At 49.4% G+C, this 60,948-nt stretch overlaps 1 protein-coding gene across 1 annotated transcript; it reads right to left on the bottom strand.

Annotated features, from left to right (window-relative positions):
- Positions 1-32,279: 32,279 nt before the first annotated feature.
- Positions 32,280-60,541, bottom strand: LOC135515015 (guanine nucleotide-binding protein G(i) subunit alpha-1). The gene is made up of 9 exons (XM_064938808.1): positions 59,989-60,541; positions 46,565-46,607; positions 42,879-43,020; positions 42,502-42,659; positions 41,255-41,383; positions 39,332-39,461; positions 36,568-36,721; positions 34,142-34,362; positions 32,280-33,272 (listed from the first exon to the last, which is right to left on the bottom strand). Exons 1-8 carry the CDS (start codon positions 60,104-60,106, stop codon positions 34,172-34,174), a joined length of 1,065 nt encoding a protein of 354 aa, XP_064794880.1. The 5' UTR covers positions 60,107-60,541; the 3' UTR covers positions 32,280-33,272; positions 34,142-34,171.
- Positions 60,542-60,948: the final 407 nt, after the last annotated feature.

Genomic DNA, 60,948 nt, shown 5'->3' on the forward strand with positions numbered 1-60,948 from the left:
TGTATGCTACCACACAATCCATCAGATCCAAGTCTATAGTTGGCATAACATTTTGCCTTGCAGAGATAAACAGATCTTTCAATTTTTTTCTCAGGTTTTTTCTAAGGGTCTGGTGTGAAGTGTAAACTGGTGTACATGACAACCACTGAAGCTGTGCTCCTTACCAAGTGAAGACATCTGTTCATTTTCTCAACCACTTTCCACCACAATAAACAACCTTGTGAAGAATTCCACTTCAGTCCTTCAGCTGGAAAACATATGGCGAGGAATTGAAATTATACTGTGGCAAATGGGTGTATGCATTAATACACACTGTAGCAAACCGTAGTAAAGCGTTTAGAAACAGAAACAAGTTTCTATTGGTGAATGAAGGTAGGTCCCAGCCTCTTTCGTCCCGTTTAAATAGGTTTGGTTCCCAGTAAATAGACACCAGTTCTCACAGAGAGGCTGTGGTGTCCAGTGGAGGACAGTCCGTTTGTTGGCTCCCATGAACGTCCTTGGTTGATGAGTCCTATGTCAGAATTATTATTATTTTTACACTTGCTATATTGCTGTGAAGGCCTAGATCATAGTTCCGACAAACTGCTGTTCTATTTGCAACAGGCCACCATAGCTTGGGGGGGGCGCTTGCCTGACTGACATTGGTTTGGTTTCGATTTAACATCCTAAAGCTATTTTTAAAACAAGCGTTTTAGTCGTTTCCATTAATTGCATTGAGTCCTTTCCACTCACCACACTGCAGCCCTAGAGACTCATTAATGGTTAGGAAACCCACAGGGTAGACCATTAGTAGATCCTTACCATGCATTAGCATCTCCTTCTCAATTCCCCCTAAAAGGCTTATGTTGTTTGAAGGTTATTTTTGTGTTCAGGATGACAACATCCTATTTGGACTCCAGGGGGTGCTATAGTGGTCTGACTCCAGGGGGTGCTATAGTGGTCTGACTCCAGGGGGTGCTATAGTGGTGTGACTCCAGGGGGTGCTATAGTGGTGTGACTCCAGGGGGTGCTATAGTGGTCTGACTCCAGGGAGTGCTATAGTGGTCTGACTCCAGGGGGTGCTATAGCCTATGAGTCAGGTGGTCTGCTGTAGAGTCCACAGCCACTGTTCAAGCCAGTCGAAAACTGTAAAACTGTACTGTTTCACAAAAAGTGTGAAAGTGCCAATCTATTTCAATCCATCTTAAACCTTGATTTCAGGCTAAATACTTAGCAATCACTGCACCTCGTTATCAGACTCAAAACAAATTAAGGAAAAAACAAAAAAAGGTGAGTGGTTGGTCGGGTGTGTAATGTGAATGTCTGGCAAACCAAATTTTGCATGTTCAAATCTCATCACTAACAACTTTAGCATTTTAGCCAATTAGTAACTTTTCAAATTAATACTTTTAGCTACATGATCGGCACTCCTTCCACTAATCCTTTAACCTAACTCCTATACTTAACCCTAACCCTTAGACTAGCTAACGTTAGCCAGCTAGCTAAAGTTAGCATTAACCACCTAGCTAACGTTAGCCACAACCAATTGGAATTTGCAACATATCATACGTTTTCAAATTGGTAATACATTGTACCTTTTGCAAATTTCAAAACGCATCATTTGAATTGTAATTCGTATATCATACGAAATGACGGACATCCACAAATTAATACAGACCATAAGAAATGTAACATATCTTAAGAAAAGCAGTGTCTTAGATTTACGCACAGAATAATACGAAATGCTCTGACACCAGGTTAACAGACAACACTTTCCGGAAAAACCACCAAAGAGGCCCATAAACAATCATGCAATGCCATGAATAATGAAAGTAAATTGCTCCAGACATTAAAATAGACGTGGGAGCTGGACAGAGAGGTTGATAATTACGGGCTCTGTGTTATGTAACGGTAGCCTACTGACTTCTGCTTTGCCTTTTGTAATTAGGCATCAGGCTCCAGTGCCTCTAAATGGCCAATTATCTTCTGAAATATAGATGGGCTCCTCTCTGGCTCCATGCAGCCATTAGGCCCTTTATCTATTCATGATGTATAGAGGGTGAATATTAATTAAGGATCTACGTGTTGGAACACATCTGGCTGCAGTAGCAATTCCATGATCCTCCTTTACAGTATTGGATGTTTTGTAGAATTTACTACATTTGTAAAGTTCTTTTCATTATAGAGCGTAGTCTCAAAGTGCCCAAAATGTCAAAGAAATGGAAACAAAATGGAGACAACTAGACAGGGTAACCAACGCAAAGAAGACAGCGGACGCTACACGGGACAAGGACACCAAGGAGCACAGCTATCAACAGAAGGCTGTCCTAAAGAGAACGATATTTAGGTCCGTTTTAAAGGAGCCTTCCGGTAGTAGTATTCATTAGGATCCCCAACTAGCAGCTGCTGAGGCAGTGGCTAATCTTGCTGGGGTCCAAACAGGAATCAAACAAATAAAATACTTAGCGCCACATTTACATTACAATTGAGTCATTTAGCAGATGCTCCCATCCAGAGTGACCCACAGCTAGTGCATTCATCTCAAGACAACCAGGCGAGGCAACCACATATCACAGTCGTATCACTGCATAATAAATTACATAATACAGTGTCCGTCATGTTTTTGAATCTGGTTTTATTGCTAGTTTCAAATCAAATCAAATGTTATTTGTCACATACACATGGTTAGCAGATGTTAATGCGAGTGTAGCGAAATGCTTGTGCTTCTAGTTCCGATAATGCAGTAATAACCTGTTTGAGTTACCTGGGGTGGCAGAGAGTTCCATGTAGTCATGGCTCTATTTAATACTGTGCATTTTCCAGCCTCTGCTCTTGACCTGGGGACTGTAAAGACACCTCTGGTTGCATGTCTTGTGTTGTACCGATGAGTGTCTGAACGGTGTGCCAACTGCTTGGACAGTTCTGTACGATCAACACCTCGCACAAGGCCAATAGTGATGTAGTCAATTTCTCCTCAACTTTGACATGCATGTTGACATTCGCCCTCCATGTACATCTAAGTGCAGTACCTGCTGCTCTGTTGTGGACCAACTGCAATTTGCATATGTCCTTCTTTACCACACAACTGGACAGTAGACTAGGTGTGACAAAACTAGGGTCTGTGGGACTTGTCTGGTTGATTGAGATGTCAAGAAAGCAGAGCAATGCCTTATGCACAGACCTCTTCCCATTTTAGCAACCATTGAGTCCATACGTTTTGACCATAGGTTAGATTTGTCCCAAATATGTTTTTAGTTTGAGCTATTTTGCACCAGCCTATTGTCATGACTGTCCTGTGAGGATCTGAAGGGGTCAGATCAGCTCGGCAATGGATGACAATAACCAGACCCTCTCTGCCGGTTCCACAGCTTACACCCTGTCGTAAATTAAAGGAGAGGGTGTCTAGGGTTTTCCCCGCCGGTATTAACCAAAGCAATGTCTTTGTTAACAGAGTCTTCCCACCGAAACTCTAACACGTTTTAATGTGAATACTGGAACATTATATCTAACATAAGAATGTGGGGGAATGGTCAGAAATGATCTATAGAAAACTAATGTCATACTGGTTTTTATTTTGTGATGTCATTGAACAGGTTATAAAGGAAATACTGTTACTTGGAAAGTATATCCCCTTTATCTAACAAGTTACCATCCATTGTCTATGAAAGTATTTTTGTTAAGATATGAATATAATTTTAGGAGGTATAAGATAATTGATCTCCTATAAACTGTGCATAGTAAGTAGCCATGCCCCGAGTGAGGTCAGAGAGCGAGTCAGACTGATGGAACCATCCCCTTCAGCCAGGATGCATAAAAGGATTGGTAACAGAAATTAACATTTGACCAGAAAAGCGGGGAGTGTGAAGGAAATAAACTCGCCACCCAGACTAGAACATCATCGGGCTGCAGCTACGGGTGCAAACACAATCAACATGAGGTGGAGAGAGGAGAAAACTCCCCATTCGGACAATCACTGGTACGGCTGATTAGTTGTCATGAGTCACATATCTAGAAAAGAGAATCTAAGTGGGACCATCCTACTACTCTTCAAATCATCCTTCTTCTCAAATCACCTTCGTACGCTACTCTCATCACCCTGAGGGAACCATCGACACGGCTAGCTATCTTCCCAGGAGCATCTTCCAGAGTGAACAGTAGAAGAGACGGGTCCGGACCCTTTCGGACAATCCGAGCCTTACAAGTGTGACGCTGAAAGGCCAACCCACCCCCCTTCCTAAGGAGGGCTAGTTCCGACAGAAATAAGGCATTCACACGTAAATACATTCATGATTTTTTACTCCAAACAGGCGACGTATCGCGTGCAAAGTATATGATTACTGTCAGAATAGTTCTAAAATGAACCAATGATAAGTGTCCCTTTTCCTCTCTCTTTTCCCACCTCTTCATTCTCTGTAACAAGCTGCCATATGTTGTCGGTCAGTTAGGGACCTATTTCTCATGTATTAAGTTAGTAAATAAATAATTAAACCAATTTGTGTAGTACTGAATCACGAGTGTGGCTGGAGTTTTTGCAGATGCATGAGGTTACGACTGTTCAGAATGATATGATAAGAGGTAATGATTAATACATTAACTGTTTTATGGATGTGATAGGAAAAGACCTTTAGTTTTTAATTTGGGAGATGGTAACGCTTTAAACAAAAGCTTTCGTGGTGCCACAAATCCTAATAAGTTCATTGTTACATGATTAATTTATATTGGGTAACAATTAAACATAGTTGATTAAATAAATAACAGTCATAAGATTAATGAAAGTAAAGTCACAACACTATTGCTGGTTACACATTTTAAAACTGACTGTAGCTCTATGTTAAAGGTGTAGGTTATTATTAAATGTGACATATAATTTGATTTTTCTGGCTTCCATAAAACACTGTTCTATTAGTTCGGCAACTCATCCATGATGAGACAGAGGATGGAAATCCATAACACCTATGTTTTTTCCAGCAGTAGGTTATGATCAATGATATCAAAAGCAGCACCGAAGTCTAACAAAACAGCTCCCACAATCTCATACATTTCTTTCAGCCAATCATCAGTCATTTGTTTCAGTGCCGAGCATGTTGATTGCCCTTCCCTATAAGCATGCTGAAAGTCGTACATTTGTTTCTGTACAATATCATTGTATTTGGTCAAACATGATTTTTTTCAAAAGCTTGCTAAGCACCGGTAACAGGCTGATTGGTGAAATGTTTGTCATGAACAAGCCATCTGCTCAATGAAGGATGGAGCTATCGTTAGTTAGCTTTTTTGCCTAGAGTTTTATTTAAGGTACTCCAGAGCTTTTTACTATCATTCACCTTTGTTCCATAGTATAGTTTCTTCTTATTTTTGTATAGTTACGTGATTGTTCAATTTATAGTATGTTTGCCAATCTTGCTGTGTTGCCAAACTTATTTGCTATTCCCTTTGCCTCATCCCTCGCAGCCATGGAGTTTTTCAATTAATCATCTATTCATTGGGATTTGGCAGTTCTAACAGTGTGCTTCTTGATGGGTGCATGACTATTGTCATTACGTGTCCCTTTCTGGGTGTAGATCGTGGCTTCCCCCTCTCGCTCACTCTCTCCTACACCCAGGTTCTGTTATCGCAGGCCATAAATTCCTGGTGGAGACTCTCTCCCCCTTGTCATGCAGAGAGAGAGAGAGACCACAGAGTGAACAAAGGTTGACCTCATGGAGGGCAGGAAACACAACTCAAATCAAATTTATATGTCACATACACATGGTTAGCAGATGTTAAATGTTAGATGCTAGTTCCGACAATGCAGTAGTAACCAACGAGTAATCTAACCTAACAATTCCAAAACTACTACCTTATACACACAATTGTAAAGGGATAAAGAATACGTACATAAAGATATGAATGAGTGATGGTACAGAACGGCATAGGCAAGATGCAGTAGATGGTATCGAGTACAGTATATACATATGAGATGAGTAATGTAGGGTATGTAAACAAAGTGGCATAGTTAAAGTGGCTAGTGATACATGTATTACATAAAGATGCAGTAGTTGATAGAGTACAGTATATACATATACATATGAGATGAGTAATGTAGGGTTTGTAAACATTATATTAAGTAGCATTGCTTAAAGTGGCTAGTAATATATTTTACATCAATTTCCATCAATTCCCATTATTAAAGTGGCTGGAGTTGAGTCAGTGTGTTGGCAGCAGCCACTCAATGTTAGTGGTGGCTGTTTAACAGTCTGATGGCCTTGAGATTGAAAAACAGCTTCTGTCTCTTGGTCCCTGCTTTGATGCACTTGTACTGACATCGCCTTCTGGATGATAGTGGGGTGAACAGGCAGTGGCTCGGGTGGTTGTTGTCCTTGATGATCTTTATCGCCTTCCTGTAACATCGGGTGGTGTAGGTGTCCTGGAGGGCAGGTAGTTTGCCCCCGGTGATGCGTTGTGCAGACCTCACTACCCTCTGGAGAGCCTTACGGTTGTGGGCGGAGCAGTTGCCGTACCAGGCGGTGATACAGCCCGACAGGATTCCCTCGATTGTGCATCTGTAGAAGTTTGTGAGTGCTTTTGGTGACAATCCAAATTTCTTCAGCCTCCTGAGGTTGAAGAGGCACTGCTGCGCCTTCTTCACTACACTGTCTGTGTGGGTGGACCAATTCAGTTTGTCCGTGATGTGTACGCAGAGGAACTTCCCACCTTCTCCACTACTGTCACATCGATGTGGATAGGGGGGTGCTCCCTCTGCTGTTTCCTGAAGTCCACAAACATCTCCTTTGTTTTGTTCAAGTGGAGTGTGAGGTTATTTTCCTGACATCACACTGAGGGCCCTCACTTCCTCCCTGTAGGCCGTCTCGTCGTTGTTGGGAATCAAGCCTACCACTGTAGTGTCGTCCGCAAACTTGATGATTGAGTTGGAGGCGTGCATGATCACGCACTCGTGAGATGAACAGGGAGTACAGGAGAGGGCTCAGAACGCACCCTTGTGGGGCCCCAGTGTTGAGGATCAGCGGGGTGGAGATGTTGTTACCTACCCTCACCACCTGGGGGGCGGCCCGTCAGGAAGTCAAGTACCCAGTTGCATAGGGCGGGGTCGAGACCCAGGGTCTCGAGCTTGATGACAAGTTTGGAGGGTACCATGTTGCTAAATGCCGAGCTGTAGTCGATGAACAGCATTCTCACATAGGTATTCCTATTTTCCAGATGGGTTAGGGCAGTGTGCAGTGTGGTTGAGATTGCGTCGTCTGTGGACCTATTTGGGCGGTGAGCAAATTGGAGTGGGTCTAGGGTGTCAGGTAGGGTGGAGGTGATATGGTCCTTGACTAGTCTCTCAAAGCACTTTATGATGACGGAAGTGAATGCTACAGGGCGGTAGTCGTTTAGCTCAGTTACCTTAGCTTTCTTGGGATCAGGGACAATGGTGGCCCTCTTGCAGCATGTGGGAACAGCAGACTGGGATAAGGATTACATTTACATTTACATTTAAGTCATTTAGCAGACGCTCTTATCCAGAGCGACTTACAAATTGGTGAATTCACCTTCTGACATCCAGTGGAACAGCCACTTTACAATAGTGCATCTAAATCATTAAGGGGGGGGGGGGGTGGTGAGAAGGATTACTTAGATTGATTGAATATGTCCGTAAACACATCAGCCAGCTGGTCTGCGCATGCTCTGAGGAAGCGGCTGGGGATGCCGTCTGGGCCTGCTGCCTTGCGAGGGTTAACACGTTTAAATATTTTACTCACATCGGCTGCAGGTTTTGGTTGCGGGCCGTGTCAGTGGCACTGTATTGTCCTCAAAGCGGGCAAAAAAGTTAGTCTGCCTGGGAGCAAGACATCCTGGTCCGCGACGAGGATGGTTTTCTTTTTGTAATCCGTGATTGACTGTAGACCCTACCACATACCTCTTGTGTCTGAGCCATTGAATTGCGACTTTACTTTGTCTCTATACTGATGCTTAGCTTGTTTGATTGCCTTGCGGAGGGAATAGCTAAACTGTTTGTATTCGGTCATGTTTCCGGTCACCTTGCCCTGGTTAAAAGCAGTGGTTCGCGCTTTCAGTTTCACGCGAATGCTGCCATCAATCCACGGTTTCTGGTTTGGGAATGTTTTAATTGTTGCTATGGGTACGCCATCGTCAATGCACTTTCTAATGAACTCACTCACCGAATCAGCGTATTCGTCAATGTTGTTGTGGGGTTTACCAGCTCTGGTTGCGCAATCGATATGCTGATACAATTTAGGGAGTCACGTTTTCAGATTAACCTTTTTAAAATCCCCAGCTACAATGAATGCAGCCTCAGGATATGTGGTTTCCAGTTTGCATAGAGTCAAATAAAGTTTGTTCAGGGCCATCGATGTGTCTGCTTGGGTGAGAATATATATGGCTGTGATTATAATCGAAGAGAATTCCCTTGGTAGATAATGCGGTCGACATTTGATTGAAGTCAGGTGAACAGAAGGACTTGAGTTCCTGTATGTTGTTATGATGACACCATGTCTCGTTAATCATAAGGCATACCCCCCCGCCCCTCTTCTTACCAGAAAGATGCTTGATTCTGTCGGCGCGATGTGTGAAGAAACCAGCTGGCTGCATCGACTCTGTTAGCGTCTCTCGAGTGAGCCATGTTTCCGTGAAGCAAAGAACGTTACAGTCTCTGTCTCTCTGGAATGCTACCCTTGCTCGGAATTCATCAACCTTGTTGTCAAGAGAGAGACTGGACATTGGCGAGTAGTATGCTACGGAGTGGTGCGTGATGTGCCTGCCTCCGGAGCCTGACCAGAAGACCGCTTCTTTTGCCTCTTTTACGACGTCGTTGTTTTGGGTCGCCGGCTGGGATCAGATCCGTTGTCCTGGGTGGAAGGCAGAACACAGGATCCGCTTCGCGAAAGTCATATTCCTGGCCGTAATGACGGTGCGTTGACGTTGCTCTTATATTCAGTAGTTCCTACCGACTGTATGTAATGAAACCTAAGATTACCTGGGGTACCAATATAAGAAATAACACGTAACAAAACAAAATACTGCATAGTTTCCTAGGAACGCGAAGCGAGGCGGCCATCTCTGATGGCGCCCGAAGTTCGAAGTTCGCTGTGATACACTCAAATTTACAGAACTCTGGTTACTTTATCTCTGAATGTGAAATATATTGATTGCAGTTATTCCCGAATGAGCGAGCGTTCATGTGCAAAGGATTGGCATTTCAATGAATATAATTATCTACCATGTGTAGTGATCCATTTTGCCTTTCCCGCTCCTTTATCGGTCCACACCCCCTTTTCTTTGTAGACCAAGCAGTCATATAGGTTTAGTCCACTAGGGGATCTTCACAATCATTGTTAGTAACCAATATCTACTGTCTGTTTGTTATGCATTTCTGTGATTATTTAGTTAATTAGTAAATTAATGACTGAGCCAATTGGTGTATGGAGGAGTCATAGTTTAGGCTGGGTTTGGTCAGATAACCAACAATTTACGACAAATAATTCATTAATAAAAGACTAATTGATCAGATATTAAAATATCTGAAGAGTTCAATTCTGAAAATTATAACTTTGTAATCTGAAGATTTTCCATGGTGCCCCGACTTCCTAGTTAATTAAATTTACACTATTAGTTTAATCACGTAATAATAATTACAGAGAATTGATTTGATAAAATAGCAGTCTTCACCTTTAATGATATGAAAGACATGACAATATCAGTAACTGGAAAAAGCAATTTCAGAAGCGATGTTCCGAGAAGGAATTCCATTTGTACAGTGGGTTATTAGGCTACTTAGCTTGGCTGAAGTAGGTGCTCTGGTCTGAGTACAACCCATCCCTCTGTCTGGAAGGAGAAACTTGAGTCCTAAGGGCTTCCAGTAGCCTACAGCCTGAGAGTTATGGTTACACCAGCCAGGACCCAAGCCTCCTTACAAAGCAGACAGTTTGGTTTCTATGAGGATAGTACAAACAAACAAATACATGACATCCCCATTTTCCTAAAGTAGGACAAAACAAGTACAAGAGCCATAATCTTTTGCATAATGAATGATTCATTCACAGGAAATCAGCAGAGGCCCGCCCACAGACAGACAGACAGCGGGAGCTTGAGAGATCCTCAGCAGTGGCCCAGTGAGCAGCCATAGTGGTAGGCCTACCAACACCGCCTGGCTCCGGACTTCATCTCCCATAAGCCTTTGCGTCAGCCTCATGGGCACAAACTCCTGTCTGGAAGTGGGTAACCCTTCAACCCTCCATGACCACCACCCTACCCCAGCCAGCTCATGTGACTGGACTCAGGCAGAGGGCACACAGGAATGTTAAGAGTCCGCAAAGGCTGTTTAATCCCAGGAATTTCACATCAAGGCACAGAGAGAGCTAACTCTCCCTGCACTATTGTTCATGCTGCAGAAAGGAGTGGATGGGGTGTTAGAGCTGTAACTGTTCCTAACACATCTGGATCCCTGGGGCTCTCCTTGCACCGAGGCCTGTGGAGAAGATGGGTTCTTCACCCCACCCCCCACACACGTTGTGCTATGGATTTGATGGGGGTGGTGGTGGCGGCATAGTGTAGTACACACGTGTTACTAGATTTAGGCACACTGCAGTGGAGAACATTTACATTACATTTACATTTAAGTCATTTAGCAGACGCTCTTATCCAGAGTGACTTACAAATTGGTGAATTCACCTTCTGACATCCAGTGGAACAGCCACTTACAATAGTGCATCTAAATCATTTAGGGGGGGGTGAGAAGGATTACTTATCCTATCCTAGGTATTCCTTGAAGAGGTGGGGTTTCAGGTGTCTCCGGAAGGTGGTGATTGACTCTGCTGTCCTGGCGTCGTGAGGGAGTTTGTTCCACCATTGGGGGGCCAGAGCAGCGAACAGTTTTGACTGGGCTGAGCGGGAACTGTACTTCCTCAGTGGTAGGGAGGCGAGCAGGCCAGAGGTGGATGAACGCAGTGCCCTTGTTTGGGTGTAGGGCCTGATCAGAGCCTGGAGGTACTGCGGTGCCGTTCCCCTCACAGCTCCGTAGGCAAGCACCATGGTCTTGTAGCGGAAAGAGAAGTGATCAGTGAATCTGTTGGTGTGTCTGTGTCAAACTAAATGAAGCATTATCACAGAGCAGTCAAGGACAGGAAAGAATGAATGAGAGAACTATAAAACGAACTATAAAAAGAACTGGAAAAGAAAAGCAGAATTAAAAAGCTGGAAATGATAGCATTGCTCAATGCAGTTGTGACGATTACCTAAAGCGCTTTTCTTGGCTCAATACATGCACTCTATTTGAGGAGACGTGTTATCATTGATAATAAAAATATCTATTTTTACTAAATCTTGGGTCGGCGTCATTCTTCAATTGGCCCCGTAGAGTCACATGACCGCCTCGTCACAAAGACCCAATGTCCCATAGGCAGAAAACAGCTTGGTGATGAAAGATGGCGTTTTACGTCCCATCATTGTCTAACACATAGAAACATCAGGAGCTATATATAACGCGTCTCTTCTCCACTGAGCTGAAGGTAATGCCTGTCTAAAGGAATATCTCTGCCTGTTGCCATGGAGCCCAGCACCGATGACATCACGGGGAGAGGAAGAAGATGAAAGCGAGTCACGGGGACTGAACAAGAGCAACAAAGATCAGGTGACGTGTTGTGGGGTTGAGGGGGGCTGGGGAGAAAAGATAGAAGCAAGGAACGTAAGCACAGGCTGTATAGTTACACACAAATACAGTGGTAGATTGATATGTACACACACACACACACACACGTTTGTTTAACTATCCTTGTGGGGACCAAACAACTGATTCCCATTCAAAATCCTTTTGTGGGGTGGATAAATGTTTTCAGTTTTAAAGCTAATTCACTGCAATTCTACACATTATGCCATGACTAATGCCATGTTAATGATATCCGAATGAGAGTGACTAACAAAATCTGGAGGTCAGGGCCCCTGGGCACGTGCCCTGCGTGCCTGGACGGAATTCGGCCATGATTACTACAAAAATAGATAGCTGGCTAGGCTAACTTCCCAATCAACATTTATTTTGCTGACATGGCTAATTTATTGACTTTCACGCTAACTATGCCACATCTGTTGAAAAACAAAAATCCGCCAGGGAAACATTGTCACACACACACACACACACACACACACACACACACACGTCAGAGAAAGAGAGAACATCCATACACAATATCAACAGGTCCTCAGACTGGTAATAACAGGAGAACTGGTAAGACCAGGGTTGGTCAGCTGTGGACAGTTTCCAGGCTTTGGAAAGTGACATTGATCAATTTCTCCGTCTCATGTCACAGCTTCAGTGGTGTATCATATAGAATTGCTAATACCGACACTGATGCTGTGTAGTCTCCAATCAGCTGTGTCCCTTATTGCATGCAGAAGTTTGTGTTGGTGCTCCACGGGGTTGTAATATAAACAATGTGTGTATGCGGGGGGGGGGGGGAAGAGTCCTTCAATGAAGGTGAAGGAGTCTACACCGGCAGATTGAAAGCAAACATTGCAGATTGTGTGTGTGTGTGTGTGTGTGTGTGCGTACGTGCGAGTGAATACAGCACCCCATGATGACTTGGAGGTGGCAGCCAGACAGGCGAAGTGTGGCTAGTTTAACTATGTGGCCGGTCCAACACAACCACCACCAGGCCCAGATCCCACTGATAAGCCTTTCTTCTCCCTCCAACGGCCAGCTGCTTCGTACAGATACCAGACACAGTAAACAAAGAGTAAACGCTGTACAGTTCCAGGCAGAACATGGATAATATGTCCATTGTTCTCCATCACACACACACACACACCACAACTTCCCTCTGTTCTTCAGCGTTAACCATTCATTAACAGTTTCACTATTGTTTTTCAGTATTTCACACTGCCGCAGCCCGCCACCTCTGCTCTAAGTTTTTTTTTGTTCTCATATTTTCAGGGTGCTAAAAATATACTCCCCCCCCAACCGTGGCGCCCATGGGAGCCAAATCCCCGAGTCCCGCTTCACATAAATACATCTCCCTCCCACCCTCCCTCCGCCCGTCTGTCACACATCTGTCCCTCCCACCCTCCCTCCCTCCCTCCGCCCGTCCGTCACACATCTGTCCCTCCCATCCCTCCCTCCGTCCGTTACACATCTGTCCCTCCGTCCCTCCCTCCCTCCGTCCGTCACACATCTGTCCCTCCCTCCCTCCCTCCGTTCGTCACACATCTGTCCCTCCCTCCCTCCGTACGTCACACATCTGTCTCTCCCTCCCTCCCTCCCTCCGTCCGTAACACATCTGTCTCTCCCTCCCTCCGTCCGTCACACATCTGTCTCTCCCTCCATCCGTCCGTCACACATCTGTCTCCCTCCCTCCCTCCCTCCGCCCGTCACGTCACACATCTGTCTCTCCCTCCCTCCCTCCGCCCGTCACACATCTGTCTCTCCCTCCCTCCCTCCGCCCGTCACACATCTGTCTCTCCCTCCCTCCCTCCGCCCGACACATCTGTCTCTCCCTCCCTCCCTCCGCCCGTCACACATCTGTCTCTCCCTCCCTCCCTCCGCCCGACACATCTGTCTCTCCCTCCCTCCCTCCGCCCGTCACACATCTGTCTCTCCCTCCCTCCCTCCGCCCGTCCGTCACACATCTGTCTCTCCCTCCCTCCCTCCGCCCCCGTCACACATCTGTCCCTCCCTCCCTCCCTCCGCCCGTCACACATCTGTCTCTCCCTCCCTCCCTCCGCCCGTCACACATCTGTCTCTCCCTCCCTCCCTCCGCCCGTCACACATCTGTCTCTCCCTCCCTCCCTCCGCCCGTCCGTCACACATCTGTCTCTCCCTCCCTCCCTCCGCCCGTCCGTCACACATCTGTCTCTCCCTCCCTCCCTCCGCCCGTCCGTCACACATCTGTCTCTCCCTCCCCCTCCCTCCGTCCGTCACACATCTGTCTCTCCCCCTCCGTCCGTCCGTCACACATCTGTCTCCCTCCCTCCCTCCCTCCGCCCGTCACACATCTCTCTCCCTCCCTCCCTCCGCCCGTCACACATCTGTCTCTCCCTCCCTCCCTCCCTCCCTCCGCCCGTCACGTCACACATCTGTCTCTCCCTCCCTCCCCCTCCGCCCGTCACACATCTGTCTCTCCCTCCCTCCCTCCGCCCGTCACACATCTGTCTCTCCCTCCCTCCCTCCGCCCCATCACACATCTGTCTCTCCCTCCCTCCCTCCGCCCCACACATCTGTCTCTCCCTCCCCCTCCCTCCGCCCGTCACTCATCTGTCTCTCCCTCCCTCCCTCCGCCCGTCCGTCACACATCTGTCTCTCCCTCCCTCCCTCCGCCCGTCCGTCACACATCTGTCCCTCCCTCCCTCCCTCCGCCCGTCACACATCTGTCTCTCCCTCCCCTCCCTCCGCCGACACACATCTGTCTCTCCCTCCCTCCCTCCGCCCGACACATCTGTCTCCCTCCCTCCCTCCGCCCGTCACACATCTGTCTCTCCCTCCCTCCCTCCCCCGTCCGTCACACATCTGTCTCTCCCTCCCTCCCTCCGCCCGTCCGTCACACATCTGTCTCTCCCTCCCTCCCTCCGCCCGTCCGTCACACATCTGTCCCTCCCTCCCTCCCTCCGTTCGTCACACATCTGTCTCCCTCCCTCCCTCCGTCCGTCACACATCTGTCTCTCCCTCCCTCCGTCCGTCACACATCTGTCTCTCCCTCCCTCCGTCCGTCACACATCTGTCTCTCCCTCCATCCGTCCGTCACGCATCTGTCTCTCCCTCCCTCCCTCCCTCCGCCCGTCACACATCTGTCTCTCCCTCCCTCCCTCCCTCCGCCCGTCACACATCTGTCTCTCCCTCCCTCCCTCCGCCCGTCACGTCACACATCTGTCTCTCCCTCCCTCCCTCCGCCCGTCACACATCTGTCTCTCCCTCCCTCCCTCCCTCCGCCCGTCACACATCTGTCTCTCCCTCCCCCTCCGCCCGTCACACATCTGTCCCTCCCTCCCTCCCTCCCTCCCTCCGCTCCCGTCACACATCTGTCTCTCTCTCCCTCCCTCCCTCCCTCCGCCCGTCCGTCACACATCTGTCTCTCCCTCCCTCCCTCCGTTCGTCACACGTCTGTCTCTCCCTCCCTCCCTCCGTCCGTCACACATCTGTCTCTCCCTCCCTCCGTCCGTCACACATCTGTCTCTCCCTCCCTCCGCCCGTCACACATCTGTCTCTCCCTCCCTCCGCCCGTCACACATCTGTCTCTCCCTCCCTACCTCCGCCCGACACACATCTGTCTCTCCCTCCCTCCCTCCGCCCGACACATCTGTCTCTCCCTCCCTCCCTCCGCCCGTCACACATCTGTCTCTCCCTCCCTCCCTCCGCCCGTCACACATCTGTCTCTCCCTCCCTCCCTCCGCCCGTCACACATCTGTCTCTCCCTCCCTCCCTCCGCACGTCACACATCTGTCTCTCCCTCCCTCCCTCCGCCCGTCACACGTCTGTCTCTCCCTCCCTCCCTCCGTCACACGTCTGTCTCTCCCTCCCTCCCACCGCCCGTCACACGTCTGTCTCTCCCTCCCTCCCTCCGCCGTCACACGTCTGTCTCTCCCTCCCTCCCTCCCTCCGTCCGTCACACATCTGTCTCTCCCTCCCTCCGTCCGTCACACATCTGTCCCTCCCTCCCTCCCTCCGTCCGTCACACATCTGTCACTCCCTCCCTCCGTCCGTCACACACCTGTCTCTCCCTCCCTCCGCCCGTCACACACCTGTCTCTCCCTCCCACCGCCCGTCACACGTCTGTCTCTCCCTCCCTCCCTCCGCCCGTCACACATCTGTCTCTCCCTCCCTCCCTCCCTCCGTCCGTCACACATCTGTCTCTCCCTCCCTCCGTCCGTCACATCTGTCCCTCCCTCCCTCCCTCCGTCCGTCACACATCTTTCACTCCCTCCCTCCGTCCGTCACACACCTGTCTCTCCCTCCCTCCGCCCATCACACACCCGTCTCTCCCTCCCTCCGCCCGTCACACATTTGTCTCTCCCTCCCTCCGCCGCCCGTCACACACCTGTCTCTCCCTCCCTCTGCCCCGTCACACCTGTCTCTCCCTCCCTCCCTCCGCCCGTCACACATCTGTCTCTCCCTCCCTCCGCCCGTCACACATCTGTCTCTCCCTCCCTCCGCCCGTCACACATCTGTCTCTCCCTCCCTCCCTCCGCCCGTCACACATCTGTCTCTCCCTCCCTCCCTCCGCCCGTCACACATCTGTCTCTCCCTCCCTCCCTCCGCCCGTCACACATCTGTCCCTCCCTCCCTCCGCCCGTCACGTCACACATCTGTTTCTCCCTCCCTCCCTCCGCCCGTCACACATCTCTCTCTCCCTCCCTCCGCCCGTCACACATCTCTCCCTCCCTCCCTCCGCCCGACACACATCTGTCTCTCCCTCCCTCCCTCCGCCCGTCACACGTCTGTCTCTCCCTCCCTCCCTCCGCCCGTCACACATCTGTCTCTCCCTCCCTCCCTCCGCCAGTCACACATCTGTCTCTCCCTCCCTCCCTCCGCCCGTCACACATCTGTCTCTCCCTCCCTCCCTCCGTCCGTCACACATCTGTCTCTCCCTCCCTCCCTCCGCCCGTCACACATCTGTCTCTCCCTCCCTCCCTCCGCCAGTCACACATCTGTCTCTCCCTCCCTCCCTCCGCCCGTCACACATCTGTCTCTCCCTCCCTCTCTCCGCCCGTGACACATCTGTCTCTCCCTCCCTCCCTCCGCCCGTCACACATCTGTCTCTCCCTCCCTCCCTCCGCCCGTCACACATCTGTCTCTCCCTCCCTCCGCCCGTCACACATCTCTCCCTCCCTCCCTCCACCCATCCGTCACATCTCTCCCTCCCTCCCTCCACCCATCCGTCACATCTCTCCCTCACTCCCTCCCTCCGCCCGTCCACACATCTCTCCCTCCCTCCGCCCGTCTGTCAAACATGTCTCTCCCTCCCCCCTCCCTCCGCCCGTCCGTCACACACCTGTCTCTCCCTCCCACCTCCCTCCGCCCGTCCGTCACACACCTGTCTCTCCCTCCCTCCGTCCGTCACACACCTGTCTCTCCCTCCCTCCCTCCGTCACACACCTGTCTCTCCCTCCCTCCGCCCGTCACACATCTCTCTCCCTCCCTCCGCCCGTCACGTCACACATCTGTCTCTCCCTCCCTCCCTCCGCCCGACACACATCTGTCTCTCTCTCCCTCCCTCCCTCCGCCCGTCACACATCTGTCTCTCCCTCCCTCCCTCCGCCCGTCACACATCTGTCTCTCCCTCCCTCCCTCCGCCAGTCCGTCACACATCTGTCTCTCCCTCCCTCCCTCCATCCGTCACACATCTGTCCCTCCCTCCCTCCCTCCGTCCGTCACACATCTGTCCCTCCCTCCCTCCCTCCGTCCGTCACACATCTGTCTCTCCCTCCCTCCGTCCGTCACACATCTGTCTCTCCCTCCCTCCGTCCGTCACACATCTGTCTCTCCCTCCCTCCGCCCGTCACACATCTGTCTCTCCCTCCCTCCGTCCGTCACACATCTGTCTCTCCCTCCCTCCGCCCGTCACACATCTGTCTCTCCCTCCCCCTCCGCCCGTCACACATCTGTCTCTCCCTCCCTCCCTCCCTCCGCCCGTCACACATCTGTCTCTCCCTCCGCCCGTCCGTCACACATCTGTCTCTCCCTCCCTCCCTCCGCCCGTCACACACCTGTCTCTCCCTCCCTCCGTCCGTCACACATCTGTCTCTCCCTCCCTCCACCCGTCACACATCTGTCTCTCCCTCCCTCCCTACGCCCGTCACGTCACACATCTGTCTCTCCCTCCCTCCCTCCGCCCGTCACACATCTCTCTCCCTCCCTCCGCCCGTCACATCACACATCTGTCTCTCCCTCCCTCCGCCCGACACACATCTGTCTCTCCCTCCCTCCGCCCATCACACATCTGTCTCTCCCTCCCTCCGCCCGTCACACATCTGTCTCTCCCTCCCTCCCTCCGCCAGTCCGTCACACATCTGTCTCTCCCTCCCTCCCTCCGCCAGTCCGTCACACATCTGTCTCTCCCTCCCTCCCTCCCTCCGTCACACATCTGTCCCTCCCTCCCTCCCTCCGTCCGTCACACATCTGTCTCTCCCTCCCTCCGTCCGTCACACATCTGTTCTCCCTCCCTCCGTCCGTCACACATCTGTCCTCCGCCCGTCACACATCTGTCTCTCTCCCTCCCTCCGCCCGTCACACATCTGTCTCTCCCTCCCTCCGCCCGTCACACATCTGTCTCTCCCTCCCTCCCTCCCTCCGCCCGTCACACATCTGTCTCTCCCTCCCTCCCTCCGCCCGTCACACATCTGTCTCTCCCTCCCTCCGCCCGTCCGTCACACATCTGTCTCTCCCTCCCTCCCTCCCTCCCTCCGCCCGTCCGTCACACATCTGTCTCTCCCTCCCTCCCTCCGCCCGACACACATCTGTCTCTCCCTCCCTCCCTCCGCCCGTCACACATCTGTCTCTCCCTCCGCCCGTCACACATCTGTCTCCCTCCCTCCGCCCGTCACACATCTGTCTCCCTCCCTCCGCCCGTCACGTCACACATCTGTCTCTCCCTCCCTCCGCCCGTCACACATCTGTCTCTCCCTCCCTCCCTCCGCCCGTCACGTCACACATCTGTCTCTCCCTCCCTCCCTCCGCCCGTCACACATCTCTCTCCCTCCCTCCGCCCGTCACGTCACACATCTGTCTCTCCCTCCCTCCCTCCGCCCGACACACATCTGTCTCTCCCTCCCTCCCTCCCTCCGCCCGTCACACATCTGTCTCTCCCTCCCTCCCTCCGCCCGTCACACATCTGTCTCTCCCTCCCTCCACCCTTCACACATCTGTCTCTCCCTCCCTCCCTCCGCCCGTCACACATCTGTCTCCCTCCCTCCGCTCCGTCCGTCACACATCTGTCTCTCCCTCCCTCCCTCCGTCCGACACACATCTGTCTCTCCCTCCCTCCCTCCGCCCGTCACGTCACACATCTGTCTCTCCCTCCCTCACTCCGCCCCACATCACATCTCTCTCCCTCCCTCCGCCCGTCACGTCACACATCTGTCTCTCCCTCCCTCCCTCCGCCCGACACACATCTGTCTCTCCCTCCCTCCCTCCGCCCGTCACACATCTGTCTCTCCCTCCCTCCCTCCGCCCGTCACGTCACACATCTGTCTCTCCCTCCCTCCCTCCGCCCGTCACACATCTCTCTCCCTCCCTCCCTCCGCCCGTCACGTCACACATCTGTCTCTCCCTCCCTCCCTCCGCCCGACACACATCTGTCTCTCCCTCCCTCCCTCCGCCCGTCACACATCTGTCTCTCCCTCCCTCCCCCGTCGTCACACATCTGTCTCCCTCCCTCCCTCCCTCCCTCCCTCCGCCCCGTCACACATCTGTCTCTCCCTCCCTCCCTCCCTCCGCCCGTCACACATCTGTCTCTCCCTCCCTCCTTCCCTCCCTCCCTCCTCCCTCCGTCCGTCACACATCTGTCCCTCCCTCCCTCCCTCCCTCCGTCCGTCACACATCTGTCTCTCCCTCCCTCCCTCCGCCCGTCACACATCTGTCTCTCCCTCCCTCCCTCCGCCCGTCACACATCTGTCTCTCTCCCTCCCTCCCTCTCCCTCCCCCGTCACACATCTGTCTCTCCCTCCCTCCCTCCCTCCGCCCGTCACACATCTGTCTCTCCCTCCCTCCCTCCCCCGTCCGTCACACATCTGTCTCTCCCTCCCTCCCTCCCTCCGCCCGTCACACATCTGTCTCCCTCCCTCCCTCCCTCCGCCCGTCACACATCTGTCTCTCCCTCCCTCCCTCCGCCCGTCCGTCACACATCTGTCTCTCCCTCCCTCCCTCCGCCCGCCCACACATCTGTCTCCCTCCCTCCCCCCTCCGCCCCACATCCCTCCTCCCCCCTCCGCTCCACACATCTGTCTCTCTCCCTCCCTCCCTCCGCCCGTCACACATCTGTCTCTCCCTCCCTCCCTCCGCCCGTCACACATCTGTCTCTCCCTCCCTCCGCCCGTCACATCCCCCCCTCCCTCCCTCCGCCCGTCCGACATCTCTCCCTCCCTCCGCCCGTCCGTCACACATGTCTCTCCCTCCCTCCCTCCGCCCGTCACACATCTGTCTCTCCCTCCCTCCCTCCGCCCGTCACACATCTGTCTCTCCCTCCCTCCCTCCGCCCGTCACACATCTGTCTCTCCCTCCCTCCCTCCGCCCGTCACACATCTGTCTCTCCCTCCCTCCCTCCGCCCGTCGTCACACATCTGTCTCTCCCTCCCTCCCTCCCTCCGTCACGTCACACATCTGTCTCTCCCTCCCTCCCTCCGCCCGTCACACATCTGTCTCTCCCTCCCTCCCTCCCTCCGCCCGTCACACATCTGTCTCTCCCTCCCTCCCTCCGCCCGTCACACATCTGTCTCTCCCTCCCTCCCTCCGCCCGTCCGTCACACATCTGTCTCCCTCCCTCCCTCCCTCCCCCGTCACACATCTGTCTCTCCCTCCCTCCCTCCGCCCGTCCGTCACACATCTGTCTCTCCGTCCCTCCCTCCTCCGTCACACATCTGTCTCTCCCCCTCCCTCCCTCCCTCCTCCCTCCGTCACACATCTGTCTCTCCCTCCCTCCGCCCGTCACACATCTGTCCTCTCCCTCCCTCCCTCCGTCCGTCATCACATCTGTCTCTCCCTCATCTGTCACACATCCTCCCTCCCTCCCTCCCCCGTCACACATCTGTCTCTCCCTCCCTCCCTCCCTCCGTCCGTCACACATCTGTCTCCCCCTCCCTCCGTCCGTCACACATCTGTCTCTCCCTCCCTCCGTCCGTCACACATCTGTCTCTCCCTCCCTCCCTCCCTCCGCCCGTCACACATCTGTCTCTCCCTCCCTCCCTCCCTCCACCCTCCCTCCCTCCGCCCGTCACACATCTGTCTCTCCCTCCCTCCCCCGTCACACATCTGTCCCTCCCTCCCTGTCTCTCCCTCCCTCCCTCCCTCCGCCCGTCACACATCTGTCTCTCCCTCCCTCCCCTCCCTCTGTCTCCCTCCCTCCCTCCCCCCCCGTCACATCTGTCCGTCACACATCTGTCTCTCCCTCCCCCTCCGTCCGTCACACATCTGTCTCTCCCTCCCTCCCTCCCTCCGTCACACATCTGTCTCTCCCTCCCTCCCCCCTCCGCCCTCACGTCACACATCTGTCTCTCCCTCCCTCCCTCCGCCCGTCACACATCTGTCTCCTCCCTCCCTCCCTCCGCCCGTCACACATCTGTCTCTCCCTCCCTCCCTCCCCCCGCCCGTCACACATCTGTCTCTCCCTCCCTCCCTCCGCCCGTCCGTCACACATCTGTCTCTCCCTCCCTCCCTCCCTCCCTCCGTCCGTCACACATCTGTCCCTCCCTCCCTCCCGTCACACATCTGTCTCTCCCTCCCTCCTCCGTCACACATCTGTCTCTCCCTCCCTCCTCCGTCACACATCTGTCTCTCCCTCCCTCCGCCCGTCACACATCTGTCTCTCCCTCCCTCCGCCTCACTTCTGTATCTCCCTCCCGACGGCCCGTCACACATCTGTCTCTCCCTCCCTCCCTCCCTCCGCCCGTCACACATCTGTCTCCCTCCCTCCCTCCCTCCCCCGTCCGTCACACATCTGTCTCCCTCCCTCCCTCCCTCCCCCGTCCGTCACACATCTGTCTCTCCCTCCCTCCCTCCCTCCGCCCGTCACACATCTGTCTCTCCCTCCCTCCGTCACGCATCTGTCCTCCCTCCGCCCGTCACACATCTGTCTCTCCCTCCCTCCCTCCTCCCTCCGCCCGTCACACATCTGTCTCTCTCTCCCTCCCTCCCTCCGCCCGTCACACATCTGTCTCTCCCTCCCTCCCTCCGCCCGTCCGTCACACATCTGTCTCTCCCTCCCTCCCTCCGCCCCGTCCGTCACACATCTGTCTCTCCCTCCCTCCCTCCTCCCCGTCACACATCTGTCTCTCCCTCCCTCCCCCTCCCTCCGCCCGTCACACATCTGTCTCTCCCCCTCCCTCCCTCCATCCGTCACACATCTGTCTCTCCCTCCCTCCCCTCCCCCGTCACACATCTGTCCCCTCCCCCTCCCTCCCTCCCTCCGCCCGTCACACATCTGTCTCTCCCTCCCTCCCTCCGCCTCCATCACACATCTGTCTCTCTCCCTCCCTCCCTCCGTCACACATCTGTCCCTCCCCCTCCCTCCGTCCGTCACACATCTGTCTCTCCCTCCCTCCCTCCCTCCCTCCGTCCGTCACACATCTGTCTCTCCCTCCCTCCCTCCCCCGTCACACATCTGTCTGTCCCTCCCTCCCTCCGTCACACATCTGTCTCTCCCCCTCCCTCCCTCCTCCCTCCGTCACACATCTGTCTCTCCTCCCTCCTCCTCCCTCCCTCCCTCCCTCCGCCCGTCACACATCTGTCTCTCCCTCCTCCCTCCGCCCGTCACACATCTGTCTCTCCCTCCCTCCCTCCCTCCGCCCGTCACACATCTGTCTCTCCCTCCCTCCCTCCCTCCCTCCGCCCGTCACACATCTGTCTCTCCCTCCCCTCCCTCCGTCCGTCACACATCTGTCTCTCCCTCCCTCCGTCCGTCACCATCTGTCTCCCTCCCTCCCTCCTCCGTCCGTCACACATCTGTCTCCCTCTCCTCCCTCCCTCCCTCCCTCCGCCCGTCACACATCTGTCTCTCCCTCCCTCCCTCCCTCCGCCCGTCACACATCTGTCTCTCCCTCCCTCCCTCCGCCCCCGTCACACATCTGTCTCTCCCTCCCTCCCTCCATCTCCGTCCGTCACACATCTGTCTCTCCCTCCCTCCCCCTCCCTCCGCCCGTCACACATCTGTCTCCCTCTCCCTCTCCCTCCCTCCCTCCCTCCGCCCGTCACACATCTGTCTCTCCCTCCCTCCCTCCGCTCCGTCCGTCACATCATCTCTCCCTCCCTCCCTCACACATCTGTCTCCCTCCGCCCCGTCACACATCTGTCTCTCCCTCCCTCCCCCATCACACATCTCTCCCTCCTCCCTCCGCCCGTCACACATCTGTCCCTCCCTCCCTCCCTCCGCCCGTCACACATCTGTCTCTCCCTCCCTCCCTCCCTCCGCTCCGTCACACATCTGTCTCTCCCTCCCTCCCTCCGTCCGCCCGTCACACATCTGTCTCTCCCTCCCTCCCTCCCTCCCTCCGCCCGTCACACATCTGTCTCTCCCTCCCTCCCTCCTCCCGCCGTCACATCCGTCACACATCTGTCTCTCCCTCCCTCCCTCCCTCCGCCCGTCACACATCTGTCTCTCCCTCCCTCCCTCCGCCCGTCACACATCTGTCTCTCCTCCCTCCCTCCCTCCCTCCGTCACACATCTGTCCCTCCCTCCCTCCCCCTCCGCCCGTCACACATCTGTCTCTCCCTCCCTCCCTCCGCCCGTCACACATCTGTCTCCCTCCCTCCTCCCTCCGCCCGTCACACATCTGTCTCTCCCTCCCTCCGCCCGTCACACATCTGTCTCTCCCTCCCTCCCTCCCTCTCCCGCCCGTCACCATCTGTCCTCCCTCCTCCCTCCGCCCGTCACACATCTGTCTCTCCCTCCCTCCCTCCCTCCGCCCGTCACACATCTGTCTCTCCCTCCCTCCCTCCCTCCGTCCGTCACACATCTGTCTCTCCCTCCCTCCCTCCCTCCGCCCGTCACATCTGTCTCTCCCTCCCTCCCTCCCTCCGCCCGTCACACATCTGTCTCTCCCTCCCTCCCTCCGCCCGCCCGTCACACATCTGTCTCTCCCTCCCTCCCTCCCTCCGCCCGTCACACATCTGTCTCTCCCTCCCTCCCTCCGCCCGTCACACATCTGTCTCTCCCTCCCTCCGCCCGTCACACATCTGTCTCTCCCTCCCTCCGCCCGTCACACATCTGTCTCCCTCCCTCCCTCCGCCCGTCACACATCTGTCCCTCTCCCTCCCTCCGCCCGTCACACATCTGTCTCTCCCTCCCTCCCTCCGTCCGTCACACATCTGTCTCTCTCCCTCCCTCCCTCCCTCCGCCCGTCACACATCTGTCCCTCCCCCCTCCCTCCCTCCGCCCGTCACACATCTGTCTCTCCCTCCCTCCCTCCCCCGTCACACATCTGTCTCTCCCTCCCTCCCTCCGCCCGTCACACATCTGTCTCTCCCTCCCTCCCTCCGCCCGTCACACATCTGTCTCTCCCTCCCTCCCTCCCTCCCTCCCCCGTCACACATCTGTCCCTCTCCCTCCCTCCCTCCGCCCGTCACACATCTGTCCCTCCCTCCCTCCCTCCCTCCGTCCGTCACACATCTGTCTCCCTCCCTCCCTCCGCCCGTCACACATCTGTCTCTCCCTCCCTCCCTCCGCCCGTCACACATCTGTCTCTCCCTCCCTCCCTCCGCCCGTCACACATCTGTCTCTCCCTCCCTCCCTCCGCCCGTCACACATCTGTCCCTCCCTCCCTCCGCCCGTCACACATCTGTCTCTCCCTCCCTCCGCCCGTCACACATCTGTCCCTCCCTCCTCTCCCCTCCCTCCCTCCGCCCGTCACACATCTGTCTCTCCCTCCCTCCCTCCGCCCGTCACACATCTGTCTCTCTCCCTCCCTCCCCTCATCTGTCTCTCCCTCCCTCCCTCCGCCCGTCACACATCTGTCTCACACTCCCTCCCTCCCTCCGCCCGTCACACATCTGTCCCTCCCTCCCTCCCTCCGTCACACATCTGTCTCTCCCTCCCTCCCTCCGCCCGTCACACATCTGTCTCTCCCTCCCTCCCTCCGCCCGTCACACATCTGTCTCTCTCTCCCTCCCTCCGCCCGTCATACATCTGTCTCTCCCTCCCTCCGCCCGTCACACATCTGTCCCTCCCTCCCTCCGCCCGTCACACATCTCTCCCTCCCTCCCTCCGCCCGTCACACATCTGTCTCCCCTCCCTCCCTCCGCCCGTCACACATCTGTCCCTCCCTCCCTCCGCCCGTCACACATCTGTCTCCCTCCCTCCCTCCCTCCCCGTCACACATCTGTCCCTCCCTCCCTCCGCCCGTCACACATCTGTCCCTCCCTCCCTCCGCCCGTCACACATCTGTCTCTCCCTCCCTCCCCCTCCTCCCGTCCCATCTGCCCGTCACACATCTGTCCCTCCCCCCCTCCGCCCGTCACACATCTGTCTCTCCCTCCCTCCCTCCCCACGTCACGTCACACATCTGTCTCTCCCTCCCTCCCTCCGCCCGTCACGTCACACATCTGTCTCTCCCTCCCTCCCTCCCTCCGCCCGTCACACATCTGTCTCTCCCTCCCTCCCTCCCTCCGCCCGTCACACATCTGTCTCTCCCTCCCTCCCCCTCCTCCCTCCGCCCGTCACACATCTGTCTCTCTCCCTCCCTCCCTCCGCCCGTCACACATCTGTCTCTCCCTCCCTCCCCTCCGCCCGTCACACATCTGTCTCTCCCTCCCTCCCTCCGCCCGTCACACATCTGTCTCTCCCTCCCTCCGCCCGTCACACATCTGTCTCTCCCTCCCTCCCTCCCTCCGCCCGTCACACATCTGTCTCTCCCTCCCTCCCTCTGTCCCCTCCGCCCGTCACACATCTGTCTCTCCCTCCCTCCCTCCGCCCGTCACACATCTGTCTCTCCCTCCCTCCGCCCTCACATCTGTCTCCCTCCCTCCCTCCGCCCGTCACACATCTGTCTCTCCCTCCCTCCCTCCCTCCGCCCGTCACACATCTGTCTCTCCCTCCCTCCCCCCTCCGCCCGTCACACATCTGTCTCTCCCTCCCTCCCTCCCTCCGCCCGTCACACATCTGTCTCTCCCCCTCCCTCCCTCCCCCGTCACACATCTGTCTCTCCCTCCCTCCCCTCCGCCCGTCACACATCTGTCTCTCCCTCCCTCCCTCCGCCCGTCACACATCTCTCCCTCCCTCCCTCCGCCCGTCACACATCTGTCTCTCCCTCCCTCCGCCCGTCACACATCTGTCTCTCCCTCCCTCCCCTCCGTCTCTCCCTCCCTCCCCGTCACACATCTGTCTCCCTCCCTCCCTCCGCCCGTCACACATCTGTCTCTCCCTCCCTCCGCCCGTCACACATCTGTCTCTCCCTCCCTCCGCCCGTCACACATCTGTCTCTCCCTCCCTCCCTCCCTCCGCCCGTCACACATCTGTCTCTCCCTCCCTCCCTCCCTCCGCCCGTCACACATCTGTCTCTCCCTCCCTCCCTCCCTCCGCCCGTCACACATCTGTCTCTCCCTCCCTCCCTCCCTCCGCCCGTCACACATCTGTCTCTCCCTCCCTCCCTCCCTCCGCCCGTCACACATCTGTCTCTCCCTCCCTCCCTCCCTCCGCCCGTCACACATCTGTCTCTCCCTCCCTCCCTCCCTCCGCCCGTCACACATCTGTGTCTCTCCCTCCCTCCCTCCCTCCGCCCGTCACACATCTGTCTCTCCCTCCCTCCCTCCCTCCGCCCGTCACACATCTGTCTCTCCCTCCCTCCCTCCCTCCGCCCGTCACACATCTGTCTCTCCCTCCCTCCCTCCCTCCGCCCGTCACACATCTGTCTCTCCCTCCCTCCCTCCCTCCGCCCGTCACACATCTGTCTCTCCCTCCCTCCCTCCGCCCGTCACACATCTGTCTCTCCCTCCCTCCCTCCCTCCGCCCGTCACACATCTGTCTCTCCCTCCCTCCCTCCCTCCGTCCGTCACACATCTGTCTCTCCCTCCCTCCCTCCCTCCGCCCGTCACACATCTGTCTCTCCCTCCCTCCCTCCCTCCTCCCCCCGTCACACATCTGTCTCTCCCTCCCTCCCTCCCTCCGCCCGTCACACATCTGTCTCTCCCTCCCTCCCTCCCTCCGCCCGTCACACATCTGTCTCTCCCTCCCTCCCTCCCTCCGCCCGTCACACATCTGTCTCTCCCTCCCTCCCTCCCTCCGCCCGTCACACATCTGTCTCTCCCTCCCTCCCTCCCTCCGCCCGTCACACATCTGTCTCTCCCTCCCTCCCTCCCTCCGCCCGTCACACATCTGTCTCTCCCTCCCTCCCTCCCCCCCCGCCCGTCACACATCTGTCTCTCCCTCCCACCCCCCCCCGCCCGTCACACATCTGTCTCTCCCTCCCCCCCACCGCCCGTCACACATCTGTCTCTCCCTCCCTCCCTCCGCCCGTCACACATCTCTCTCTCCCTCCCTCCCTCCGCCCGTCACACATCTGTCTCTCCCTCCCTCCCTCCCTCCGCCCGTCACACATCTGTCTCTCCCTCCCTCCCTCCCTCCGCCCGTCACACATCTGTCTCTCCCTCCCTCCCTCCCTCCGCCCGTCACACATCTGTCTCTCCCTCCCTCCCTCCCTCCGCCCGTCACACATCTGTCCCTCCCTCCCTCCCTCCGCCCGTCACACATCTGTCTCTCCCTCCCTCCCTCCGCCCGTCACACATCTGTCTCTCCCTCCCTCCCTCGTCACATCTGTCTCTCCCTCCCTCCCTCCGCCCGTCACACATCTGTCTCTCCCTCCCTCCCTCCGCCCGTCACACATCTGTCTCTCCCTCCCTCCCTCCGCCCGTCACACATCTGTCTCTCCCTCCCTCCCTCCGCCCGTCACACATCTGTCTCTCCCTCCCTCCCTCCGCCCGTCACACATCTGTCCCTCCCTCCCTCCGCCCGTCACACATCTGTCCCTCCCTCCCTCCCTCCGCCCGTCACACATCTGTCCCTCACTCCCTCCCTCCGCCCGTCCGTCCGACATCTCTCCCTCCCTCCGCCCGTCCGTCACACACCTGTCTTTCCCTCCCCCCGTCCGTCACACACCTGTCTCTCCCTCCCTCCGTCCGTCACACACCTGTCTCTCCCTCCCTCCGTCCGTCACACACCTGTCTCTCCCTCCCTCCGTCCGTCACACACCTGTCTCTCCCTCCCTCCGTCCATCACACACCTGTCTCTCCCTCCCTCCGCCCGTCACACATCTGTCTCTCCCTCCTTCTCTGTCATATTGTAATGACAGCTAAACTATGCAAATGTAGCCTTCCTGCACAGACACGCTGCCACAGGGATGTGCACGCATCTATAGATGCAAATCAGCGTGTCTTATCATGTGCGCACGTTATGCAAAATAAGGTGCCCAACCCAGTCCTTAGAGAATACAGATCACCGGGTGGAAGACAATCTGGTCAGGGATGGAAGGACGGAGGAAGTAGTGAACGCGCCACAGTGTTGAAGGGTTGTGTGGCTGCTAAGGGGCTGCTGTGCCAGTTCAATGCCTCCTCCGCTCCCCTGAGGTGGCCCAGATCTGACTTGGGATATGGGAACTTCCAAGAGTGTGTCATAGAAGTGGACAGTAGTGGTCTATGCCTATGGAAAGTGACAACTCATTTACATTGCAAACAGTGTATCTGGAATAACATCTATGACCAATACAAATATGTATCAGATAATCTGAACAAGTTCACACGATATGGGAACTGAATAGGTGTCTCTCACACACATCAATTCAATATCTATTCCATGTTGGTTCAACGTAATTTCATTGAAATGATGTTGGAAACATTGATTCCACCAGTGAGCCCCCAGTGGGAGGTTACTGAGGAGATTCACCATAGAGAACCTTGTCTCTCATTACAGGCTGTTCTGAGTTGTAAGGTTGTAAAGAACCTGTAAACTCCCTGAAAGGTTGTAAAGAACCTGTACACTCCCTGAAAGGTTGTAAAGAACCTGTAAACCCCCTGAAAGGTTGTAAAGAAGCTGTAAACTCCCTGAAAGGTTGTAAAGAACCTGTAAACTCCCTGAAAGGTTGTAAAGAACCTGTAAACTCCCTGAAAGGTTGTAAAGAACCTGTACACTCCCTGAAAGGTTGTAAAGAACCTGTACACTCCCTGAAAGGTTGTAAAGAACCTGTACACTCCCTGAAAGGTTGTAAAGAACCTGTAAACTCCCTGAAAGGTTGTAAAGAACCTGTAAACTCCCTGAAAGGTTGTAAAGAACCTGTACACTCCCTGAAAGGTTGTAAAGAACCTGTACACTCCCTGAAAGGTTGTAAAGAACCTGTAAACTCCCTGAAAGGTTGTAAAGAACCTGTAATCTCCCTGAAAGGTTGTAAAGAACCTGTACACTCCCTGAAAGGTTGTAAAGAACCTGTAAACTCCCTGAAAGGTTGTAAAGAACCTGTACACTCCCTGAAAGGTTGTAAAGAACCTGTACACTCCCTGAAAGGTTGTAAAGAACCTGTACACTCCCTGAAAGGTTGTAAAGAACCTGTAAACTCCCTGAAAGGTTGTAAAGAACCTGTAAACTCCCTGAAAGGTTGTAAAGAACCTGTACACTCCCTGAAAGGTTGTAAAGAACCTGTACACTCCCTGAAAGGTTGTAAAGAACCTGTACACTCCCTGAAAGGTTGTAAAGAACCTGTAAACTCCCTGAAAGGTTGTAAAGAACCTGTAAACTCCCTGAAAGGTTGTAAAGAACCTGTAAACTCCCTGAAAGGTTGTAAAGAACCTGTAAACTCCCTGAAAGGTTGTAAAGAACCTGTAAACTCCCTGAAAGCGTTTCATTTCCCCCGAAAACCTAAACCAACAATAGCTCTGCAGGATAATCTGGCTAATGAGATTAGAGAAACAAGATAATGGAATACCGTAATTGCTGGACTATTAAGCGCACCTGAATATAAACCGCACCCACTGAATTATTTAAAAAAGATGTGTTTTGTACATAAATAAGCCGCACATGTCTATAAGCCACAGGTGCCTACCGGTACATTGAAACAAATGAACTTTACACAGCCTTTAAACGAAACACGGCTTGTAACAAAAATTAAAACAGTAGCCTACCAAGAAAGTCATTGGTCACTATCTTCCTCCTCCTGTGTACTGAAACCACTGAAGTCATCTCCTTCGGTGTCGGAGTTGAATAGCCTCAGAATTGCTTCATCCGATGTTGGATCGTTTTCATTGTCGCTCTCGTCACTTTCATCCGGAGGCAAATACCCCGCTGAGCTCATGTTGCCCCTTCAACACGCAGCAGTCCAGCCTTTCGAAACCTGTTGATGATAGTGGATTTTTTGACAATGCTCCACGCCTTCAGGACCCACTGGCAGACTTGACCATAAGATGCTCTTCGCCTGCAGCCCGTTTTAGTGAAGGATTTCTCCCCACTTGTCATCCAAGCCTCCCACTGAACAAGGAGCGCCACCTTAAATGCACGATTTACACTGATGTCGAGTGGCTGCAAATACTTTGGACCATCTGCTTTTCTTCCCTCTTAAAGCTTTTGTTGTCTTTTTGCACTGAGTCAGTTCCTCACGCTGCTGTTTCCAACGTCTTATCATTGACTTATTAAGGCCAAGCTCCCGTGCAGCAGCTCTATTTCCTTTTCCAACAGACAGATTTATCACCTTCAACTTGAAAGCTGCATCATATGCATTTCTCCGTGTCTTCGCCATGATGAGGGTGACAAAATGACTACCGTAATCAGAATGATGGGAAGTTAGAGCGCGCTCGATTTACGTCACATTATGTGACGGTGCTCAGTTTTTTGGCGGCATGAATCTTGTGAAAGCGGGAAAAATCCATAAATTAGCTGCGTCATTGTATAAACCGCGAGGTTCAAAGTGTGGGAATAAAGTAGCGGCTTATAGTCCGGAAATTACGGTAGTGATTGTTTTATGTCATTATGACCAAACATGTCACCATGGCCACTGACCAGACGCTGCCTCTCCTCAAGTCACCCACAACCCAATGACATCAGGCTGTCAATCATTCAACACCCAACAAACAACAGCAGTGCCACACTCCATACAGCTGTATATTCAAACAGACAGGGAAATGCCACCAGAGGAGAATAATCTAGAGACAAGGAGAATTGTCTCCAGTTTGCCAGTTTCCTTGATCACACACACTATGATGTGATGTGTTTTGTATGCGTTTGTGCCAAACACTGAAGAAAAACTTGAAATTCAAATATTTAACGCTACGTTAAAGTAACAAAAGTTAAGGAACAAAGACACTGGGAATTAGCATGGTGGGAAAATCACTCCCATTATACCACTGTTTCACAGTGAAGTGTGTCACACCTTGTGAAGTAAAACAAAAGTTAAACAGAAGGATACATTTTGGGGTTTTCCCCAGCAAGCTGGACATGGCAGCCAGTCAGCATGTGACATCAGTGTGACAACATGGCACAAGGACGAATAGATGAGGGTGACTACATGACACAAGGACGAATAGATGAGGGTGACTACATGACACAAGGACGAATAGATGAGGGTGACTACATGACACAAGGACGAATAGATGAGGGTGACTACATGACACAAGGACGAATAGATGAGGGTGACTACATGACACAAGGACGAATAGATGAGGGTGACTACATGACACAAGGACGAATAGATGAGGGTGACTACATGACACAAGGACGAATAGATGAGGGTGACTACATGACACAAGGACGAATAGATGAGGGTGACTACATGACACAAGGACGAATAGATGAGGGTGACTACATGACACAAGGACGAATAGATGAGGGTGACTACATGACACAAGGACGAATAGATGAGGGTGACTACATGACACAAGGACGAATAGATGAGGGTGACTACATGACACAAGGACGAATAGATGAGGGTGACTACATGACACAAGGACGAATAGATGAGGGTGACTACATGACACAAGGACGAATAGATGAGGGTGACTACATGACACAAGGACGAATAGATGAGGGTGACTACATGACACAAGGACGAATAGATGAGGGTGACTACATGACACACGGACGAATAGATGAGGGTGACTACATGACACACGGACGAATAGATGAGGGTGACTACATGACACACGGACGAATAGATGAGGGTGACTACATGACACACGGACGAATAGATGAGGGTGACTACATGACACAAGGATGAATAGATGAGGGTGACTACATGACACAAGGATGAATAGAGGGTGACTACATGACACAAGGATGAATAGAGGGTGACTACATGACACAAGGATGAATAGAGGGTGACTACATGACATAAGGATGAATAGAGGGTGACTACATGACATAAGGATGAATAGAGGGTGACTACATGACACAAGGACGAATAGATGAGGGTGACTATATGACACACGGACGAATAGATGAGGGTGACTACATGACACAAGGACGAATAGATGAGGGTGACTACATGACATAAGGATGAAGAGATGAGGGTGACTACATGACATAAGGATGAATAGATGAGGGTGACCAGAGGAAATGCTCAATCTCACCTGCAGTAAGTTGACTCCCTTCCCCTTTTCACCAACTGCAACTCAGGAGAGCACTGAAGACGCCAGGTTCACTGAATGGTTTGTAAAGGGTTTTATTAGCAAAATAAGGGAATGAGTGTATAAAGGCTCCCCGTCTGTTGGAGAACACACAAACAGTGGCTTGTTACAGACCATAACCATGTGTTTGTTCCCCATCCATTTTTACTTTGCTTTACAATTGTGATTCTGCAGTGATCGCAGGGACCAAGTCCCCGAAATCTCCTTAGAGAAATCTTAAAATATACAGTAAAATATTCTCCGGTTTAGCTGTTCTTTAATTCCACAGCATAACGTAAGCTCCCTGACCTAGCTCGGGTTCATATTGGATACACATTTGATATGGTGTACTGTTAAAAACCACATCCCTTTGTCAGTATGGGACAGCCTGTGGGCGGAGCTGCGTTGGTCACCATCGAGACGCACACAAACACACCTTTGGACCACGGGGAATTCCGCCACTAAATTGGTTGGGAATGTGCACAAAAGATTGTGAATATCCCTAAGGAAACGTTCAACCTTTTATGTTGGAACAATTTTAGCAGGCAAAAAACTAGCAATTTGGTCAGTGACCGCAGAGAAAAGGACATGCAAAGGCACAGTACCAACAAACTGAGCTCAAATCAAATCCTTTTCCCCTAACAATTGGGGAGGGAGAAAAGGAATATTTCCACCAAAAGGCAAGCTTCCTTTTCCAGAGGGCATAAAAAAGGAACAAACTAAATAAAACAAGCTTCCTTTTCCAGAGGGCATAAAAAAGGAACAAACTAAATAAAACAAGCTTCCTTTTCCAGAGGGCATAAAAAAGGAACAAACTAAATAAAACAAGCTTCTTCCAAAAAAGAAGTGTGAAAATGATTTTACAATGACAAACAAACACAAATGTTTAAACACAAATTCAAAATGTTCCAAGATAAAAACATAAATAAATCCATTTAAAGTACAGTACAGCAATGGTCCATAATTGATTCTCCCCACTCAGATTCTCCTGATCTTCTCCCCGAAAATGCACATTATGCTGGCTTTTCACCGCCTAGAGAGAGAAATAGAGGAAGACACACCATTAGATCTTATTGTATGCCTGGCAGTTCCATTCAGATATCCTGAAAATATTGCTTGACCATGCCATGATCATCCCCCAAACATATTAATGAAGCAGAGCATTTAACTAGACTCCCGCATAGACTCCAGAAAGCCTTGATTTCAGGTGATTACATTTAACAAGCAGTTGATAATGAAAGGGTTAAACTGCATCTCAAAGCAGCCTGGAAGCGGCGCAATTCAAAAACGTCAATTAATTCTAAAACGTTTGAAGTTGGATGCCAGTCTTGAGAAGGTAGAGATACACACGACAACAAGAGCTCCTGAAGATAACTCTCACCATCTGGGAAAGCTAGCATACTAGTTTAGCACACTGGCAATGTGGGCAACACGATGCAGCCTGCCTGAAACAGCCCCTGGCTATGACTGCAGCATGCTATTGTAACAGATCTCAGTGTGCTGCTAACAGTTTGGCTTCCTCCACTCTCCCTGTCCCCATACTGAGCTTGAACCAGTGATCCTCTGCTTCGCAACACACGTGACCTCCCACATTGACAACGTACCAACCATTTGAGTGATCGAACTGGTGGTTGCGACATTTGAAGCTCGCTGTGGAGTGAGCTTACGGTATGCTTGTAAGTCCTCAACACTGGCACTGTGAGCACTCATGGCAGCCACCAGTCAGACATGTGCCCACAACCATGTAGCGCCAACATCGATCCCCCAGCACTCTACACATACAGACACAAGTTCACAAGTCCGCATTGCGTGGGCAGGGCTATGTTGCACAAGGAGAAGCGATGAGAAGGGAGAGAGAGGGAAAGACTGATGGAGAAAGGGAACAAAAAAAGGTGGGCTCACCAGAAAACTTCCATCGATTAAATCCAGGTCTTAGAAGAGTCCACAGTCCTTCAGGTTGTTCTTGATGATGACGTCAGTGACGGCGTCGAAGACAAACTGCACGTTCTTGGTGTCGGTGGCGCAGGTGAAGTGAGTGTAGATCTCCTTGGTGTCCTTCCTCTTGTTCAGGTCCTCAAACTGACACTGGATGTAGGCCGCAGCTTCCTCGTATGTGTTGGAGCCTGGCCGCAAGACGAGAAAACCCCCACATTTGTAATGGTGTTCCTCATAAGGGATGAATCCCAACCTCTGCTTCAGTCATTCTCACTATGTCATGAATTGATGTTAATAGGAGACTAAGTGAGAATTGAAGAGCAAGTTAGAATATATCCCATAGTTAAGACAGTTGAAGTCAGAAGTTTACATGCACATAGGTTGGAGTCATTAAAACTCGTTTTTCAACCACTCCACACATTTATTGTTCACAAACTATAGTTTTGGCAAGTCGGTTAGGACATCTACTTTGTGCATGACACAAGTCATCTTTCTAACAATTGCTTACAGGCAGATTATTTCACTGTATGAGAATTCCAGTGAGTCAGACGTGTACATACTGTGCCTTTACACAGCTTGGAAAATTTCAGAAAATTATGTCATGGCTTTAGAAGTTTCTGATAGGCTAATTGACATAATTTGAGTCAGTTGGAGGTGTACCTGTGGATGTATTTCAAGGCCTACCTTCAAACTCAGTGCCTCTTTGCTTGACATCAAGGGATAATCAAAAGAAATCAGCCAAGACCTCAGAAAGAAATTGTAGACCTCCACAAGTCTGGTTCATCCTTGGGAGCAAATTCCAAACGCCTGACGGTAACACGTTCATCTGTACGAACAATAGTACGCAAGTATAAACACCATGAGTCCACGCAGCCGTCATACCGCTCAGGAAGGAGTTCTGTCTCCTAGAGATGAACGCACTTTGGTGCGAAAAGTACAAAACAATCCACAGAACAACAGCAAAAGGACCTTGTGAAGATGCTGGAGGAAACAGGTACAAAAATATCTACATCCACAGTAAAACGAGTCCTATATCGACATAACCTGAAAGGCCGATCAGCAAGGAAGAAGCCACTGCTCCAAAACCGCCATAAAAAAGCCAGACTATGGTTTGCAACTGCACATGGGGACAAAGATCATACTTTTTGGAGAAAAATATATATATAAAACTTTGGCCATAATTATGTTGGAGGAAAACGGGAGGCTTGCAAGCTGAAGAACACCATCCCAACCATGAAGCATGGCTGTGGTAGCATCATGTTGTGGGGGTGCTTTGCTGCAGGAGGGACTGGTGCGATTCACAAAATAGATGGCATCATATGAGGCAGGAAAATTATGTGGATATATTGAAGCAACATCTCAAGACATCAGTCATGAAGCTAAAGCTTGGTCGCATTTGTGTCTTCCAAATGGACAATGACCCCAAGCATACTTCCAAAGTTGTGGTGAAATGGCTTAAGGACAACAAAGTCAAGGTATTCGAGTGGCCATCACAAAGCCCTGTCCTCAATCCAATAGAAAATTTGTGGGCAGAACTGAAAAAGCATGTGTGAGCAAGGAGGCCTGCAAACCTGACTCAGTTGCACCAGCTCTGTCAGGAGGAATGAGCCAAAATTCAAGGCTACCGAAATGTTTGACCCAAGTTAAACAATTTAAAGGCAATGCTACCAAATACTAATTGAGTGTATGTAAACTTCTGACCCACTGGGAATGTGATGAAAGAAATAAAAGCTAAAATAAAATCACTCTACACTTTTATTCTGACATTTCACATTCTTAAAATAAAGTGGTGATCCTAACTGACCTAAGACAGGGATTTTTTTACGAGGAGTAAATATCAGGAATTTGGCTAAGGTGTATGTAAACTTCCGACTTCAACTGTTCACAACAAGCATATGTCATCCATACAAAATAAAATAAGAAACCAACCATGAAACAAAAGATCAACATTTCTTATACTCCCCAGTATAGACAACACAATTACACAGGAAGTGACCACATGGGAACTGTGTTGAAATGGGATATCCTCCCTGTGGTGTTACGGAGGAACAGGTGATAGAGAAACACTATGTCCTGCCTACTGGCTTTCCGCTATTTGTGTTGTTCTCGTTGGTCTCTTTAAAAAGGTAGAAGTGACTAATGTCTGTTGAACGTCTCTTGTCACAACACTGATGCGGTGGAACATACCATCTGCATATGTTCAGTAACTATATTACCGGCGCTATACGTTTATTTCAGATCCTCTTTCCACTCATGGAGACATTCAGTTCTATTTGTTCAGTTGTGCAAATGACAAAGAAATCATAGAAAATGTACAGACAACTCCAGTGACACATTCATCACCAATCATTCAATAGACAGTCTACCATGGTTGGTTGGCTGTGTTACTGTACCTGCGTATTCTGGGTAACAGATAGTTAGAGGACTCTTCTTGATCTTCTCCTCAAACAGGTCTTTCTTGTTAAGGAAGAGGATGATGGAGGTGTCTGTGAACCACTTGTTATTGCAGATGGAGTCAAACAGCTTCATGCTCTCGTGCATCCGGTTCTGGGGAGAGAAAACAGCAACATTGGACAATGGGTTTTGTGGGGCTTCGAGCTACAGGCCTTCATTTTTTTTTAACCTTTATTTAACTAGGCAAGTCAGTTAAGAACAAATTAACTGCCTGTTCAGGGGCAGAACGACAGATTTGTACCTTGTCAGCTCGGGGTTTGAACTTGCAACATTCTGGTTACTAGGTCCAACGCTCTAACCACTAGGCTACCCTGCACTGATGTGGAAGAAGGGGACAGGTGAAAGCAAACACCTGCTAGGACGTCCACCATATTGCTTTATCCTATGTTGAGGCGAGAAAGCCTATTTAGACTATCGAGATATACTCAGAAACATGTTTGGACTCGTAGAGACAGTTTCACAGACCCAGAATGAAGCTTAGTCCAGCACTAAAATGCATGTTCAAAGTAAATATTATATTGAGAACAATTTTTTGTTCAGGACTTGGCTGGTTTCATACAAATACACAATACCAGTCAAGTCCTACTCATTCCAGAGTTTTCCTTACAAAATAATAGTGAAGACATCAAAACTATGAAATAACACATATGGAATCACATAGTAAACAAAACAGTGTTAAACAAATCAAAACATATTTTATATTTGAGATTCTTCAAAGTAGGGACTCTTTGCTTTGATAGATTTGCACATTCTTGGCATTCTCTCAACCAACTTCACGAGGTGTTCACCTGGAATGCATTTCAATTAACAGGTGTGGCTTCTGAAAAGTTAATTTATGGATTTTCTTTCCTTCTTAATGTGTTTGAACCAATCAGTTGTGTTGTGACAAGGTAGGGGTGGTATACAGAAGATAGCCCTATTTGGTAAAAGACCAAATCCATTATATGGCAAGAACAGCTCAAATAAGCAAAGAGAAACGATCATCATTACTTTAAGACATGGAGGTCAGTCAATCCATAAAAGTTCAAGAACTTTGAAAGTTTCTTCAAGTGCAGTCGCAAAAACCATCAAACACTATGATGAAACTGCCACAGGAAAGGAAGGCCCAGAGTTACCTCTGCTGCAGAGGATAAGTTTATTAGAGTTACTAGCCTCAGAAATTGCAGTCCAAATAAATGCTTCAGAGTTCAAGTAACAGACATCTCAACATCAACTTAAGAGGAGCCTGTGAAAGCAGGCCTTCATGGTCACATTGCTGCAAAGAAACCACTACTAAAGGACACCAATAAGACGAGACTTGCTTGGGCCAAGAAACACGAGCAATGGACATTAGACCGGTAGAAATCTGTCCTTTGAGCCAACAAGTGCTCAGCATATGTGGGAACTCCTTAAAGACTGTTGGAAAAACATTCCAAGTGAAGCTGGTTAAGATAATGCCAAGAGTGTACAAAGCTGTCATCAAGGCAAAGGTTTGGCCACATTGAAGTACCTAAAATATATTTAGATTTGTTTAACTCTTTTTTGGTTACTACATGATTCCATAGTTTTGATGTCTTCACTGGTATTCTACAATGTAGAAAATAGTAAACATAAAGAAACCCTTGAATGAGTACCGTAATTTCCGGACTATAAGCCGCTACTTTATTCCCACACTTTGAACCTCGCGGTTTATACAATGACGCGGCTAATTTATGGATTTTTCCCGCTTTGACAAGATTCATGCCGCCAAAAAACTGAGCACCGTCACATAATGTGACGTAAATCGAGCGCGCTCTAACTTCCCATCATTCTGATTACGGTAGTCATTTTGTCACCCTCATCATGGCAAAGACACGGAGAAATGCATATGATGCAGCTTTCAAGTTGAAGGTGATAAATCTGGCTGTTGGAAAAGGAAATAGAGCTGCTGCACGGGAGCTTGGTCTTAATGAGTCAATGATAAGACGTTGGAAACAGCAGCGTGAGGAACTGACTCAGTGCAAAAAGACAACAAAAGCTTTCAGAGGGAAGAAAAGCAGATGGTCCAAAGTATTTGCAGCCACTCGACATCAGTGTAAATCGTGCATTTAAGGTGGCGCTCCTTGTTCAGTGGGAGGCTTGGATGACAAGTGGGGAGAAATCCTTCACTAAAACGGGCCGCAGGCGAAGAGCATCTTATGGTCAAGTCTGCCAGTGGGTCCTGAAGGCGTGGAGCATTGTCAAAAAATCCACTATCATCAACGGGTTTCGAAAGGCTGGACTGCTGCGTGTTGAAGGGGCAGCATGAGCTCAGCGGGGTATTTGCCTCCGGATGAAAGTGACGAGAGCGACAATGAAAACGATCCAACATCGGATGAAGCAATTCTGAGGCTATTCAACTCCGACACCGAAGGAGATGACTTCAGTGGTTTCAGTACACAGGAGGAGGAAGATGGTGACCAATGACTTTCTTGGTAGGCTACTGTTTTAATTTTTGTGACAAGCCGTGTTTCGTTTAAAGGCTGTGTAAAGTTCATTTGTTTCAATGTACCGGTAGTCACCTGCGGCTTATAGACATGTGCGGCTTATTTATGTACAAAATACATATTTTTTAATAATTCAGTGGGTGCGGTTTATATTCAGGTGCGCTTAATAGTCCAGCAATTACAGTAGGTGTTTTCAAACTTTTGACTGGTACTGTACATGTACACTTATTTCATGTCCATTGGTTGGACAGGAACTCACCATCTCCTCATCCTCAGCCAGCACCAGGTCATAGTCGCTGAGCGCCACACAGAAGATGATGGCAGTGACACCCTCGAAGCAGTGGATCCACTTCTTCCTCTCGGACCTCTGACCTCCAACATCAAACATCCTGAGGAGGAAGTGGAGGATAATGCATCAGACAATGTAAACGGAGCATGTTTCCATGCACGTCTTACACAAGACAAACAACTTTATTGGCCATTGGCCACTAGGGAAAACATGGGTTTAAGTGTTATATGGTTAAACAGGCCACCAGATGGAAATGACAGAGAATACGTGCATTTTAATTTTTTGGAGGCTTTTCTGTGTTGTGGAGAGATGGTACACAGTAGAAATGCTCAACACAGAATAAAATATTTAGAAGGGATGTTATAACTGTTTAATATTTTTTTGTGGGGTATAAATGTATAAACTTTGTTAATGTAATGTTTTTGTGTGTTAAATAACATTAATTTTTATACCCTTAACAATTTGCACTTTGAGCTGTATAACACATTAACGCAACCCAAGGGAACCAGCCCTAATAATGTCACCCGCTTTGTGAGCCAGTTTCCACCCATTGGCACACAGACGGCTGTGGGGCTCTAATGTACTTAGATATGGTTTGCATTGGAATGTCTCCACATAGTTCTCTCTGCTGAGTTGCACTGAGTGGCTTGGCTGAACAAACTGTTGAGGAAGAGCATTTTTAAAGGGATTGATATCCGATTGGACGTGGAGTTGGGGACAGACGTGATAAAACAACTAAATATGCGGTGTTGGGGAAGCTACTCTGAAAATATAGTTTACCAAGCTACCAATTACTTCACACAAAGAAGTAAAGCTACACTAATGCTTCCATTAAGGAAAATATAATTTTCTTAACTAAAAGGTTACTTTTAATATGTAATTTAGCCTATTTAACAGAAAAAAACTGTTTCAAGTGACAATTAGGCTGGTATTATTTTTCTTTTTGCAAAAGAAGTAGTGTGTAATTCCAGTAGTTAGCTCCACCACTACATGGTAAAGAAGTAGTGTGTAGTTCCAGTAGTTAGCTACACCACTACATGGTAAAGAAGTAGTGTGTAATTCCAGTAGTTAGCTCCACCACTACATGGTAAAGAAGTAGTGTGTAGTTCCAGTAGTTAGCTCCACCACTAGATGGTAAAGAAGTAGTGTGTAATTCCAGTAGTTAGCTCCACCACTACATGGTAAAGAAGTAGTGTGTAGTTCCAGTAGTTAGCTACACCACTACATGGTAAAGAAGTGTGTAGTTCCAGTAGTTCGCTACAAAGCTACATGGTAAAGAAGTAGTGTGTAGTTCCAGTAGTTAGCTACACCACTACATGGTAAAGAAGTAGTGTGTAATTCCAGTAGTTAGCTCCACCACTACATGGTAAAGAAGTAGTGTGTAGTTCCAGTAGTTAGCTCCACCACTAGATGGTAAAGAAGTAGTGTGTAATTCCAGTAGTTAGCTCCACCACTACATGGTAAAGAAGTAGTGTGTAGTTCCAGTAGTTAGCTACACCACTACATAGTAAGACAGTTAACTACAGAAAACACAACCTAGATTTGAATTTAGTAGAACTACCACCAGTACAGTACAGTAAAATGCAGTTCAATTACTAGTTGAACTACATGTAGTTCACTAATCCACAACACTGGAAATATGGGTATTGACCAGTGAGCCAACCGTTCCCCTCTCCTCTCTGGCATCAGCCAATGGAATTCTAGAACAGATATGATTCAGTGCTGATGTCGTATGGTCAGCTCTGTCATCCAGTCACAATGAAACCACTGGACTAAGGACATTTCTATGGGTTTGAGAGATTCAATAGGCACAGTAGGGAAGTAGATTGAGTTATCCTGTTTAAAGTAGGGAATATGACTACACTTAAAAAGGGATTTGGAGGAAGTGCTCACTTGAAGTGGAGGTCCTTGAAGGTGAAATGTGTCTCCACAATGCCTGTGGTTTTGACTCTAGTCCTCAGGACATCCTGCTGGGTCGGGATATAGGTGGCTTGGGATATCCTGTCCAAATCGTTTAAGTAACTGGAGAAGGGAGGGGGAGAGAGAAAATGTTTAGATGGGAGTCAATGCATCCAATTCACATACATTAACGGAACAATAGGACAATAAGCTATTCAAATAATAAACAAATCTTGTTTGGCCATGAACCATGTCTGCTTCTATATCTTGAACTGGTTAAAAACAAGTGACATTTTTACAACTCTTCCACACTATCAGTGCCCCCCCAGAATGGTCCCTATAAGCCAATCTTTCCAAAAATAGTCCACATAGGGCTCAGTTCTGGACTTGTCGCACACACCTGCCCCCACCTCAACAGTAAATCTACAGTAGAACCCCCCCACACAAACACTCTACCCTGTATTACTCTTCCAAAAGATCACGTCAGCAGTAATTACACACTACTCAGCACAGGTGTTTTAACCCAAACAAACAGAAGAGATCGGGGTCAGCAGCCTCGCTGTATTGATTTGGAAATAGCCAGCAGCTACTGCACTTGAGGCCAGAGAGCCAATCGATGACGTTTGTTCCGTTCCAAAACAAGGTGGAGGGGTTTCTCATGACACACCGCAGGGGCCGCCCCTCTGGTGACTTCATTGGCTAATGGAAAAGCTGTGGCACAATGCGGACGGAAAAAGAACAACCACTTCAGAAAAAAAACTGAACCGAGGGAGTTGAGCTCAAACGCTGCCCACTGACAAAGGGATTTAGACATGTTTTCTAGCTCTGCTGTCTGTGGTGTTTTGCTACCAGGGTTTGGTAAACACAACAACCCTGGCCAATCTGCTGATAGACAGCTACATGAGATAAATGCTAAGGTTAAGGAATCAGCAGACATGCTGCAACCTGTGTGTTACAGTCCTACTACAGGGGTGACACCCCCACACAAAACAAATATTGACAGTCTCACTCAAGATTGAAACACCAAGCAGTCTGGACTGTAGGCAGTAGAGATATACATGTCTGCCAGAGAGTGGGCGGGCATCTGTAATAAATGGACTGCTCAAGGCCTTTGGTTATTGCAGAGGAATGAGAATTAGGGAGGAAGAGGAACTGCAGGAGCTGTGTGTGTGTGTGTGTGTGTCAGACCAAGCTGAGCAGACTGTGTGAGCAGGACAAGGTGGTGTGTGTGTGTGACCCACTATGCTGCAGAGTCGTTGAGCTGGTACTCTCGTGAGCGGCTGAAGCAGGCCTGTACCCCTCCGTCCTTCCACAGGCGTTTGATGACCCCGGCCAGCTCCGCCGTCATGAAGCCTTCCTCTGCCGACCCCGCCAGCACAAACAGCTGTCTCGCATCATCCTGTGAGAGAGCAGTCCGTCAGCACAACCATCACTATTACCATCAAATCGTCACCATCAGTTCCACTGCGAAAATCATCCCTACCATCATCACCATCAATAGCATTAATAATACTGCCATGGCATCATCAGCGTTGGGCATGTGATTGGGTGTGTTTATAGTTTTAGTCAGAAGGCTTTGATAAATGCAATCCATCATCATCATGTCTAGCCCACTCACGGCTCTGGCGGCGTCTCCAAAGTCGATCTTGAGTCGTCCCATGGCTCTGATGACAGCGATGATGGACTGGATGGTGTTGCTGTAGACCACAGCCCTGTACTGTTTACACTCCTCCTCCGAGTAGCCTGCCTCGTGGATGATCCTGACACACGGGACGGAGGACACAACTACAGTCAGCCACCATGAGGAGCAACACAACTACAGTCAACCACCATGAGGAACACGGAGCAACACAACTACAGTCAACCACCATGAGGAGCAACACAACTACAGTCAACCACCATGAGGAGCAACACAACTACAGTCAGCCACCATGAGGAGCAACACAACTACAGTCAACCACCATGAGGAGCAACACAACTACAGTCAGCCACCATGAGGAGCAACACAACTACAGTCAGCCACCATGAGGAGCAACACAACTACAGTCAGCCACCATGAGGAGCAACACAACTACAGTCAGCCACCATGAGGAGCAACACAACTACAGTCAACCACCATGAGGAACACGGAGCAACACGACACAGTCAGCCACCATGAGGAGCAACACAACTACAGTCAACCACCATGAGGAGCAACACAACTACAGTCAACCACCATGAGGAGCAACACAACTACAGTCAGCCACCATGAGGAGCAACACAACTACAGTCAGCCACCATGAGGAGCAACACAACTACAGTCAGCCACCATGAGGAGCAACACAACTACAGTCAGCCACCATGAGGAGCAACACAACTACAGTCAGCCACCATGAGGAGCAACACAACTACAGTCAGCCACCATGAGGAGCAACACAACTACAGTCAGCCACCATGAGGAGCAACACAACTACAGTCAGCCACCATGAGGAGCAACACAACTACAGTCAGCCACCATGAGGAGCAACACAACTACAGTCAGCCACCATGAGGAGCAACACAACTACAGTCAGCCACCATGAGGAGCAACACAACTACAGTCAACCACCATGAGGAGCAACACAACTACAGTCAACCACCATGAGGAGCAACACAACTACAGTCAGCCACCATGAGGAGCAACACAACTACAGTCAACCACCATGAGGAGCAACACAACTACAGTCAACCACCATGAGGAGCAACACAACTACAGTCAGCCACCATGAGGAGCAACACAACTACAGTCAACCACCATGAGGAGCAACACAACTACAGTCAACCACCATGAGGAGCAACACAACTACAGTCAACCACCATGAGGAGCAACACAACTACAGTCAGCCACCATGAGGAGCAACACAACTACAGTCAACCACCATGAGGAGCAACACAACTACAGTCAACCACCATGAGGAGCAACACAACTACAGTCAACCACCATGAGGAGCAACACAACTACAGTCAACCACCATGAGGAGCAACACAACTACAGTCAACCACCATGAGGAGCAACACAACTACAGTCAGCCACCATGAGGAGCAACACAACTACAGTCAGCCACCATGAGGAGCAACACAACTACAGTCAACCACCATGAGGAGCAACACAACTACAGTCAACCACCATGAGGAGCAACACAACTACAGTCAACCACCATGAGGAGCAACACAACTACAGTCAACCACCAGGACATGAGGAGCAACACAACTACAGTCAACCACCATGAGGAGCAACACAACTACAGTCAGCCACCATGAGGAGCAACACAACTACAGTCAGCCACCATGAGGAGCAACACAACTACAGTCAACCACCATGAGGAGCAACACAACTACAGTCAACCACCATGAGGAGCAACACAACTACAGTCAACCACCATGAGGAGCAACACAACTACAGTCAACCACCATGAGGAGCAACACAACTACAGTCAACCACCATGAGGAGCAAACAGTCAACCACCATGACAGTCAACACAACTACAGTCAACCACCGGAGCAACACAACAGTCAACCACCAGCAACACAACTACAGTCAGCCACCATGAGGAGCAACACAACTACAGTCAACCACCATGAGGAGCAACACAACTACAGTCAGCCACCATGAGGAACACGGAGCAACCACACAACTACAGTCAGCCACCATGAGGAGCAACACAACTACAGTCAGCCACCATGAGGAGCAACACAACTACAGTCAACCACCATGAGGAGCAACACAACTACAGTCAACCACCATGAGGAGCAACACAACTACAGTCAGCCACCATGAGGAGCAACACAACTACAGTCAACCACCATGAGGAGCAACACAACTACAGTCAACCACCATGAGGAGCAACACAACTACAGTCAGCCACCATGAGGAGCAACACAACTACAGTCAACCACCATGAGGAACATGGAGCAACACAACTACAGTCAACCACCATGAGGAGCAACACAACTACAGTCAACCACCATGAGGAACACAACTACAGTCAACCACCATGAAGAACACAACTACAGTCAACCACCATGAGGAGCAACACAACTACAGTCAACCACCATGAGGAACATGGAGCAACACAACTACAGTCAGTGAGTCACCATGAGGAACACGGAGCAACACAACTACAGTCAACCACCACGAGGAACATGGAGCAACACAACTACAGTCAGTCACCATGAGGAACGACACAGTCAATCAGTCAGTCACCATGGGGAACGACACAGTCAGTCAGTCAGTCACCATGGGGAACGACAGTCAGTCAGTCACCATGAGGAACGACAGTCAGTCAGTCACCATGAGGAACGACAGTCAGTCAGTCACCATGAGGAACGACAGTCAGTCAGTCACCATGAGGAACGACAGTCAGTCAGTCACCATGAGGAACGACAGTCAGTCAGTCACCATGAGGAACGACAGTCAGTCAGTCACCATGAGGAACGACAGTCAGTCAGTCACCATGAGGAACGACACAGTCAGTCAGTCACCATGAGGAACGAGTCAGTCAGTCAGTCACCATGAGGAACGAGTCAGTCAGTCAGTCACCATGAGGAACGAGTCAGTCAGTCAGTCACCATGAGGAACGAGTCAGTCAGTCAGTCAGTCAGTCACCTTGAGGAACGACACAGTCAGTCAGTCAGTCAGTCACCATGAGGAACGACACAGTCAGTCAGTCAGTCACCATGAGGAACGACACAGTCAGTCAGTCAGTCACCATGAGGAACGACACAGTCAGTCAGTCACCATGAGGAATGACAGTCAGTCAGTCAGTCACCATGAGGAACGACAGTCAGTCAGTCAGTCACCATGAGGAACGACACAGTCAGTCAGTCAGTCAGTCACCATGAGGAACGACACAGTCAGTCAGTCAGTCAGTCACCATGAGGAACGACACAGTCAGTCAGTCAGTCACCATGAGGAACGACACAGTCAGTCAGTCAGTCAGTCACCATGAGGAACGACACAGTCAGTCAGTCACCATGAGGAACGACACAGTCAGTCAGTCAGTCACCATGAGGAACGACACAGTCAGTCACCATGAGGAATAGCAGACCAATAACCCCAAACCCCATGGCAACCTTTCCATCATAAAATGACAGGAGAAAAAAACCTGAACATTGATAACAACACTATCCAGGTAACAATGTTTACAGCATCTGAATTGAATAGGGCACTAGGACAATAACAATGACTAATTTCTGAGAACTGTCCACACAGAAGGGCAAAAACAATGCTTTGTTTTGATGGTGTGGCAGATATGGCATCTGGAAGAATGGAAGGAACATACTCACTTCATCTGCTTGACTATTGTGCTCTTCCCCGACTCACCAGCACCTGAGAGAGAGAGAACACATTTACCAAACCAGTCAAAGCCTATAATGGAACTAATTGCAATTATGCGATAAGAGCGATGTGTTCCGAATCTGCAGTGGAATTTCAAGCCAACACTGATCATAATGTTGATTGCCTGGTATTTTTTTTATATATTTTTTTTATGGGATTATGAGATTACACTGACGAACATACTAAGAAAGAAAAGTCTAATTGTAAAGAGCTACTCATTACAGGCCATTATCCAACCCCATTTTAATTGGAGCATAGTGGAGAACCCCGAGGTGGTCAAACACACTGATCATTTCCCTTCCTGTGTTTCTGTATTGACATCTCTGACCCACAGCGTTGCTCTGCAGCCGTCCGGTTGATACAGACTAGAGGTCGACAAATTATGATTTTTTTCAACGCCGATTCCGATAATTAGAGGACCAAAAAAAGCCGATACCGATTTAAAAATCGGCCAATTTTTTAAAATGTATTTGTAATAATGACAATTACAACAATACTGAATTAACTTATTTTAACTTAATATAATACATCAAAATCAATGTAGCCTCAAATAAATAATGACACATGTTCAATTTGGTTTAAATAACGCAAAAACAAAGTGTTGGAGAAGAAAGTAAAAGTGCAATATGTGCCATGTAAGAAAGCTAACGTTTAAGTTCCTTGCTCAGAACATGAGAACATATGAAAGCTGGTGGTTCCTTTTAACATGAGACTTCAATATTCCAAGGTAAGAGGTTTTTAGGTTGTAGTTCATATAGTATTTATTGGACTATTTATCTCTATACCATTTGTATTTAATTTACCTTTGACTATTGGATGTTCTTATCGGCACTATAGTATTGCCAGTGTAACAGTATAGCTTCCATCCCTCTCAGCGCCCCTACCTGGGCTCGAACCAGGAACACATTGACAACAGCCACACTCGAAGCAGCGTTACCCATCGTTCCACAAAAGCCGCAGCCCTTGCAGAGCAAGAGGAATAACTACTCCAAGTCTCAGAGCGAGTGACGATTGAAATGCTATGAGCGCACCCCGCTAACTAGCTAGCCATTTCACATTGGTTACACCAGCCATTAGGCTTGAAGTCATAAACAGCGCTGTGCTTGCGAAGAGCTGCTGGCAAAACGCACTAAAGTGCTGTTTGAATGAATGCTTACGAGCCTGCTGCTGCCTGCCATCGCTCAGTCAGACTGCTCTGTCAAATCATAGACTTAATTATAACATAACACACAGAAATACGAGCCTTTGGTCATTAATATGGTCGAATCCGTAAACTATAATTTCGAAAACAAAACGTTTATTCTTTCAGTGAAATACGGAACCGTTCGGTATTTTAATCTAACGGGTGGCATCCCTAAGGTCTAAATATTCCTATACATTGCAAACCTTCAATGTTATGTCATAATTACGTAAAATTCTGGCAAATTAGTTTGCAATGAGCCAGGCAGCCCAAACTGTTGCATATACCCTGACTCTGCGTGCAATGAACGCAAGAGAAGTGACACAATTTCACCTGGTTAATATTGCCTGATAACCTGGATTTTTTTAGCTAAATATGCAGGTTTAAAAATATATACTTCTGTGCATTGATTTTAAGAAAGGCATTGGTGTTTATGGTTAGGTACAGTCATCCAACGATTGTGCTTTTTTTGCAAATGCTCTTTTGTTAAATCATCCCCCAGAGTTACATAGGATTATATGCAACGCAGGACACGCTAGATAAACTAGTAATATCATCAACCATGTGTAGCTATAACTAGTGATTATGATTGATGGATTGTTTTTTATAAGATAAGTTTATTGCTAGCTAGCAACTTACCTTGGCTTCTACTGCATTCGCGTAACAGGCAGTCTCCTTGTGGAGTGCAACGAGAGGCAGGTGGTTATAGCGTTGGACTAGTTAACTGTAAAGTTGCAAGTTTGGATCCCCCGAGCTGACAAGGTGAAAATCTGTCATTCTACCCCTGAACGAGGCAGCTAACCCACCGTTCCTCGGCCGTCATTGAAAATAAGAATGTGTTCTTAACCGATTTGCCTAGTTAAATAAAGGTATACATACAAATAAAAAATGGGCACAATCGGCGCCCAAAAATACCGATTTCCGATTGTTTTGAAAACTTGAAATCGGCCCTAATTAAAATCGGCCATTACGATTAATCGGTCGACCTCTAATACAGACCCTCCCCACCGCTCCCTTTATGAGCACATTTCGACAGCAACGCTAACTACCTACTGCAGCAGGAACCAACGACACATCCCAGGCAGCATCACAAGAATCACTGAATGAACAGCACCATAGCAAAACTCCGTAACATTCAGAGAGTGCAGAGTGATGAGTGAGTGTGTGTGTGTGTGAGTGAGTGCGGTGGGAGTACAGTGAAGGGACAGAGGTGAATACAGTATCCTCAGTATTATTGCAAAGGCCAAATCACAGGCAGTACAGTCCTCATCATCTACATTAACAGCAGTGAAGCATGCAGCCTGCAGAAGTTCCCAGCAACTACTAACACACTATCAACACATCACTTAATAATCGGGTCATTGGGTCTTTGTACATTAAATGAGTTACTTGTCAGCTCTGCTATACCACCAGAAAGACAACGATCCCTAGTTGTAACCAGGGTTTGCCTTAAAGGACCTATGAGCACATATTGTGTTACTTCAAGATGGTACAAGCCTTCTATATTGAAATTACACATTACTGACTGATAGGCTGTATAAAACACTCACGAGGACAAGAGCTGGGGGGGTGGACACTGAGCTAGCAGCCAATGAGTGAGAGGTGGAGAGGTGATTGGCAATACTCCTATGAGAAAGGCAGGGAACACAGAACAAGCGTTGCTTGGACCTGGCTGCTGCTAGGGGCTCCGTGCCTCCGTCACACTGCCATGGCAACCGGGTCCGGTACCAAAGCACTCGCCACACGGTCACCTGAGGAGGGTTGGTGGCGGTTGTGTAGCGATGGCTCATCTCCATAGCCAGGGCATGTATTATTGATAGGAAAATGTCCCTAAAATGTACGCAATGTCCCCATAACGCATAAGTAGAGGATGTGTCATGGAGATTGACTAAGGCAGGCCCCTCCTCCTTGACATAAAACCACTCAGAGAGAGTCAGACCACTGGTAAATATGGGTTGACCCTGTAAACAAACTCATGATGTTTTCACTTGTTTCGTGGGCTTGCTAAGTCCCTTCCCATAGGAGTTGCTCAGCACGGACACAAACACAGTCAGAAAAAAGGGGAACTGTAGCCATGTCAGTCTAAACTTTACTCATTAGTATTACTTTTTAATTCTATAGAAGTTCAGTAGTGGAATAAGAAAGTCCCAACTCATGTTGTGTAATTACAAACGCCATTGCTATGCAACAAAATGCAATTACCAAAGTAGTGTATCACATTTTAATACAATGTTGTTGCTACTAGTGTGATTAAAGTTCTTTACTGTTCATTCAGAACTGTACTAACACCCATTAAATTTGCCAGGAGGAAGCTATTTCTGTAACACCCAACCTTCCCATCTCACAAGAACCAGCTAGTATTGCAATACAGCAAGACAATGAGCACATGCACGCCGCACACACACACACCCACACCCACTACGTCAGGGCTTCTCGTTGTGGCAAGTGAAACTTAGTGGCCTGGAACTTTCCCTAACGCAGAAGAGAACCTGAAACCAACATGTAGAAGTGAATTCCTGTGGACAAGCCTTTCTCCAGAGCCTTAGAGCATGCTGATACAGAGTGTGTGTGAGAATGTGTGTGTTTTAACAGTGTGCAAGCCAGGCAAGTACCTCCTACTGTTCAGCCTAATGGAATGGCTTTCACCGGAGGACAAATTGTTTTAATTACATGTCACTGCTGTGGTCCAGGCCCCAGAGAGGAGAGGACTAACATGTCTCATTGCTCAGGAGCCAAAAACTAAGAACCCCAGAGGGACTACGAGACAGCAGACACACGTGCACTGTAACACACATAAAAACAAATGTGCGTGCACACAGACACACAGCATTGGCAGCAGGTAAAGTCACCTCCCTCCCTCTGCTAAGGGCCTCGGTGCCAAGGCAGCGACACAACACAGCATTTAACTCCCTACCACACTGGCTGGCTGCCTCTCAATCTAGAATAAACATACCCTCTTTACAGGCAGTTGTGTGTTCACTGAACCCTCCCTCTAGATATGTTTTACTGTCTGACCGACACACTTGATTTCTCAATATGGAACACAAAACCCTGCATAGGGTCAAGAAAATGTATGCTAGCAAGTCATAGGAATAATTATTGGATGATATCGCCAAGGTACTGTTCCCTTATGACATTTCTTTAAGTCAGTCCAGACTGGAACATTTGTTTGCCTAACTGACCTTGCCCTATCCTTCAACTCTAGTGATGTCATAGGGGTGTGGCCCCACCCCAGTAACTTTAAAGTCTGATTTGAGCCACATGGGCCATTAGAGAAAGCAGAGACAGACAAGTAGATCATGGGCTGGGATAGACAGAGTCATTTTACCCACTCACAATTTGATTCACCCATCAAAGAGCCAGACCAAAACCACAGTGAGGCAGCTGCTTTCTGGCGGTTGGGAAACGACTGTATTTTAAGAAACATTGTTGAGGCCGGCAAACAAAATGGACGTTTATAGAACAGTACTTCTAAAGCCCACCAACCATCCATCTCTCCTAGAAATTGCCCCAAGGTGGTTTTCCACAGAGTGAAAAGAGGACATGAGTGGAATGCATGTCAACAATGAAGGAACGTTTTTCAAAGTGCTGTGGTGGGATTGGCTACAATCAGGTCTTCATTCCAAATGACAGCTCTGTTGTATTTTAATGTTAAATGATGATTTAGTTGGAGCTTTTATATAACACTAGGGTGGGGATAATAGCTTTTGGAGTTCCTCCCACTCTCTCTCTCTCCTTCGCTCTCTCTGCCTGTCACAGAGTTGAGGGCTTTCAATTGAGCCGAGGGGTTATCTGTCTGGGTCACTAGAAGAAACCAGGGCCTGTCCTGCCTGGGTTTCAGTTAGGCTGGCCAGGGCATACAGTCCTCTGGCCAGGCTGTCCTGGTAAACAGAGAGCGAGGGACACGGCTGAGAGGGAGCGAGGGACACGGCTGAGAGGGAGCGAGGGACACGGCTGAGAGGGAGCGAGGGACACGGCTGAGAGACAGGGGACAGAGCTGAGAGGGAGCTGAGGGACAGGGGACAGGGCTGAGAGGGAGCGAGGACACGGCTGAGAGGGAGCGAGGACACGGCTGAGAGGGAGCGAGGGACACGGCTGAGAGGGAGCGAGGGACACGGCTGAGAGGGAGCGAGGACACGGCTGAGAGGGAGCGAGGGACACGGCTGAGAGGGAGCGAGGGACACGGCTGAGAGGGAGCGAGGGACACGGGCTGAGAGGGAGCGAGGGACACGGCTGAGAGGGAGCGAGGGACACGGCTGAGGGAGCGAGGACACGGCTGAGAGGGAGCGACACGGCTGAGAGGGAGCGAGGACACGGCTGAGAGGAGCGAGGACACGGCTGAGGGACGGCTGAGAGGGAGCGAGGGACACGGCTGAGAGGGAGCGAGGGACACGGCTGAGAGGGAGCGAGGGACACGGCTGAGAGGGAGCGAGGGACACGGCTGAGAGGGAGCGAGGGACACGGCTGAGGGAGCGAGGGAGAGGGACGGCGAGGGACACGGCTGAGAGGGAGCGAGGGACACGGCTGAGAGGGAGCGAGGACGGCTGAGAGGGAGCGAGGGACACGGCTGAGAGGGAGCGAGGGACACGGCTGAGAGGGAGCGAGGGACACGGCTGAGAGGGAGCGAGGGACACGGCTGAGAGGGAGCGAGGGACACGGCTGAGAGGGAGCGAGGGACACGGCTGAGAGGGAGCGAGGGACACGGCTGAGAGGGAGCGAGGGACACGGCTGAGAGACAGGGGACAGAGCTGAACGGGCTTACGGTTGGGCCTGGCTCACTTTCCAGGAACCACATTAGCGGCACCATGAATGAATGACATGGTAAAATAGCAGATACAGTGATAACCTAGGAATTGTTTGTTTGTTTATTTGAGAGTTATTGCTACACATTTGTAACAGGTAATTAACCACCATGTGTTGAACTATTTGAAGTACAAGAAAGACAGTTTCCTATCAAACATCCAGGAAATACAAGTGGAAGCATTAGTACTGTAAAATAAAGGCCTATCCGTAATGCTTTACATAAAATGTTACATAGAACACCTACAGAATCCTCTCGACACCAACGTGGTTGGGTTTAGTCAGCCTAATATAGACAAGATGTTGCTTGTACAGACTTGACAGCATACACCCAAACATTCATAGCACACCTCATACAAATTATTGTTCCTCTGACAGCAGGATGTTGGTATACTCTGCTGACTGACTGCTGTGTGTGTGTGTGTGTGTGTGTGTGTGTGTGTTATTAGCCGCATGTACAGGATACACATGGTATACACTGGCCAATGAAATGCTTACATGCATCTGGACAACGCAACAATTGTTTTATGCGTGCGTGCGTCCTACCGTAAGCCACCCCCCATGAAGTCCACAGCACAGACATGGACATTGTCAGGCCATCAACACCACACAATGTAAAACATGGACGTTTGATGGTTGGTGTCCTTTAAGTGATTTAGTAGTTAATATTCACCACCATTTCTGGAGGTTCTGCCTGTGCCGATGTATGCACCATCAGCATCACTGATATGGCTGTGACCTCTTGACCAGGATGTAATTAAACAAAGTATGTTTAGTGGGGCGGCTCGGAGGCAGATGAGAGGAATTGAGACTTTTGTGATAGAAGTATAGTAACTGAAGAGACTAATATGTAATCAAACAGCAACCAAACATATTTTTCCTCTCCATGAGTACACCTTCTCAATTCATAATGAGTGTTAGGGTTTAGACCTGATCTTGAACATTCCTTCCTGTTGCTCCTCTATTAGCATATCTCACGGTCATCTGACAAGGCTGCGTGTGTTACCTGGTTACCAACCTGAATGGCTGACACAGGAAGCAGGTCAGGGTGCCAACAAGTTTCAATGTCACGCACACAAGTACAGTGAAATGCCCTTCTTGCAAACTCTAACAAGCTGACCTTGCATTTCAAAATAAATTGACACGTACATATGAACTTGGTTAGATTTTTGACGTGCTGCAAGTCCCACCTCTCCCATCTCCTCATTGGTTAAGGAGCATATAGCCACGTGGGTGATTGAAAGAGGAACTACAGTCCGCACTCCAGTCAGTGGTGGTAATACACCTTAAAGTTTGTTGCCAACTGACAAAGTCCAACGACATATTACTATTAGGAATAAGGTGACAAGGCATCAGGAGATATGATTTAAAAAAAAGTAGCAGCAGCATAAATGATGATTGTATGCGTGTGTGTAGTCCATATAAATGTGTCTGCGTTGGAGTGTTAGTGTGCGTGCAGAGTCCTATGAGTCAACTTATTTAGTCTGTGTATCCATTCTGTTAACCATTTAGCAGTCTTGTGGCTTGGGGATAGAAACTCTTCAGGAGCCTGTTGGTGTCAGACTCGATGCACCGGCACCGCTTGCCGAGAAAGCAGAGAAAACAGTCTATGGCTTGGGTGGCTGGAGTAATGATTTTCCGGGCCTTCGAGTCACACCGCCTGCTAAAGAGATTCTGGATGGCAGGGAGCTCGGCCTTTTTGGTGTACTGGGCTGTCCGCACCACCCTCTGTAGCGCCAAGCAATCGAGGGCGGTGCTATTGCCATACCAAGCAGTGACACAGTCAGTCAAAATGCTCTCAATTAGAGGTCGACTGACTATGATTGTTCAACGCCGATACCGATTATTGGAGGACCAAAAAGCCGATACCGATTAATCGGGCGGTTTTTAAATATTATTTATTTGTAATAATGACAATTACAACAATACTAAATGAACACTTATTTTAACTTAATATAATACATCAATAAAATAAATATAGCCTCAAATAAATAATGAAACGTGTTCAATTTGGTTTAAATAATTGGAGAAGAAAGTAAAAGTGCAATATGTGCCATGTAAGAAAGCTAATGTTTAAATTCCTTGCTCAGAACATGAGAACATATGAAAGCTGGTGGTTCCTTTTAACATGAGTCTTCAATATTCCAAGGTAAGAAGTTTTAGGTTGTAGTTATTATAGGAATTATAGGACTATTTCCCTCTATACCATTTGTATTTTCATTAACCTTTGACTATTGGATATTCTTATAGGCACTTTAGTATTGCCAGTGTAACAGTATAGCTTCCGTCCCTCTCCTCGCTCCTCCCTGGGTTCGAACCAGGAACACAACGACAACAGCCACCCTCGAAACAGCGTTACCCATGCAGAGCAAAGGAAACAACCACTCCAAGGCTCAGACCGGGTCATGTTTGAAACGCTATTAGCGCGTGCTAACTAGCTAGCCATTTCACATCAGTTACACCAGCCTCATCTCGGGAGTTGATAGGCTTGAAGTCATAAACATGCTCGAAGCACAACGAAGAGCTGCTGGCAAAATGCCCGAAAGTGCTGTTTGAATTAATGTTTACTCGCCTGCTTCTGCCTACCACTGCTCAGTCAGATACTCAGATACTTGTATGCTTAGTCAGAATATATGCAACGCAGGACACGCTAGGTAATATCTAGTAATATCATAAACCAGGTGTATTTAACTAGTGATTATGATTGATTGACTGTGTTTTATAAGAGAAGTTTAATGCTAGCTAGCAACGTACCTTGGCTTACTGCATTTGCATAACAGGCAGTCTCCTTGTGGAGTGCAACAAGAGAGGCAGGTCGTTATTGCATTGGACTAGTTAACTGTAAGGTTGCAAGATGGGATCCCCCAAACTGACAAGGTGAAAATCTGTCGTTCTGCCCCTGAATAAGGCAGTTAACCCACTGTTACTAGGCCGTCATTGAAAATAAGAATGTGTTCTTAACTGACTTGCCTAGGTAAATAAAGATTAAATAAAAAGGTGTAAAAAAATGTATATATATATATTTAAAAAAAAATTGGGTGTCCAAAAATACCGATTTCCGATTGTTATGAAAACTTGAAATCGGCCCTAATTAATCGGCCATTCCGATTAATCGGTCGACATCTACTCTCAATGGTGCAGCTGTAGAACTTTGAGGGCCTATGCCAAACCTTTTCAACGTCCTGATGTTGAGGGAGAGGTTGTTATCCTTGCACCACACTGCCAGGTCACTGACCTCCTACCTGTAGGCTGTCTCCTCATTGCCGGTGATCAGGCCTACCAGTCATGTCATCTGCAAACTTGGTGTTGGAGTCGTGAGTGGCCACGCAGTCGTGGGTGAACAGGGACTACAGGAGGGGACTATAAACAGGCCCCTGTGGGGCCCACGTGTTGAGGGTGAGTGTGGCAGCCCGTGGTCAGTCCGTCAGGAAGTCCAGGATCCAGTTACAGAGGGAGGTGTTTAGTCCCAGGGTCTTAAGCTTGGTGATGAGCTTTGAGGGGACAATGGCATCGAACGCTGAGCTGTAGTAAATGAACAGCATTCTTACATAGGCATTCCTCTTATCTAGGTGGGTGAGGGCAGTATGGTGTGCAATTATGATAGCATCTTCTACTGATCTATTTGAGTGGTATGCAAATTGGAGTGGGTCTAGGGTGTCTGGAATGATGGAGTTGATGTGTGCCTTAACCAGCCTTTCAAAGCACTTCATGAATACAGAATGATGGAAGTCATCTTAAAATGTGGGGATTACAGACTGGGACAAGGAGAAGTTGAAAATGATGCCTGCCAGCTGAATATGTGAATATGCCTGCCAGCTGATCTGGACATTCCCTGAAAACGAGCCCTGGAATACTCTCCAGACTCTCCGTTTACCTGATTAAAGACCTTACTCGTGTCGGCCTCAGAGCATGACCATCAATGTACATAGCACCTATTTGTATAGGTATGTATGATATTGGGAGAGACCATTTCTTTTTCTTATTAATACATTGAACAAAACTAGAAATGCAACAATTTCTAAGATTTCACTGAGTTACAGTTAAATGAGGAAATCAGTCAATTTAAATAAATAAATAAATTAGGCCCTAATCTATGGATTTCACATGACTAGGAATAGATATGTATCTGTTGGTCACAGATACCTTAAAAAAAAGGTAAGGGCGTGGATCAGAAAACCAGTCAGTATCTGGTGTGACCACCATTGGCCTCATACAACGCAACACATCTCCTACGCATTGAGTTGATCAGGCTGTTGATTGTGGCCTGTGGAATGTTGTCCCACTCCTCTTCAGCGGCTGTGTGAAGTTGCTGTATATTGTCAGAACTGGAACACGCGGTCGTCCGTACGTGATCCAGTGCATCCCAAATATGCTCAATGGGTGATATGTCCGGTGAGTATGCAGTCCATGGTAAAACTGGGACATTTTCAGCTTCCAGGAATTGTGTACAGATCCTTGCCACATGGGTCTGTGTATTATCATGTGGAAACATGAGGTGATGGTGGCAGATGAATGACACAACAATGGGCCTCAGGATCTCGTCACAGTTTCTCTGTGCATTCAAATTGTCATTGATAAAAGGTAATTGTGTTCGTTGTCCGTAAGCTTAGGCCTGCCCATACCATAACCTCACCATGGGACCCTCTGTTCACAACATAGCCATCGCAAACCGCTCACCCACACAATGCTATACACACTGTCTGCCATCTGCCCGGAACAGTTGAAACTGGAATTCATCCATGAAGAGCACACTTCTCCAGCATGCCAGTGGCCATGAAAGGTGAGCATCTGCCCACTGAAGTCAGTTACAACACCAAACTGCAGTCAGGTCAAGTGGTGAGGATGACGAGCATGCAGAGGAGCTTCCCTGAGACCGTTTCTGACAGTTTGGTCAGAAATTATTGTGTTGTACAAACCCACCATTTCATCAGCTGTCCAGGTGGCTGGTCTCAGACTAGCCCGCAGGTGAAGAAGCCAGATGTGGAGGGGCTGGGCTGCCATGGTTACACATGGCCTGCGGTTATGAGGCCGGTTGGATGTACTGCCAAATTATCTAAAACTGTTGGAGGCAGCTTATGGTAGAGAAATTAACATTACATTCTCTGGCAACAGCTCTGGTGGACATTCCTGCAGTCAAGCATGCCAATTGCACACTCCCTCAAAAGTTGAGACATCTGTGAGATTGTGTTGTGTGACAAAACTGTACATTTTAGAGTGCCCTTTTATTGTCCCCTGCACAAGGTGTACCTGTGTAGTGATCATGTTGTTTAATACAGCTTATTGATATGCCACACCTGTCAAATGGATGGATTGTCTTGACAAAGGAGAAATGCTCACTAATAGGGATTTAGCTTTAGAGAAACATTTTAGAGAAGTTTTTTTGTGCGTATGGAAAATTTCACTTTACATGTTGTGTTTTTATTTTTGTTCTGTATGATACTGGGAGAGACCATTTTCAATAGAGTTCAAACATTGGATGTCACAGGTCTGGGATTTACTTTACACAAACTTTATAATTTCACTCAGAGGAATATTTGGAGACCTAAGTCGCAGCCTGCAGCCATAGTACTTGACCCGACTTGCTTCAAATCAGTTTCATCATTCATAGCAAGACAAATGAATGCCTAGGCTCTCAACAACAAGGACGAGGTTTATACCATATAACCATACAAACCTCCGAAGTGCCTTATTGCTATTATAAACTGATTTCTAACGTAATTAGAACAGTAAAAATAAATGTTTTGTCATACCCGTGGTCAGCCAATCAGCATTCAGTGGTCTAACCACCCAGTTTATAAATGGTAAATATCAACATGTAAAACCAGAAGAAAACAGCAGAAAAACAGAACAGGGACAATGTCCTCGCCAAAAGCTTTCATAGCTATCTACTGACAGGCCTACAGTTATACAGGCATTTCAGGACAGCCATTCTTGCTCATGGCATCAGTGAAGAATAGCGTATTCATGGCATCAGTGAAGAATAGCGTATTCATGGCATCAGTGAAGAATAGCGTATTCATGGCATCAGTGAAGAATAGCGTATTCATGGCATCAGTGAAGAATAGCGTATTCATGGCATCAGTGAAGAATAGCGTATTCATGGCATCAGTGAAGAATAGCGTATTCATGGCATCAGTGAAGAATAGCGTATTCATGGCATCAGTGAAGAATAGCGTATTCATGGCATCAGTGAAGAATAGCGTATTCATGGCATCAGTGAAGAATAGCGTATTCATGGCATCAGTGAAGAATAGCGTATTCATGGCATCAGTGAAGAATAGCGTATTCATGGCATCAGTGAAGAATACCGTATTCATGGCATCAGTGAAGAATAGCGTATTCATAAAGAAGACATCCAGTCCTTGTGACCCATATTCAACATGAACATATTATATGACATGCGTGTCAACTCTAGAGCCCTCTTCCCCAATGGAATGGATGGTAGAGCAGTGTTTCAAAAACAATCACGAGTTTCTGTCCAGGGAATGGGCTCGTTTGTTTGTCAATGGAATGTCCACGGTTTTAATTGATTTTAGGCAAAACATATTGTGCAGTAGGCTACGCTCAGGGATAAGTCCATCCACTATTTCACCAACCAATGAGGGTAGCGGTAAGAAAGAACCTCAAGTTTAATGTAGACCACCTCTTTATCTAAGCATTGGTGGAATCATAAACAGCCTGCATCTATGCCTGAAGTAGAAAAAAAAGGTGATTAAGTCTCAAATAAAAATGTTTTGAACATAGTAGTATAGTACTTGCAATTCTTTATTCCAACAGTTTCTGGGCCAATTACCAAGTTGATAACATCATATGCACTTAGCTGGACTTAGCATTCAAACACAATGCTGCTGACAGGCGACAAGGTGTCAAATACTAGGAGGATTAAGCCAATGAATATATATGGCCCATAGAAACCATTTGTGTTGCTGGATAAGCGTAACAAAAGGGGTACTTTGTTGCAACTGCCTGCATGGGTGGTGACACACCGAAGGCTGGAACTGATGAGCCAGCGTGGACAACAACCTTTGTTCTGCCTATAGGCTAAATCGGAAATGATTATTCAACTTTTGTTAATTAGGCAATCCACTGTAGCCAATGTGCTTTGTGATTTCAAGGTAGTCTATGCAAAAGTTGACACTGTTTTAAATTTGATGACGACAGCTTGTCTGCTATGCGGAATTGTATGAAATCGTGCAATAATTCTCAATTCAAATTGTTGCCATTATATGCATGCAGACCAATTGTATATCACTGTAAATTGTGCGTTTGACATTTAGTTACAATGTCGCAATCGCATATAATATTGCAGTCATTGAAGTTCACGGATAACCATTGTTTCGTCCCACAATGTATCACGTTGCGGGACGAAGCAAGGACAACCACTTCCCTTACCGAGGAGCAGTAGCTTGACCTCTCTTGCGGCTTTCTCCCCGTCGTCCCGCAAATTCCTGTCGATCATTTTACTGCGCTCCACCGCCGCTTTATCGTCCGTGCTCAGGGTACACCCCATCCTCAAGCAAATCCTCCGGACCCAAGTGATGCAAAAATATCAAATATATACAGTAACAACATGCAAGGGATAAAACGCGACCCAGTGCTCCCGAGACCCACACACGCCCTTGTGTGAAAGCTATCGGGTCGCTTGGATTTACACTTTTATTAAATATTTTTTCAAGGACCAGGAGTGTGCTTCTCCAGTCCACTATATTCCTATACTTTCAGTCAGTGTAAGCTAATTCTCTCGTCGTGGCATAAATAGTTTTAATTGAAAACAGTTCCACCGCGAATTTCTCTGTCAGGGCGTCCGTCCTTCACTGCCACAGTGAGCTCTGCTCATTCAACTACAATTACCACCAGCTGGCTACACGAATACTTCCTGTTGTTTTTTTCTGTCAAAATACCAGACTGACCTTGAGTCAATATATTGTGGTCTTTGACCTAATACTGTAAGTGACACTTGATATCCCCTGAGAAAACAATGTACTGTACTTTACTGTTTTCTTTTCTGTGTAGAAAATATTATAGGGTACACTGAGGCCATCCCACTTCTGACACAGATATAGCTAAACCAAGGCAAAAATCCACCCCCAAGAGAGACCTCAAGATATATAGCATACGGTTATTATTAGGCTACTAGGGTGTTATAATATATATTCATCATCAAGCCATGAGGGTTACAGTACAAATATAATTAATTAAAACGTTTTTAATTCCCAGAATAAATCAATATCAAAAGGGTATGCAACACCTGTAGTTGTATTTCTGCCACCTGGTGGTTTAATAGAGAAAAGACATCTCCATGGACAGACCCCATCTGCACCTTCTGATAGAGATACCATATGAATAGTCTGC

Source organism: Oncorhynchus masou, chromosome 26 (assembly GCF_036934945.1).
Source record: "Oncorhynchus masou masou isolate Uvic2021 chromosome 26, UVic_Omas_1.1, whole genome shotgun sequence".
In the NCBI taxonomy this organism is placed as follows: domain Eukaryota; kingdom Metazoa; phylum Chordata; class Actinopteri; order Salmoniformes; family Salmonidae; genus Oncorhynchus; species Oncorhynchus masou.

Excerpts from the sequence above, each read along its gene's own strand:
- LOC135515015 (XM_064938808.1), bottom strand. The coding sequence starts at position 60,106 with ATGGGGTGTACCCTGAGCACGGACGATAAAGCGGCGGTGGAGCGCAGT. Across the intron at positions 42,660-42,878 it reads TTGGAGACGCCGCCAGAGCC|GATGATGCGAGACAGCTGTT; the intron begins GTGAGTGGGCTA and ends GCTCTCTCACAG. Across the intron at positions 39,462-41,254 it reads TTCAAGGACCTCCACTTCAA|GATGTTTGATGTTGGAGGTC; the intron begins GTGAGCACTTCC and ends CTTCCTCCTCAG.